Source organism: Daphnia pulex, chromosome 12 (assembly GCF_021134715.1).
Source record: "Daphnia pulex isolate KAP4 chromosome 12, ASM2113471v1".
Taxonomy (NCBI): Eukaryota; Metazoa; Arthropoda; class Branchiopoda; order Diplostraca; family Daphniidae; genus Daphnia; species Daphnia pulex.
In genome coordinates, this window is record NC_060028.1 from 6,583,961 (window position 1) to 6,656,049 (window position 72,089).

The 72,089-nt window shown below is 41.7% G+C and overlaps 1 protein-coding gene across 2 annotated transcripts; it reads right to left on the reverse strand.

Annotated features, from left to right (window-relative positions):
* Positions 1-10,119: 10,119 nt before the first annotated feature.
* LOC124209860 (igLON family member 5-like) lies at positions 10,120-58,204 on the reverse strand. Of its 2 annotated transcripts, none has more exons than XM_046608082.1 (6): positions 57,802-58,204; positions 34,798-35,060; positions 23,081-23,185; positions 19,381-19,495; positions 16,849-17,133; positions 10,120-11,871 (listed from the first exon to the last, which is right to left on the reverse strand). In XM_046608082.1, the coding sequence occupies exons 1-6, from the start codon at positions 57,839-57,841 to the stop codon at positions 11,741-11,743; spliced, it is 939 nt and encodes a 312-aa protein (XP_046464038.1). In that variant the 5' UTR covers positions 57,842-58,204; the 3' UTR covers positions 10,120-11,740. The 2 variants fall into 2 exon arrangements, with proteins under 2 accessions (XP_046464038.1, XP_046464037.1); XM_046608081.1 differs by lacking the exon at positions 57,802-58,204 and adding an exon at positions 54,727-55,079.
* Positions 58,205-72,089: the final 13,885 nt, after the last annotated feature.

The window sequence follows — 72,089 nt, forward strand, 5'->3', positions numbered from 1 at the left end:
AGTGCGTCGCGGCGCTTGAATGCCAAACAAGATCCGCACAAGTTTCGATTCGTTATTCTTGAATGGAACATTATCATATTTGAAGAAGAGTATATAATAGAATACAGTAGATTTAGCAAGTTAGGCTAGTAAAATCAATAGACACTTTCAATAGTATCGATCCCAGGAGAATACAGCATTTTAGATTTTACAAGTTAAACTTTGTTTCGTAATGTCGCTAACTCATTTCTAACAGTCTTGCTGAAGGTCATAAAATACGCAACAAAGATGCGGACGTATCAATTCCGAAATGCATTACGTAATAAAACTACATCGTATTGGATTTTGAATGCCGCGCCATTTCATTTGTCACCTTTTTCTCTCTAATCTCTCAAAGACTCGAGACCCGACGTACACATATTTATATTATTGATATACATACATATTTTTTAGACGCAATTTGACAGAGTAGTTTAGATATACTACCAAAAGGTTTTTTTTTCTTTTCTGGTGAAATTTGTCTTCCGTCTGAATAGAATATTCATGTTTCATGTTACGATTTCAGATTTTTATGCAGGCCTATAAATATGATTTTCTGTTTTGTGTTCAGGAAGTTGTACACATACATTGTGCGAACACTGTCGTCTATTTTTCCTTTTAGGAGAATTCTCAAGGTGAAATAGGCAGGCGAACTTAACTTTTTCGGCCTATTCTTCGAGCTATTCTTCGCGATACGAAGTTTTGGATAGTTAACTTACGGATCCCAAATGAAGTTGTACAACATCCAACTGAGCGGCCGAATTTGGATTAATCATTAATACTATGTGAATTTTCCTTACCTTTTCCAGCTGATCTTTTTCACGAATTTCAAACGTTAATTAAAGTTAATACATATTGACATCCAGGCTTCTTTATTTTATTTCCCGAATAACGCTCTCATTCAAATTTCTATTATAGGCCAAAGAAATTAAAGGGTGCATTTGCGAATTGAAGTTATTTATAGAATAAGGATAAAAGAAGAGTAAAGAAGAAGAAGAAGAAGAAAGCGAATAGTTTGATCAATCCAAACTTATTACTGTGAGTAGTCTTTTCTTCGGCCTGAAATTGTATGTGCGCAGCGTATACAGCAGTAAATATACTTACAGTAGAATGGAAGATTATATGTAGTCGTCTGTATAGATATTTTACTTTTTCCGGCTATAGTCCTGCTGTAAATAGGGCGCTGGGGGAAAAAAAACGGACGAGAGGGGGATTCCGTCAAGTGCGTGATTGGGAACAAATGTAATGCGTTTCTCAACAGTTGGAACTCTCGCTGCCTTTTAGGCAACCTACTATTCAATAGTCGTCCTTTGATCGCAAAGTCTTCTCTCTCTCTCGGCTGGTCGTAATATTATCTCACAATCTATTTGTTCTTCTTCTATATACACATACGTACTACATCTTTTGACTCAGCTTTATTCTTCCCCCCCACCTTCCTCCCTTTGGTTATTCTCTCTCTCTTCCGTTGGCTGATGTCTCTCTCTATTAATGTCGTGACCAGTCAAAGCTATATAAGGTAATATCCGGTCCAGGAAATCAGATCGTAGGAAAAAACCTCGACAAAGGGAAAGGTACATTTTGGCTCGTTTGTTGTTTTTCACGAGTCGCCGGAGAGTGGGCACAAGTTATGTAACGCGGTACGTCGTCTGGAGAGAAAGGAAACATTTTTCTGTAACGATCGAGATGCTTTACTGTACCCATGTTACCAGCAGCAGAGGGCGATAAACTTTTTGTCTTATATAGGCACAGTTCATCCCCATATAGCTACATCTTTTTTTTTTACATATGGCAGACTATGGCGCAAGTCTCACGTTATTAAATAGCCAAAATAAAAGTGTGCCCCAAAAGAAAAGAAAAGGAGAGAAAATCAAAAAGTTGCCATGTGATTAAAATAAGTGAAAAAAAGTAGGTGTGCATTTCAGATTTTGGCCCAGCAAGTTTAATACACCCACGCGATGAAAGAATCGAAGATTTTCGTCCATAAAAGGCTATACTATAGAGAGAAGTCGAGTCGAATACAACGGCGGGGGAAACAAACGTGGGCGCCGTCGGTCGAGATAACGAGTCTTATATAGTCGCGTCGGACACACAAAGAAAGTCTTGCTGTACTGTAGTGTATACGTCGGCGGACTGCTGCGGGATGAAAGCTCGGCGGCCAGCAAGTTCTATCTTCGACAGTTCCTTCACTCTCCTTCCTTCTATATTCTATAGTCAGTATAGTGTGTATAGTCTAAGCCCCCCACCCCCCTTTTGTTTTTGGCTGCTTTGTTCTCACAGTTTCTCGTGTAGTGCGCAAAGTATATCCAATGCAAATCCCATGATTTGCACCGGATCGGGAGGAATTGCTGAAATATTCAATCTTTTTCGTGCAACACTTGCTCGGCTGCTACTGTATAGACTAGACTAGCTACTACCCTCCCAAGAAGGCACCCGCACGAGAAAATGCACTTAGAATAGACGGAATAGACTGAAACAGTATATGTATATTTCACTATAGCAATGAAGAAAAGTCATGGTGTCCGTGGGTCAAAGATAACGGCCATTTTTGAAAGCGCGGGCCCAACCCAAAGTTGGGCAACCGAAATTTCTATAGAGAAACTTAGACCACTGGTGTACGTGAATTATCGCTAGCTATACTATAGCGGGTTGCGGGGGATAAAAAAAAAAAATACTATAGCGGGTTGAGAGTATAAAAATCGATCGTGTGGTTACCTGCTTATACTTCAAGTTATTTTTAATTGCTTTTAACGTTTGGATTGTAGACATTTTGTATGAATTATATGCGCTAATGGATCAATGTTCGTCATTTTAATTTACCAATTAGAGTCATCTCGCCTTGTGCTATACAAATAAGCAAGCCATCAGCGTCACGGTGACACGACAAAAACAAAACCGTGGAATAACGCTCGTCATTCTCCATAGGGTGTTGACACCAGCTGCGGAGGTTTCCCATTATATCTTGCATTTTAAAATACATCACATTACTTATATAGCAGCAGGTTCGTTGCATTACGCGGGTAGAGAACGTCAGGGCCTTCAAGTAATAATGGCATATAAAATAGCTGAGAAAGGCGCTTGGTGTGCGCCTGCGCTAACCTATTTCACTTGTTTCAAGTCACTTTTCAAAGAGAGGCCCGTGACCGTCCATGTATATAGACGTTGTACGTGACACGGCAGCGGTACCCGCACACACAGAGAGCAACCCATAATCGGATTGAACAGCGACCTAACAACCAGCCGTTTGTGCATTGGTGTTCCTCTCGGCTTCTTCGACTATACTAGTATATAGAGTCAGTCGAAATAAAACCCAAAGCGAACGTATAGAATATTTAAAAAAACAGAAATCTGAACGGGCCAAAGAAATACTTTATTTTATATATGCCGCTGTTGTTGTTGTCCGCTTTGTAAATCCGTCTATCCGAGGTCCCCCCCACACACACAGCAGCAGCAGCTGCGGGAGCGACACGTCAGACTCAGCTGTTTCCTTCACATTTCACGTCCACGCGCGCTTCCCTTTTTTTTTCCTTTTTGATACATGCCGAATAGATCCATTAGTTGTGTGTTTTCTCGGCGTCCAGTCGACATCCCGGGACCTTTTTCCTTGCGCCCGCCGTTTTCCATCTTTTTTCTCTCTCTCTACTCTCCTTTTCTTTTGATGTTGGCAATGTGTGTTGTGCGGCTTGTGCCCTGAGCAAGCATGCACACGTCTTTCATGGTCGAGTTTCTTTCAGCACTCTTCATATATAGGTTTCGCCATGATGCCATTGAAATGTGTTTCTTTTCACATTTCCTCCTATTGGCGAGAGAGCTGAAGAACGAAAGAGTCGTTCGGGCCGTCAGCGTTAAATGACACCGCGCTCGTCCTATATGTACACGCCATCCCATAGCAGGGCAAAAGCCCACAGCAGCCAATGCATTTTGATTTTTATTTGATTTTTTTTTTTCTTCGGAAGAGAGTCTTAGATATTTTCTTCTTCAAAGAACCAAACATTCGCCAACTTCCTTCTTTTGCAGTTAATTGCAGTTTGAGCCATTCGTCGACGTCGGCGAACGACGAATGCAGCAAATGACGAGACGAGAGAGAGAGACCTTCTTGACTTGTGCGTCATTGAAAAAGACGTGATGAAATGGAAGCTCGTCCCATTCTACACACTAAACCCCCCTCAGCTTAAGCCTGCAGAGTTCTCTACGAGGAAGAAATAAGAAAGGAGGAAAAATAAGGAATAAAATAGACTAAAAGCCGCCTCTTCTTCCTCTTCCGTGCGTGATGCATTTCTAGATGTGTGTGCAGCAACGTCCAAGTTTTTCCCACTTTTTCTGTTGGATCCTCTAGAAACTTTCCTTTTTTCGCTCGTCTTTGTTCAAAGGCTTTTCCAGATATGGCAAGGTGAATTATTCTAACAGTTTTGAGCTCGACAAACGCATACAGTATATAGCTGTTGCCGAAAGACATCTTCCCACCTTCTTTCTTTCTTTCTTATCGGACAGACAGAAGAGAAAACGAAGGTCAATACACCCGACGCAAAGTCCGGCGGAAGAAAAGTGCACCAAATAAATAATAAAAATAAAGACCCTGAAAGTAAAAAAAAAAAAAAAGTTTGGGGGGGTCTGGTCGTCCAAGTTGTGAGTTTGCTAAGATTCGGCAGACCATTGTGTTTTGGAACGCATGTTTGAAAGTCCTGATAGTGCAGACATCTCTAGATTGCGTAACAGGCGCCCCCGCTACTCCACCGAACTTTTTAAAAAACCCCGTCTATAGAAAATTTTAATACGATGTACATTAGACGTAAGAGATTAGTAAATTATACTCAAACATATTCATTTGTATGTGATTGATGTGTGAACTAATGATTTTATTATTATGATCAAAGTACAGAACGATTCCAATCTTTCAAGTCCAAAAAGGTCATTTGGGTTGAGTAGTGATGCGACCGCCATTACTCCTTTCTCACGTGCGCACTTCATTAGGAATTTCAAAAAAAAGTATAAAAGAATCTTGACGTTCTCGCATCATTCCCCCGTTCCTTGATTGTCTCTCGACTTTTTTCCCTTTCACCGCGTGGTTTATTCACGCCTCGATTCACGAAGTCAAGGCAGAGGAGCGGAATGGGAGAAACTACTAGCTATATGATACACAGAGAAATTATACGGTACGCGCGCGGTAGCGAAAGTAGCGCAAGTAGCAACTATAACATGTTTGTCTTGTCTGGCAGACACCTATTGGATGCACAGTGATGCTGGCAGACAATAATCTATATACCGTCAATTCCCCACTTAAATCGTCAACGAAGTTATGCGTGCAAGTTCTCTATATGCATTCTGATGACTCTGATATTTTGTCAATACACGTCGTCTCGTGCGCAGTTGATTCTTCCGGTTCTTTCTTTTTTTATTTCGTCTTCCATTTCGTACGCGCGTACGCTGCTGCTGTATATATTTGTATACTGTCCGTGCTGGCGTGTGGCTGGTCGCGAATTGCATCCATTTGATCTCTCGGCGGTCGGCGGTTGGCGCCGCGCCCTATATCCATTTTCACTGTCCAGCAGACGAGAGAGTCGAGTCGCGGTTATTATTATTATATGGCATCTGCCGCGAATACAAACTTGCCGAGTTTCTGCGCGTGTAATGAAGCCGTGAACTAGATCAAATCTTGCTGATACCGTCAACTCCCGACAACCATGTCATGCGAGCGTGATATGAAAGCGGCAGCCAGCCAGTTCCCTCTTCTATATACTCTCTTCTTTCGTTCCTTCTTTTCCTTCCGACTAGACTTCTACTACCTCTTCTCTGTTGTGTAATATCAAAGAATCAAGTGTTGGACGGAAGGGGAGGGGGTCTTTCGGGGAAGACGCCACTGGGTGGGGTGGGGTGGGGATTGTGTGGGCGGGTTGTATAAGGCGAACTCTCCTTCTATTCCTCTCCAGCCCAACAGCCGCCCCACACGCAACGAAGCAGCGTAGCAATTTGTCTTCTCCAGTCATCCGTGTCCCAATAGGTCCATTGCGGACCTGATTACAACCTCTCCAGAGTGTTTGGTTGTTGTTGTTGTTGCTGCTGCTACTGCTGTTATTGTTTTTCTTTTGATTTGACCGAATGGAGATATTCTTTATTCCCTCTATATTCTTCCGAGACTTTTATGCTCCATCTCTCTTTCTATATGTGTTTGTGTGTGTGCCTAGTGTCCACGGACGACTACACACTCCTTTTTCTTTTCTCTTTTCTATTTTATTTTTATTTTCCTTTGATATACTATCTAGTGCTGCTCGGCTCTCTCTCTATTTTGATGACGCTCTGATTCTTTTTACAGTTTTCTATCGAATAATATGGCGATGCTGATCTTTGGGATTTGTTTTTGTTCGCCGGCTAATGATCGCCGAGTGGCACACGGAAAAGAAAAAAAAAAGGAAAAGGAAAAATATAAGAATTTGGGCTTGTGTATTCTTATGTGTGTGGCGTGTGACTTAGTGGCTGATGGGCTGCTGCTGTGTTGTTGTGTGCGTCTATACGGTTCTCTCTAGTTCTCGGCACACACAAATGTCGCCGCCCAACTTTTTTCGGATGAGGGATGACATTCAAGCGATGAGGCTGCACGCTGCTGTATAAGGTTATTAGGTGCGGTGGCAAAAGAGAGGGGGAATTAAAAGAAAAAGAAAAAAAAATGAAAGTCCCGCTCATTATTTGCGGATATTGATCGCACAACATTGAGCCTGTTCCCGCTCCAGGAAGCTTTTGACTTTACAAGAGTAGAGAGGGGATATTATATAGTGTTGCTCAATCGGGCCGGATGGCTTCTTCTTCTTCTTCTTTTCTCTTTCTCTGGTTGTTTTATTATTATTATTCGTCCAGGGCTTAAAGAAAACGAGACTCGCCACCACACGAATTCGCGGCTAACGACTAGTTCCGCCTGTGTTTCCTTCTTCTTCTTCTTCATCTTCTTAGTCGGTCTCTCCTCGGTTTAATTGGCGCCCTGCCGCTCCTTTTCTTTTGATCCTCTCGCTCCACTTCTTTCTCGCTGTCTCTATACGTCTCTCTTTCTATCTCTTTCTCTCTGTGTGTGTGTGTGTGCCGAGTATCTAAATTTATATACGCCTTATATACACAGCAACAAGAGTATATAGTGAGCGTACATATAGATATATATATATATATATACGTGTGCATAGGTCTGCAGGCAATAGATTATATTGATTTCTCACTGGTATATACTAGCTGTGTGCTGGGCTGGGCTGGGCTATATATGCGTACACACACACATACATAATGCAGCACTCGCTATTGGATATTTTTTTTCTTGTTTTTTTCTTATTTTTCTTTTTCTGGCCGTCTCCAAATCGGAACCAACGCACAATGGTGACAACAGCTAGTGAGAGAGAGAGAGAGAGAGGCTCTACATAGACGAGAGAACAAAGCTGCAGGAGGAGCTGATCATTATCATCTTCAATCGGAAACTCGTGGTGGTTATAAAAGAAGAACGTCAGTGGCTTTCTGTGGATAGTCTCGTCGTCAAGTCGGGGTGGTGGTGGGTGTTCTCGCCTCCTCCTCCTCGCCGGTTGCATCATTATCCCGGATTTCTGACAGATTGGCTTGATTTGCTCGCTCTCTCTCTCTCGTCGCGTGCACACACACATAGAGGCGACGACACAGCATGCTTTTTACCACCTCAACAACCCTCCACCGATATAGACTCCACAGCCAAGTATATATACACCCTTCGACATGTATATCTCCCCCTCTCTATTCGATATATATGTTTCGCTTTTATTCCGGTTTCTTTTATTCCCCCCCCCCACCACCACCATCCATTTATATCTAGTTCCTAATATAAATCGTCACCAGGCACTGCGTGTCCTATATAAGTGGGGCCGGGCATGACAGAATCAAAAATATCTCGCGGCCAATTCAATTTGTTCAATCTGATGGGTCAGCGGCCCAGCAGGCAGTAGGAATCGAAGGAAAATGAAATCTAACAGCCAATGGATGTAGACTCGATGACACGGACGTCAAACATCTGATTGGGGTCTAATATTATGAAGATACACGACGTGTGCGGGAGACTCCAGCCAGATTGGCGTTCGCACCGTCCCAGCCAACAGAGCAGAGCCGTTTCGCCATGTCTGACGACCCGCAGTTCCGTACGGGCGTGTATATAGAGAGACTCGACGAGAGCGTTCGTGTATGTATATATACATGTCAGCCGCACAGCATAAAAGATCGAACACTCAACGACGCAAAAGAATGTCGACAACCGTGAAATGACTCGAACCCCCCACCCAGAATCCAATCGCCTTTTTTTTTCTTTTCTATTTCATTTTTTTTCTTCAGCAAATTTTTTTTTTTTTTTCTAGCAGTTCTTTTGCGCGGTCTCCATCAACTCGCTCGACTGGTAAATGCAATGGCATCGTGCGCATAACACATAACGCTGCGTTAACCACAGTCGAAGGAAACACAAGAAAAACGGCTCTTATATCTGATTTGGCTCGTTTTTTCTTCTTCTCTTTTCTAAATGTCATTTTTAAATCGGTTTCATTTTCTTTTGTCGTTTGTTCTATTCACCAGAAAAACTTCAATCGATCCAACACACGCAGAATGTTTTTGTGATCCCGACAACCTATTTGTCATCCGCTTCTAATATCTTGTATGTACATATACACACCTGTACCGTATAATCAAACGAATCTGAGCTGCGTGTAGATTCTCTTTTTTTTTTTATTTTTTTCTACCTAGTTGCCTGGATTTTCTCCCTTTCTTCTGGCGGTTGCCATGGCGGAGTTTCTTGTCTGTGTGAGTCGATGTATCGTAACTATAGCCCTTGGCGTTTCCAAGGCGCGCAGCCCCTCCGCTTTTCAATGGCAGTGACATCCTCTTGTCCGCGAAAACACAAACAACAAAAGATTAACGCTTTTATACAGGAGGGAGAAAGAGCAAGGCCGGCGAGAGTGAATGACAGGAGCTGGGCAGCAGAATATAGAAGTCTATATATACTGTATGCGCTGGCTCAGTTGTGTGTGTGTGGTCCGATCAAGGCCGAATGATCGATGGACTTGGGATTATTTGGCTGGGAATATACATCCATCCAGCAACAAGCCGGCCGCGGTGTCTATAAGGACGAGTGTGTGTTGTACCCCCATAGCTGCCAAAGGGATTTGTTGATGTATTGACCGCGTGACAACTCGATCACTCTTGTGATGCGTGGGCTGCTGGCCGGCCAAAATAGAGACCCGCCACCGCCCGCCACCGCCCGCGACTATATATTTAGTCGTCAACTGTGCGAAGCGACATCGCATCGACCATCATCCGAGCGATCGAATGTTGCGTACTACTCCTCCGTAGATTGAACGCCACCTGTCAGTCGGATTGTGATTAGCCCATCAGGCGCGCCAGCAAATAGCCGAGATGTATAGTATACGGAGGACGGACGCCGGGAGTCTATAGACTTGGTTCCGCAGCAGCCAGCCTCTTTCGTGCCATTTCGGATTGCCAATCACACACGCTCGACTGCGCATTTGCCTTCCCCCTCACCCCCTCACCCATCACCCGATGCTTATTTTCTTGTTCGACGATGATAAGGATATAAATCGGGATAAATACAAAATGGAGCCTATATAGGGCCAGACCTAGAGCCAGACGCTTTTTCACTGGCAGCCAATCGCTGACCAAAAGTCATCGTCGCTTATTATTACGTCGACGTTCTATTATTATAGGCCTGTCGTTGCGTCATATAGATTATAGTCCTACATACGGCGAGATGCTGTCCTGATTAAAGCGTTGTGTCATCGGTCAGCTGTCAATAGCTCAATGCTGTGTACGTCCTAATGGGTTTCACGCCATCAGTTTCCACCCCGCCACAGACGGGCATTTCCGCCCAGCTTCCTACATTGTCTCCGTATAGCTCTGAGCGTCAACATTATATTCCACCATCTGTTTGTTATTTGAAGGCTACATTTACTGTATGTCTCCACAGCTTCAGTCGCGTCGCGCCGCTGATCGATAGAATAACCGTTTGAAGAAATCAAATGGGCGGTATAAAATAGGTTATCATTTGAAATGAGAACCTCTAATAAAATATCTTGCCGATAGAAGAAAGAGAACAACATGTTGCAGTTTACATGAATAATCAAGGTCTATTTACAGAAACTGATCAGTTTTTTTGTTGTTGTTTTTTGTTTCAAATGGTTAAGTTGTGTGTGTGTGGGTTATTTTTCATGTTGGAGTTGGTTATATCGGGGCGTGGTTTTTTCATACATGGAGATGGGGCAAAGTGAATTAGGACGTCGCCTGCGGCAGAGTGGAGTGGGGAAGGGATATTATAAGGATCGTAAAATGTGGATGGAACAACAGAGGTGAGCGGGGAATTATTTATATATAACGACAAGAACCGACGCATCATTTCAAGGAGGGCTGGGCTGTATATTTTGTGACAATAATAATATGGGGAATTGGGAGGAGGGTGGGAGGGTGGGGGTGGTAATGCTGTTGTTATACAGATTCCGCGTCACCAGCAGCAACATTCCAATAAAAAAAAAAGACATCACACCGCCGTGCATGCTGTTTCCATGGCAAATTTTGTCTTTTCTTATTTTTTTTCTCTCTGTCTAGACCTGCGCTGTATTACGCAATCGACACTTTTATTATTAACGGAAGTTATTTTTTTTTAATAATATAGTAGTATACTGTATATAATATGCATTTGGTATGATTCACATAGTTATGCGAGCGGCAGTAGATAACATATCTGCTCATGTAATAGGGAGAGAGAACTCTTCCCAACAATGTGTTTTTTTTTTTGAAAAGCCAAGGTGGAGAAGAGAGGATGGGGATGATGGGGATGGGGGGGACAGCATGCCGAGTTATATAATATTTATTATGATGCATCAGTGAACGGAAACGCATATTGTAGAGAGTAGAAACGTGGTCAAATATCTGGGGTGAATGGTGGAGAGTTCATATTGTCGGGTTTTTTTCTCGGATATAGATATCTTTTTTTTGTTGCCTTTTTTGTTTTTTAAATTGAAATACGTAATCGCTTAGAGATATATAAAACAATGGAAATACAACAAGAACAAACCGATGAGAGATGGCTGATGTTTTCTGTCGAAAGGAAAGAAAAAACAACGCCAGCGATCGCTCCCAAAAGTTGCACGTTAGAGTATTACTTAACGAATAACAGGGAGAAAGTGTGTGTGAATGGATGAGAGAGAAATGATGTATAAACTGAGTGATTTATCAAAAAAAGTAGAAACATATGCCCCTCGTCAACATTTCGAGAAAAAACAAAACAGATATGCCGAGCCCTATAATAGATTATTATATATATATATTGTATGTTGGTAGTTGTTGATTGAATACAATTATACGAGTAGATGAAACAATGGATCGCAAATATTCCGTCTGAAAAAATGTTTGTCTACTTTCTCATCTTCACATGGCCGTGATTTTCTCATGACACACCATATTTCCCCCCTCCATCAGTCGTACCGCTTGTAATGCAGTACCAACATGTTATATTCATATACATTTGTGAATAACTCTATTGCCATTTTGCTTTTATAACATCTCTCCCCTTTCTTCAGACTTATTTTGGTTTCGATTGCTGCGCTGTTATCCAATTCATTATGTAATGTTGAAAACCCGGAGAGAGCACACGCAATTGCGTTCTTCTACATGGAGGATTTGAGTCGATGGTATAGCAGTTGGTGGGCAGTGCTGGGGTCTGTCTCGACGGTCACAACCACTCCTGCAGGGATCCGGCGACGCCGTTCAGCTTCAGGAAAACACACTCGACGATGAAAATGACGGACACGGAATACCAGTGAAGTGCCGCACTGCTGTGCTGCATCGCCGCCGGCTTCTCTCCTGTCAAAAGGCAAATGATACATTAGAAATTATAAAAAACAATCCAAAACTCTTCAAATTAATGACTATAGAATTTTGTTTTTTTGAAAGTCTTTAAACTGTAAAAGAAAATCTTTTAACCGAAACTATTAGCCGAAACGAACCAATTGGTTTGTTTCTATGGTGCTGGCTTTATGTTATTCTATCGATTAGTGTCACTGTCACACATCTTCCGGAAATCATTCTCAGCCCAGCCCCTCTTGGTTGTCGGAGAGAACCGAAGTGTGTATATAGTGACGATGGATACAAGGGTGTCGGAAGAGGGAGTGGATAAACGGATGAAGAGGAGCCGGGCCGTGTGTGCACACACAAGAAATCAACTGCTGCTGTGGGGCGCGCGCGTCGGCTGTGCACACGCAATTTGCAACTAAGTCATTTCCTATCCTATATACAGTATATATCTTTCTTGTTTTCTTTTTTTCTTTTTGTAGTTTGTTTGTTTGTTTTTTTTTTTTTTTCAAACCGATAAAACAAAGAAAAAAAAATATATAGACAATCGGGGTGCGGGTGGGTGGGTGAAAGTAGAGAGAGAGAGAGAAAAGGAACTGGCTTCGTTATATCCCAACCAACTTTGGGTCGAAAAGTAACAGTAACGAGCAACAGTAAGCGATAAAGTTACACAAAAAGTCGCAAAAGAAAAAAAGGTCTGGCTGGCTAGAAACGCATCCGCGTTTCGTAGATGTATAGATATATACCGTGACGGGTATTTTATATGTACGATGCTTTCGCTCTGCTATATATAGGCTACTATTACTATCCATTTCCCACAGTGCAGCGCACAGCTAGAGCTAGAGCTCCACTCCACTCCACCAGCACAGCGACATCGAATCGGCGCATTTGCCCTTTGGCTCCAAGTCACGAAAATTACTATTCAGAACCTCCCCCATCCAACGATCTCCTTATTACTCTGTATTATATATCTAGATATCTATACATGTTGGCTTGGTATTTATCAAGGTTATTCGATCGTGAATCGTGGTCTTTTGTAGACGCTAGAAAGGACCGTGCAACACTTTCCGGCCGGCCAGCTCGCACACGAGTTCAAACTTTGAACAATTGGCAATCGATAAATCATTCGTCCATCCAGAGCAGTAGCTATAACATAGCCAGTTGTCTGTGCAATTCCACCATATATATAACCGTCCGTAACAGATATAACGTTTAACTCTATATACACACAACTCCCCCTCTACACACAGCAGCTGGCCAAATGATGTTTGAAACACAAGGCAACATATTCGACATCCGGACCCATATCCTTCCTTCCTTCCTTCCTTTGCCGCCCCCAGCGGAGTTCTCATTTGAAAAGGGAGTCGTCGTCGTTGTCATCTGTTGGTACATTCGTTTCCGTCCAATCGTAATTGAATGGCGTAATTTCATCTGCGTGTAGGCTGTCATCAAAAACGGGCGAGCGTGGCACTATGATATATCTAAACGACGTTTTGGGACCGCGCTATGTGATGTCTCCGCTGACCGGACGTACACGGATGAGGAGGGGGATCATGCACGTTATATAGGCGGCCCCACCCCCACCAACCACCACCCCCTGTCAGACGACTGTTGTCAGGGGACCTCTTTTCCCTCCTGAAGAAAGGAGATATTAAATAACATGGACAATATCTAGTCTCTCCCCTTCCTCTTCTATGACTTTAGCGGTCAGCCCCCTCTACGCAATAGCGCCGCTGCTGCTGCTGCTGCTGCTGTCGTCCCGTCTATATGGACGGCGACGTAATGAAGAATTCCCCCTTTCCTCCATTCCTGTCTGACCGTTTGGAACAACAAAACTGTGGACGGCCGCCTTTATTTTGATTGTTTCTATTCAATCTCACATATAAATGTGCAGGGGGGGACCCGGACCTCGGACAAATGAAGAAGAAGAGAATCAGGTCAATGCTGTAATATAGTACATCGCCTTTTGTATAATTCTCTCTCTCTCCATCCACTATTACACTGTTTGTACTCTTTGTTCTCACTTTGAAGTTACTTCTTGATATAGGCTTACTACACCAATGCCGGCCATTCGATAACAAAGTAACAAATAAAAGTGGATATTTTGTGTCAAATGGTGTTATTAAAAATCTTTAGATTGTTGAAGTTGGAGAGAGTGGGGGAGAAGGGTGAAACGAATATCTAATGTGGTCTGATTTATATGCACACTTTTATCTGCGTTACCAATGTGCTAAGTGATAGGGGAGGGGGGAGGGGTCGTATAAGCTGCGCTGGATATGTCGCAGTGCTGGTTGGCGAAAGACAACGATACCAAAGTCACATGATTCTCCTTGATCCTTTTATTTTCTTTTTTTTTCTGCCACTGCTCCCGTTTTTCTGTCTCTCCTTGCGATGCTGTTGCCGTCGCCATAGGAAACCCTGACCCCACCCAAAAAATGTCTCTAGACGAATTGATACAGAGCGAGACTCTCGTCATCTGTCTTTTGATATAACTGCACACTCCCATCTCCAATGCTCGACAGGATCTGCAGAGGGGGGATCGAAGAGAAAACTCGTTTTCAGCTCCGACAGAAGGCCAAGTTGCTGCTGGTGGAGCGGCGGTCGTTGGACGAATTGGATTACTGGAAGGGAGGAAACGTAAAAATGACCTTTTCTTTTTCTTTTCTCTTTTTTTGACAAGGAAAAGGTTCTCTCTCGTCGACAGAGCGAGAGTCACATAGCTCTCGCGCCGAGTCAAATTCATGCGCTCGGTATCATCCACTTTGCTCTTGCACACGGCAGCAGCAGCAGCAGTGGCAGCAGCAGTGGCAGATGACGAGTAGTAGAGAGCCAGTCACACGTTCTCCATAAATTTGGCGCCAATGTGTGTGGCGAAACGAGCGAGGCTTTTTGCATCTCTTTTCCGACTAACACTCCATTACCACGACGCTCTATATCTAGTATGCTGCTGCTGCTGCGATGGTGATGGCGTCGGGGGGATATTACTATTTATAATAGATATCCTTTTTCCCCCGACGTTTTGCGCCATATAGTACATCCACCCACGACCCATCTTTGCACACAGTTGAGAGAAGACATTAGATTCTCCAAAGTATTTGACGAGCGAGCATCAAAAAATAAACGGTGTGGCATATATTCGCCAGCAAGAATATTTTTACGACTTGACTTTGAGACTTTGAAAACCGAAGGCTGCTCCTAATATATATCTCTTATCCTCTCAGCGCACGGTCCTTAATTGAATGCTGCGTGTGTGCATCATAGAGAGATAGATAGATTTATATAGACATGCTGCTGCCGAGTTCTCCTCCAGCGCGTATCCGAAATATCATATTGAATTATAAATGGATTCCAAGTTGAAACTGACTAAAAAACTGCCGGCGCAGTTGGTGTATATAATATAATCGTTGGAAAACTGTAACCAGTTAGCTTCTTTATTTTCTTTCTTAGGAAATTTTTTCGAACTCGGTATGTGAAAGAATGAAATGTGCGCTTAGCATTTCCTGTCACACATCAACCCAGAGCTCGGCAACGTGTCACAGCTCTCTCCACCCAGCCCGGCAACAACATTTCAGAGTGTATAGAGAAAAGGAGAAACACGGGACTATACTCCCGACACCGGCGCTGGCTTTCTACATATTGCCTCTGGTGTTTCGGGTTTTTCTGCAAATCAAAATGTCGTGATAAAACGGGAAAACAACCCATTCTCTTTGCTCGCTATGGCTTGAATGTCACTCGAGTTGTTGGTCTGGGAAACTCAAGGATTGCCTTCGATGTAGATGCGGAAATTATAAAGCGGATGCGGCGGTAAAGATCTATCAAAAAGAAACGGGCGGGAATAACGGAAACAAGCGCTACGTGTGTTTGATGGAAAGTTGCGCACTTTCTAATCGAGTCGCAATCGACATTTTTCACGTGGGATTTCAAAAGAGTCTGGCAAAAGAAAAGGAAATAATGAATAAGTTAAAAAATAAAAGCCGACACAAACGCATACGAAATTCCATCACTTGTAACGCTGGAAGCAAAATCCGATGGATTCTTTGAAAAAAACAAAAGAAAATAAGACAAACCGGAGAAAAATGAAAGGCACATCGAACGTGATCTCTTAAAAGAAGATGGCATCTTCCTGGGAAAACACTTCCATCACTCTAGCGCATGTTGTTCGCGGTGCGTGCATAGAGACTTCCGCGAACCCTCGAGTGTTTATAAATTAGTCAAATGTAGTTAACATCAATAACGAAGCAGCTAGCTAATAGATCTCTATGGATTTCTCCCGAGCCCCGTACTATAATACAAGTATAATAGGCCAACTCGCTCATTTTTATTTGAACCCAATAGATTCTTGACCAGGTATATCTATATTATATAGCTACTCTGGACTGCTACTATATAGCGCTATACCCGGAATTCGGGAATAGGTAAAGCAGCAGACATCTCTTAGTTCAGTTACTTTGATGCAAATTGTATAGACAAGCACTCGCACAGCTCATCTATAGACACAGCAGTCTGCAGTCCGGATTTTACGGTTTAAGAGGCTTTCAAAGCTTTCCGTCGTGACATTGGGGTGGTGCTGGTTGCTAGGGGAAATCCAGAACCCGAAAAATTCCGATGTTTTTTGGAGGGGCCTTGTGTGTTGGAGGAGGAAGTTTTTGAAATTCTTCGCTTGGTCTAACGTCGATGTCGTTAGATTTAAGGAGCCGACGCAGTAGGTATAATATAAGGTGGAAAAGAAGAAGAAGAATAACGGGAAAGAAGGAGGAAACCCGAGAGCAGGAGAAAGAAAAAGAGGAAAAAGCGCGGAACTATGCGGGAATCACGGACGAATATAAGACGGAGAACTCGTGAAATTGGAGTGGCGACTGCTGCACACGGAGAGAGAGCTAGAGAGAGTGAAGTCGAGTGGGTTGGAATGGACGTCGTGCAGAAATATTACGGACGAGAGTTTTCTGGATGTGTATAGTCGGTGGGATGGAAATTTTTTCTCTTTCTTACCATTGAGGATGTGAACGATGACGGACGACGGGTTGACATTGTACGGGACGCATGAGTAGTTGCCCGAGTGGACGCTCTGGGCCCGTTCAATGATGAGCGTGCTGGATGCGGCATCGCTGATGACTTTGACGCCGGCCGCTCCCTCGTAGTTAATCATACGCTCGTCCTGGTACCAGAAGACGAAGTCCGGAGTCACGCTGCTCTGTCTCAGGTGGCACGTCAGCTTCAACGTGCTCCCGCTCTTGACGTACTTCTCCGGGCCGCCGTCGATTTCAGCGTGCGCCTCTGTAGGTTCGACAATTTCAGTTGAAATCACATGCAAGGAAAAACCAACAAAACGCAAGAGTTATTCATCATCGTTACATCATCATCCACCGTTGGTTGTCAAGTGAAAGGCCGTCAGCAGCGCAACCAACGGCGGTTAAAATAACAAAAATACAATAAATGCACGAATGGATGACATGGGCCATATTTTTTCGGCGGAAATTAAAGAGACAGTCGGGATGACATGACATGATGATGGACCGCTGGACTCCACGACCGTTAGACTGGACCATCTTGCAACGATTGTAACGGGAAAAAAAAAGGAGAAAACCGGCCATGTTCAGTGATTCTTCCACGTTATGAAGATGTGACGTCATTCTGGCAACAATGTACCGGAAAATGTGGTTGGATGGAAAGATGAAACATGTGCGTAGTATAGAAAGTGTTCTAAGGCGATTCTTGATGTAACAACCACTCTTCTTTTTATCAGAAATTCCTGGGAAATGCCTCGATGATATTGACCGATAGTTGGAACGGCAACTGCAGCTCATTACATATTCAAGTCAACCTCCATTTTATTTTCGCTTTGCGGCTTTCAAAGCTTCCTATATATGCCCTGTGTTGTGGGTATGTATATACATACGCGCTATACTTTGTGTTTTGAAATGGTACCACAGTCGGAAGTTTACGGGTTTATCGCGGTCGCTCGTCCACTTTGACGTGGAAATCAAATTTAAAACGAAGTGGCCCGAGTACAGCGCAAGTGAGTCTATACACATCTATGTAGTAGACGTAGATAGACACACACCCGCTGCCACCGCCGCAGTGGTGCTATATATAATACTATCTCGAAATGCGGATGGACCGCGGCTCTCGGTGGTCTGTTCTACCGGCCCCGATCAAACGAACATCGACCAGAAAAAAAAAAACCACTAGAAGCACGACCAGAAAGTTAGGCGTCGCTCCGTTTGATTGCATATACGTTCGCCGACCGGATCGATCGATCGATCGCCAACGGAACATCAGCAGCAGCAGCAGCAGAGAAACGCGAACGGAACAAACGGGAAAGTGGTCGAAAATGGTTGGCTTGGAAATAAGTTGTTTGCTTTCTGCCCTTTATATATACCTCCCCTTAAACGCAAATGCCTGGACGACGTGAGTTTGAAACTTTTCAATGCAAAAAAAGTAGAAGAAGAATGCTGCTATATATACAGCGAGCTCCGAACTTGATAAATTCTTCTTTTTTCGTCAGCTTTTTTTTCCTTTTTTGCATTGCGCTTGTTGTGATCAAGTGCCCGAGGAATCGATTTGATAAACGTTCAACTTTCGAGAGTACATATCCAATCTAAAAAGGTATAGATACGGTAGTAGGAGTCAGTAAGCTTATATAGCATTCCATTACACGTAAACTAGTTGGTCATTTTATATTGACGAGTTGGTGGGTATAAATTGAAGAGCCCTCTGAACCGCCCAGCCGGAAAGATACAAAACACACCGCTTCAGTGAGTTTGTTAATTAATTCCCCGGACAAGTAGTACGGTAGTAGTCTGGCTGGAATCGGCTGGAATATAGGGACCATAGAAGTTGCGTATATATGTAAGAATAAAAGCCGAGTTTCTCGCGTATTCTTTTTCTTTTCTTCATTCAGACGACTGAAGTATATACTATACGAGAGACGAGTCGAACGTGGTCGCATTCAAAACTTTTCGCTTTTCTTCTTCTTTTCCTTTTTTTCCCAACACCCATCGCTCTGTATTGGGGCTCTCCCTTCTATATATATAATGGCAGTATATAGATACAAATACGTATGCGTGTGGGCGAGCGGTAGGCTACTCCCATGTTGCTGGAATCAATTAGTCAAACAGCGAAGAGAAAGAGAGAAAGGAGCTTCCAATCTCTCCGTTTCATCAGAGACGTTAATTAGCTCGCCAGGCAATCTAGACCGTCTTTTTTCATGTTCTTCCGAACGGTAGGGCCTAGTGTATAGGTCAGTATTATAGTACAGTGATGTGCCGGAGGGGTGTTTTACCGCCCGGAAAACTTTGCGCCATCCATTTTGTCTTAGATATATATCTTTTTGCATTGTTTCCCGCCCGTCGTCCGTCTCTTTTTTTCCGGGTTCTTCATTTTCGTTCCCCTTCTGCCAATAATCTCACCCGCACCACAGAACAAATGCACAAGACAACAAAACATTGGAGAGAGTGATATGGCCTAGATAGAAACAAAAGAATAAAGAATAGAAGGAAAATGAGAAGCGAGTCAACTCACCGACGACGACCAACTCGACGAAGAGGCTGCTGGGCGGATGGGTCGACAGTTGGCATTCGTACAATCCCGAGTCGCGCTCCTGGACGAAGCGGATCTGCAGGGCCCAATCTTGAGTCTGTGGGGCAAGACGGAGATGCCGCACAAGACCACCAGCAATCCGCCGTGAACGAGGATGTCAACAAAAGAGAAAGAAAGAGAAAAAAACAGAAAATCCATCATGAAATAAAAAAGCGGATTAGGAAAGTACAGTAGTAGCTAGGCCTATAAAAGTCCCCGGCCGCTATATAGCGCGCGGGCGGAGGGGGTTTATTCACAAAGTAACCCAAGTGAGCATTCAAAGAACCGCGCGCTTTTCGTCCAACGCAAATACAACCAGCGTAGGGGCCTAGTATATAAATATAGGCCCATAGACTAAGAGAGAGAGACTCGCATGGTTGTTTCTTTTCTGTCTGATGAGTGATGACAGACAGAGTCTGGTGGATGAGGGATTCTCTGAAGGGGATTAGGTGAAGACAAGGGGGGAAGGCGCAAAATCGAGCGGAAACTGCCATTCGACATGCACAAGGGGGGAAGAACTTATAAAATACAAGAGACGATGAAAGAAATAAGAAGATGTTGTGGCGACGATGGCATCAGGCTGTGTGCTGTACTTTTGACAAAACGGCGTGTGCGTGTTTTCTTATTGTGAGAGTTTCGATGGGCTTGTCAACGCCAGTCAAACTAACGGGAGGGAGGGGGAAAAATATGTCGACAGTTTCAGACTGGTGCAAAGTGTTTGGTAAGAAATTTTTGACTTTTCTCGGTGATTGATGGACTGCTCGATTGAGCTAAATAAACGTCAAAGCACAGTCGAGGTTTTCTGTCACGAATTCGGCTCATATTTCAAACACAGACCGGGAGCGAACTTTTTGACTCTTCGAAACAACCAAAAATAAAAAATAAAAACAGGAACGACGGAAGAAATGCTGGAAGAATGTCATCCAGTTGAAGCATATCTCCTTTTTTTTTGTTTAACAATTTCTACTCGGGCAAATCAAATCAAATAAGAAAAAGGCCAAATCATCCAGCTATATAGACAAAGTCGTTTTCGGTCGTTTTTAAAAACCGTCGATTGCTGCTGCTGTCCAGCTCGCATGTGCATCTGCCACATATCAAAGCGTCACAGTTTCTCAGGTCCTCGACGTCCCCTAGCTGCCGTCCTCTGTCGCCTGCCAGGGCTACTATATCATTCATTCGTTTCACATTCGACACGTCCTAAGAGTCGCTCACAAAGTGTGTGCTCCACCGCTGCTGTACAAACATGTCTCGGCAGTATAAATCGCTATATTTATATATATATAGGCTACAGCTACACACACATATAGATGTATATACTAGAGTAGATTTAGTCGACGCCAGAGTATCCTTATATAGTTGCCGACATAGTGTAGTCGTGTAGTGTTGCTGACTAGACGTGTTGACTTTCGCATTTGCCGGAGGAGGAATAAGAATGGGGGAATTCCATAGAAAATCATCCGCTAAGAAGGAATGCATTGTCGGAATAAAAGAGAAACGTCAAGAAGAAAAAGAAGAAGAAGAAGAAGAAAGAAGAAAAACGGATGGAAGCGAGAGAAAAAAGAAATATATATATTTATATAAGAGGAAGCTGGAAGCAGGAAGAAATGTTGTGTCCTATACAGTCACCCACCGTTCGCCTCAAATTCCCTTTGATCTGAGCCGGGGAAAAAGCGACTGCTGGGCACTGGATCCACTGTGTATATACCGACCAAGTAGCGGCATGAATATTTCAAAGGCGAGTTCTATGTTACGAACAGAATTTATAAATAAAATATATATCTATCGATACGGGTGTATTTGAGAAGACGGCACCAGCAGCAGCAGCAGCAGTAGTGTTTGACCTATTGGCGTTTTGACAATTCGAACCAATCAATCAAACATTCAAACCGAAAGTCAGCTTTTTCAGTCCCTGTCTTTTGAATTGAAAGCTCTTTTTCTAGCGGGAAAGAAAAAATCATGCAATCCGACACCGGAACTGGATGGATAGAGACGGATTTGATTTGGAAATCTATATATATATGTATATTGTATGTAGACCTTGGGTATAGTTTGGGAGAAGGATGAAGATGTATAATATCTAAACGAATAAGGGGCTCCCATAAATTGCTGCACGTCTCGTACGACTTCCCTCAATAGTACACTCGAGAGTACACTACACACGCGATATGTCAAATATCATTTTTTTTTCATTCACAGCGTCAAGGATCAGTCGAAAAATCGCATATATTTCATTCGTGATGTATAATATTCCCAGATATATATCTTTGATTGGCTGTCAAATATAGGCCCTTGACGTTGAGCTATTTCTTTACGTAGAATAAGGTCATAGGCTGCACAGCCCGGCAGTAGAGAGGCTCTCTATATACTTCAATCTCTCACTGCTGCTGCTGCTGTGTCCTTTCAATCTCTGGGGTCACATGGGTGGCATTGGCAGAGAGGAGAGGCATTTTCATCGGTTCGTTAGACTTCAAACGCAAATTGTCAATCACATATTCGTATAGACGAAGGCATTCGGGTCTCTGTTGGATGGCTGTTCTCCTTTCCGATTTGTTGAACGTACGACTCTTTATGCACGCAGGATAAGAGGACTGGGGGTTCGCTCTCGTACTGACTCACCCGGCACTCCTCATTTTTATTCTCGGTCTCATTTCTAACCCATCAAGTGTGCACAAGCGAAATTGCGGGAATTCAAAATCTACTTGTCGATCTCTGCGCTCGCACATATCCGAATAATAATTATTCAGAGAGAATAAGCAGTGAAAAAAATGGGAATAATAATAATTTAACCAAAAATGAAATGGACCAACGGCTGGAGCGCATATGATTTAGTCGTTAGCGCGGAATGGAGTGTGACGTCATTGCTGAATAATTGGATATTGATTCGAAACAACTGACGGAGTAAAAAATACAAAACAACTAACTGTAACTAAGAGTAACAGTTGACAATGTCGTTTTCTAACACATTCGCTTGTTGCCATTGGCATTTGGTCGGAATTTTTTAACAGAAACGGGTTCCCATTTCTACGTTCGTCGAAACGTAGAGTCTTCAATTCGGCGCTCTAGCTGAGCTTTTTACGACTTTTGCAAGTTCATTTCACCGAACGGGAAGGAAATGGAGTGAAAGGAGCTGCGAGAATCGACTGTAAGAGTTTTTTTTTTTCTTTTTTCTGGGAGGCGGGTGGAGTTGGGGGCCGTTTAGGACAACCGTATGTAAATCTTATAGATTGGCAGAGAGAGCTAGGAGACTTTTAGTGGAATGCATTTCGTTCTATATTATACGAAGCGGCGGACATCTTGTCGGCTATATTGGCAACTATCGACTGAATATACAGGGCAGATAGAGAGAGACAAAAATGGAATCAAAAGGGGGGAAAAAAAAGACGAAATAGATTTTCCAGGTTGAAAAAGAAGCGAGAGTAGATGGAAGATAGAAAAATAAAGATGGGACCAAGTTATTGATTCAAAACGTCGAGGAGGACGAGAGACTCGGAAGTGTGTAACCGGGTGCAGAAAGGCGCTAGGGAAGAGGGCCAGGTGCGGAAGAACAGGGTGGTGGTGGTGGTGGTGGAGGGGAGGTATACTTATTGCTATATCACTCTTATAATAGTACTATATCTAGTTTGAAATGGTTTCAACTCGTCACCTGGGTGGATCGCATTGGCCCCTGGACGTGGAATCGCTCGTCGCTTGAATACACGGCGTGTCCCACCGTCAGCAGATGGAAGTCTTTCCTCCGGAACCACGTCACCTATGGAATACATAAAGAAACACGACACATAAATAAAAAATAATAGAACAATATAAGGGATAATCATATGAAAAGGCCATTAGTATTCTGTTGATCCGTGTCCACTTCACAGTGTGAGTCACTTTTCATTCAAACACTGTTTCTCACGTCACCAGCTGTGTTATATGCGCTGGAGGCTCGGCATGGATTACACACGCATCTATTAGCATACGTGTTGACGCAACTCGGTAACACCACGGTAACCGCCTATTCGCTGGCAGCTATATAGAAACCCGCCAGGAGACAACAATGAGTCACGGCGCCCTTTTAAAAGCATATAACGCCGGTATATACGGTACCGGGTACCCCCCACTCGTCTGGCCGGCATCGCAATTGTTATTGTTGGTAAAGGGTAACGTTGACAACAAAAACGGACTATAGTAGAACAACCCGGAAATCTCTCTTTCGGCTATTTTTTCATCTATAAGCTTCTCTGTCAGGTGTTGCTGGCCAGGTGTAAAAGACAATCAATCGCTTAATTATTAGACATATTTCCAGTATGTTTGTTATTTCTTGTGTTGCTAGATAACTCCGAGATAAGACTGTTTTGAATTGCAAATCAGAGTGTCACTTAATCCACTCTGTATATTTATTATCTTCTCTAGTGCTGCTGCTGCTGCTGCCGCCGGCCCGATGTCTATATATATACGTATATGCTTCTTGTTCAACTACATTATACATGAGTGAGTGTGAAGACTACACGAGCCGTTCTGTGTAAGCACTGCTATACACCAATCTCCGACATATATTATACAGTATACTACACCATCATCATCGCGCCCAACACGGCTCAGCAGCACCAAAATCTTTTCTGTTGAAAAAACATCGGCTCCTCCTCCTCGTCTCGTGTGTGGGCGAACTGCTGCTGCTGCCTATATGTATTTATGTATACCAGGTGTCTTTAATGATTTTTTTTCTTCCCTCGGTAAACTTGGAATATTATATATACTATCTGCTGTTACATACAAAAGACGTGGGAGTCTTTTACATATGTTGAGCCTTTGTAAAAAAGTAATCATTATGTAATCTCTTTTTCACCGTATTTTTAATGAGAATCTCTTTTCCATTTAGCAAAATGAAAATCGACTATAATACGTCATCAGCATCAACTTGTTACACGTCTTCAATTATCTCTTCGTTTTTCTATATTTATTTTATCCCGTTCGACACTGTATGTGATGTCAGTTTAGCTTTTCTTCTTTAAAATAGATGGGAAGTGAAGCGGGTATGAAATGGCAGCGTGAACGAACGCAGGAATTTGTACGGCCTGTATACCTGCTGGGCGCCTTATGGGAAATTTCAATTTATTTCTCTGAGGTTACGTATGAACAACGGGTGGTGGGGGTACGGCAGACGCTGGCCTGTACAGACAGGGGCAATAACTGCCTAACTCTATTGGTATATACACAGCACAGAGAGGCTCTTTTGTGGGTCGCTTCGCTTCGGCGGGTTGCATTGTCTACATCTATCTCTCTTTCTACGCTCTCTCTACGCCGTTCTTTTTTTCTATCTGTGGAGAGCGTGAAATATACAGGCTCTCATGATGATGCCAGGACACAGAACGCTCTCCCGGGAGGAGGTTTCAGCTCGGGCGCTGCCCTGGTCCGATGGGCGTCGAGGAGCGGTCACCGAATTCGATTTACTCCGCTGCCACAGATCGATCAGAGTGCTATCCTGCTGCTGCTCCTGCTGCTGCTGCTGTGCACACACGCCATCGTATCACCGCGTCTCCTCTCTCGTCTCTTTTCTTCTTTCCATATAGAGTCGATGGCCTTTTGCTTTTTCATCGCATACCAGAAAATAAAACAAGTGAATACCAGCCGACACACACACATACAGACACGCGCGCGCACAGCACACAGCACAGAGCACAGCACATACACACACAAAATCAAATCAATAAAAAAGAAAAACGGGGGGCTATAAGTATTCCTCGCCAGGCGCGATCTGCTGGCAGGAATCCGTCACGCTATCGATCGCCAGCGCTATATAGAGCTGCTGCTAGCTGCTATAGCTGCTAGCTGCCGATGTGCTATAAAGTGATGGTCGTAATTCAATGGATGCTGGCTAAGATATCCGCGCCTCCCCCCCGATGCATCCTCTCCTGCTCCGACGGGCGCATATTGGAATATTTTTCGGGGATTTCCAAAGTAGTATATACATAATATTGGCGGTTGAACTATGTGTGTTGAGCGCATTCAGTCTAGATGCATAGACGAGACTTAAATAACCAGCCCCTTTGGCTCTGGTATATGATTATAATAATCTTTTTTTAAGGAAGTATTTTGTTAAACAAGATCAGGGGCCCCCCGTCCGTATAGGAGCGAACCCCCTGACGTACTTAATCTATAATATCAGACAATTTCCTCCCTCCCCCAATTCCGAAACTGACTATCTTGAAATATATATCAAGAAGAAGCATCCAGCGAATTAGTTTTTCACTTGAAAATTTCTGACTGGCAATATATAAAAGACGAAGGAGAAGGGGAGGGTGGTTATAACAGAGTCACGACAATATTGCTTGGCTCTAAAGGAATGCGTACACACACCAAAATCCATATCTCCAAGAATTTTTTCCCCGGCTAGAAAAAACTGTGAGCACCCCGGCAAAAAGAAAAACAAATAAAAATAAAAGAAACAAACAAACAAATAAAAGCCGAGCGCTCGAATGGAATGTCTTATATGAACATAGTTTGATATCAAGAGTCTTGATTCTTTTTCTTTCTCTCGTCATCGTCAATTATGCAATGAATTTCTCGGTCGCTGATAGTTTTCGCATTCAAGCAAAAAGCAGCTTTTTAAAAAAAGAAGAAACACACAAAACACCAATCGATTGCCTTTTTTTTCATGTCCGGAATTTCATCTAATTAACTGAATTAGGTAAAAGACACGACTTTGAAAATTTAGAGAGTTCCTAAATGGAAGATATTCGCGGTTGTAACGGAGCTCAGCGATAATGTAAAGCTACAAGGGAATTGTTTCAGGGGATATAACTCGTCGTCTGTAGGATAGTAGATGGAAAGAATGCAATCAAGTATACTACAGTACTGTCGCTGTATTTCTCTCGTCCAGACGTTAGATAGATGAAATGGATCTCCGGCGAGCTGCCTTATATATATAGGGCCGCGGAGGCAAAACCAGATAGGGCAAGTGGCTTTTAGAAATGAAAAAGAATTTAAAAAAAGAAAAAAGGGGAAAACTTGTATGGTGGTGGTGGCTCGTTTTGGCAGATTGATTGACTTCTCGGCGGTCAGCGTGTACACTGTATAGATCCAGAGGCGTCCGAATTGGGACGATGCGCCACCGGGCGCCTGCAGCAGTCAGCCAGCCAGCAGCCAGCCAGCAGCCAGCAGGAGGAGGAGGAAGACTTGAAAGACTAGATCGATAGTCGCTTGGCGTCTGGTTTGTGTGAACAATAGGAAGAGGAATTGGCCAGCGCAATTTCATTAGACAAGTATCTATCGTCTATGTAGTATACGGTAGTCTTCTGTTTTGCTAGAAAAGAAGAAGAATAAAAGGGCCACACAGCAGCAGCAGCAGCGCAACAGCCAAGTGCGCCTGCTGCAATATAGCCAGGAGCGCGCGCGCCAGTTCAAACTTTCAATCCGCCGGAGCTTTGAGCTTTATACACGTCTATCTAAGAGCGGAGCCGGCGGACGTCGGCGGAAGAACAAAAAAGAAGAAAAGAAAAGGCGGGTGGAAGTGAAACCGTCGTTTGTTGGGCGCACACAAATAACTTTTTCAATGCCAAACGAAAACTGGCTATAGTACGTACCGCGTAGATATATCGTCGTCCTAGGCCTATACACAGCACACGCTAAAACCCCTTTCGGTTTTAGTAGACGAGAGAGAGAGCTATTTCGCTTTGGTGATTTATCAGCGTGAGCTGTAGACCGCCCAAGACACAGTGTATACGTGACTTGAAAGAGTCACGTCTCTCTCTCTCTCTCACAGTCGCAATAGGAGACCACGTGATGTATAAAATATCGTGTAATAAAGACACAACTGTCCCGCGTACGTAAGACTTAGTATATATATACGTGGGAGGGGAGGGGGGGGGGATTATCGCGTGCCCCCCTTTTTTTAGACACGGAGAGAATAACGAATAGCCACCACCACCACCAGCAGCAGCAGCAACTCCGTCAAGTTGGAAATAAACAGCGGGACGACGAGCGTCTCATCGCCCATTTAAAAAAGACCAAAAGACCTGCCCCACCCACCCGCGCGTTTTGTGTCTTGTGCGACGCAATTCTAATCGACCGTGACAATAGCAAATAACGCGCGAGCAAAGCCATCACAAGAGGAGAAAAGTTTCGGGATGAATATCTATGTCGAAGAGAGAGAGAGAGAGTGACGTCATGAACGGGTTTTTATTTTCCAAGTGAGTTGCCGATTCATCGCTAGATCAGCAGCAAACGATCAGGTTCGGCAGAGATTATACATATATGAAAAACGCCAGTGAACCCCGGATTATTTGACAACGCTCGGCTTTATGGGAAATCAAAAGTCAGCAAATGTCGGGAAGCAATTTCGTTTCACTCTCTGCTGGCAACAGCAGCCAGTGCAGTGTATAGGCCACCACCGTCATCAGCAAAAGAGTCGGATCTCTGCGACGATCAAACGGAAATTTTGACAGCTCTTTTTTGTTTGCGGCAGTGTGATGAAGTGTTGAGCCGCAAATTAGATATCCCCCCGCCGCCAAATCTCGGAAAATAATTTTCAAAGCCAAAACCCCAGCAGCACCGAAATCTAAGCTCCAACTTATTTGGGCTCTATCTCTATGGCTGCTGACGTTCATCTTTGATGTTTTTGTCGTTTTATTAGACCTCAGACATCAAGCCAAGTTAAGAGAGAGAGAGACGATGACGCCATTCTATAACTAGGTCATTATCAATGAAAAGTTGTCTCACCGCCGAACGGCCAACAACCTGCCGTATACTAAACTAAAGACGCAGTATAGAGCTTGCTGGCCGCGGACGGGGGGGTCTATTTTTGACTGCCGCTTTGGTGAGTTCATCGTTATATACCCGTCTCTGTCGTTCATATACACACACAGCAGAGAGAAAAAAGGGGAGACGACTTAATGTTCACGACAGCACAATCCCGCGGCTTCTTTTTTTTTTTATTAGAGATGTTTTGGTGGCGTATAAATGTACACACAGCTTGGTAATGTACGTGTACGTGCGGGTATATATGCTATGTGTGTACTATACTCTATTTATTGGGGTCACTTATACGACGCCGAGTATACGGCCGGTTTTGACGTCTATATTGCGGCCATTCGAGACGTGCGTAAGTGGCCCACGCTTTTCGCCTTTTCGTTGTGCAACACGGCCATCCATCAAAAGCAGCGGCCAAAAAAAGCCAGCCATATAGAGAGAGAGATCTATACGACTATATAAGAACCGCGCGCTCTCCTATGATGGGCGCTCTGTGTATATTCTCTGGTAAAAATTCCTCTAGTGCAGGGAGAATATTGACTTACCCACCCACCCTTTTTCTCGGCGTACAAGAGCTGCTGACGACAATCGAAAAAATATATATACGTACGTATAGGATAGAAATACGAAGATTTAATATCGAAGATATTGAGTTTCAGAGCTCCAAATCATCCATCACCTCCAGCCAGAAATGGTATATCAAATACTATAGTTTGATTTTGGCGGGTGTAATATTCAAAAAACATTGGTGCACATTTATTTCGAGATTCGGTCATGTGTCGACGACTGAATAAGCCGATGGCGGTCATGTTCTTTTTCGTTGAATTGCCTGATATATATAGCCTAAACTTATAACTACAAAACAAGCCCTTTTCTTTACTACTACTACACGTATCCCAAGAACACCGCGTTTTTGCCTCGGGTTATCTATAAGAAAATCGATAGTTTCGCAATCTGGCTAATGGTTATTCATGTTGACGTCATTGCCAATTGATGTGTACGAAGTGGAACGCGGCGTTTTCTTCAAGATTGAAACTGTTGGTTTCAAAACTGAAACTGTTTTGAGACGGCCGAATTAATAATTTCATAGTACTAGATTGAACTATACTAGTCCACATTTAGTTGAGATCCCCACCAGAAAAACGACGACCGTTTGAATAGAAAAAAAAGGGCGGGTATTATACATGCATGTATACTTCCATTTTGTTTATTTATAAATGCCGTACCGTGTATAGTATAAGTACGATGAGAGAGAGAATGCGGTTGTATTTTCGAGTGCATGTCTATGCGGTACCCCGAAAAAGGGATACGGTGTATCCCAATAAAGGTTCAAGAGGGGACTGTAACCGTGGAACTTTGTTGATATGGGCACTTGGGCGGGCGGGCAAAGAGAGAGAGACTCTATGGGATGGACGGCAAACATCAGTTTGGGGCGCGATGACCAAACGAGAGCAGCGTAGGCACCAGCAGCAACGGTGCGGTATAAACTGTTGATACCCGAGATGCCTCATTTTTATACACTTTGAAACCGATATGTTTCTAGTCTCTACTCTATCTAGTCGACTGGCCGCTCGCTCTGTGGGGTCTACGCATATAGGCACAGCGTACATATACATAGGAGTGCCTTTCGATGTCCAACCGCCAGCCATATCACGCCGAGAGAAACGGGGAAAAAAAGCGCTAAAGTAAATATAAAACTCAGTTAGAGAGAGAGAGAATCGATTGGGCGGAAGAGGAACGCGCGGGACGAATCGCAACTCCACTGTAACCCCCCCACCCGTCGCGCTTTATATTGTGTAACATCGCCCAGCATGCGACCTAATAGACGCGGTTTTGTGGGCCTGCGGGCGTCCATATATCTCTGTATGAGCATTCGGCAGCAGGTCATCCCCATTGTGTGTGTGTGTGTCACACAGACATAGTGGCAGTTCCTCAAAGTCTCATCCAAAATAAAAAAGACTGCTGCGCAATCTAACGGCTCCTGATTACTTACTAGAGTTAAACTCTATGTCTTTGTATAACTTTGGAGATTCGAGTGAGTCTAAGATCTTATACATGTATATAAATACACGTTGGCACACTCCAGTTGACTGTATAGCTAGCCTGCACACACTTTCTTGGCTGGTTGATGTGCGCAAAAGAGCAGAAGATTGGATCGCAATGGATGCGTTCCTTCGAGCTGCCGCTCCAGCTGAAACTAGCGTAGCGCATCAGATAGGCAAACGCGGAATAAAGCGGGACGAGAGAGAGAAAAAAGGAGGAAGGGGAATAGCTCTCTATTACTTGATGCACGTAGACTCAAAGTAAAGAAGCTCGGCTCTTCTCTCTAGACTTTCGGTCTAGAAATGAGTGCCCTAAGGAAAAAAGGAAGAGTGAAGACGGGCGGCGCTATATATCGGCCACCGAGCGCTGGACTGAATTCATTTGAAGCAGCAGCAGCAGCCGGGCAAAAAGGGTAGAAGGTTTTGGGAACGGTCTGACGGCCCAACTAATCTGCTAGCAGCCGCCGGGCCGCCACCCACATTGAAGAAGCTCGCTGGCTGGCTGCTGCTGCTGGTGCGGACTATAGCTTGCAGTTATAGGCCATCTATTACGGGCTCTGTCTTCTGATTTGGGCTCGTCCATCTCGTTCCATCGTTCCCGGCGTTCTCTCTCACACCCGACCGAGTCCGCGACAATAAGCTTGAGGTATGGGGCTGGCTGACGGGTGGTTTGGGAGGGAGGAAACGGGTGAGAGAGAGATATAAAGCGGAAGCAGCGGCATCATAGCGCACATTGATCTCTCTCAAACTGGGTCTTGTGTTTCCTTAGTCTATCTCTCTGCCATGTACATCCTATATCGATCGAATTCTACCCCCCTCGTCGCAATAACGACTCACTAACTTGTTCCGTTCGACCCGCACCCGAATTTTAGCATAAGTGTTTGCCTAGCTGCGCTCTGTGTGACTAGACGAGAGACGTATACATAGACGCACATATCCGGCTAATTAAGACTATAACCTGCCGAATCTCATCTGGCTGGTCGGCTGCCGAGTTTGGACAGTTAGACGACATGACGGATCATCCAGACGAATGGCAGATGTCTGGCATTGCTATGCACATCAGACCCGCAGCATACCATCGAAACTTCGTCGATATTAGCGCGACTAAGATTTTGATCTAATGGCTCTGAAATAGATATTATCAACGCACATAAATCCATTGCACAAATGACGTAATACGATAACAACAACTTTTTGATTATTATAGAATACGATAGAATAATAATATCTCTTTGTTTCTTTTGCGTTTTCAATTATTCTGCAATCAGCAGTCCAGCACTGATGATTGTTCCACTCACATTGTTGTTCAATAAATACAGACACCGGTATTTAATAAATGCCGACAATAATGACTGTGCTGGGAGAGTGGGAGGATCGATTGACATTTGAATTTCTACACAAAGTTTGAGAGTCTTTTTGTAGTTTCAGTTTTGATTGAAACGGAAATCTCATTCATTGCATAGTCGAGCTGCTTTAAGCTTACAGGTCGGGCAGAATAAGCCGCGGACATGAGCTTTGTTTGATTTGGTACACGATCACAATCAAACCTATTGATCCATATTTTTTTTCCTTTTTAAAAAAATAATAATAATAATAAAAAATTGGAACGAGCGTGTCAACATGTAATATAAGTCGTTTGCCGATCGAGCTTTGCATGAGAGCTTAACGATAATCAGACACGATATGCATATACACACACAGACATTAAATTACCACTGCGTACATGTACACCGGCACTTTTGACAATAAATTCTATTTCGTTTGACTTCCTGGATTATCCGAATTGGATCAACGCGAAAGTCGCAAGTCCTTTTTTCCCGACACGCGCGCGGGAGAGCGCGGTCAGCGTTCAATTCTAAAATCGAAACATACGCAATATAATAGACGCAGAATACGCAGAAGTCTAGCAGACTATGGGAGGAACCCACTCGGGCGTCGTGGCGTTGAAAAATAAAAAAATGATAACGACGCGCTACGCTGCTGTTCTCGCAAACTATCTTGAATAAATCCATACAAATTCAAGAATTAGAATATCTAGAAACAGAGAGCAACGTTACTAAAAGAAAAAAGGACAAAAATGAAACAAAGTCCGACGAAACAAGGTCTGTAACATGAGCGCAACACTCGGTTCTCTTCACTCTTCTATCTCTCTCTATCCACTCACGCTGTTTCTCTTTTTTGGCACTCGGCGCATCTTGAAAAGGGATCGCCTTTTTTTTCCAGTCGTCGTCCGCTCCTTATTTTTTGTGCGTCTGGGTGGAAGAAGAGGAGGTTCGTCTTCCATTGTTGACTTTATTAATGGCACCACGTCTCTTTGGCTCTGCGAGCTGCTCGGCTCCGTACGTCGTCGTGCGAATTTGATGGATCGTCAAGTTGACATATCTAGTTTATGGATGCTAAATCGAAATCTAACTTTTTTTCTTTTTCGGATGAAAATGTATACATATGAGTTTAGAGAGCGAGTCGTTCTTATAGCAGCTCTGTGGAGGGAGAGACGAATCAAGTTGCGCGCCATCTCCCCACTTTTTTCGTTTCATTTGATTCTTCTTTCTGTGTGTAAACTTGCAGACTGGAAATTTGAAACGGTTGATAAGGCTGGCCAAAAGAGCCGGAGGCTTGTTGAAGAGAGAGCCCCGGTGAATCCATTACGGCGAAAACTTTGATGGAGAGGAGAGCACGCAGCACAGAGTTGATGGCTTATATCATATTGTGTGTGTGTCCGAGACTTTATTGATCTGCCCGTTGAAGAAGAAGAAGAAGAAGAAAAAGAGGAAGCAGAAGGGAAAAAAGATGTTCTGACAAATAGTGCAAGGATCTAATGAGTCTATTTAGGAGCATCGTCTTGCAAGTCACGATTCACGAAGCCTCCAGCTTTTTGCGGCTGTTGCTGGAGATATAGTAGTACATAGAATACTGCCGCTCTCTCTCTTCTCTCGGCTGCTGCTGCTGGTAGACGGTCGATTCTCTCTGATGACTGGCATTCACTGCCAGAGCCTTTCCTGTTCTCGTTGAGGCATTTTTCTTTTTCCCCATTCGGGACGCCCGAAGCCTTTTGCTCTCCGTTGCGACTCTATGTCGAGAGAGAGAAACGAAGATCGGGGGACGACGACGTTATATTCCGGCAACTCTCGATCATCTCTTAGTGTTGATTTCGACGAATTTTCTTCAGGACCGTATATATATATATATATTTACCCTTTATTCTTTGATATTAAACTGCAATGTGTGTAGTGTATAACACAGCCACAGGGAAGCGAAGGGCCGTGTTGCAATGATGAGGCAGTCAGACATCAGCAGAGCTAGAGAAAAGCGGAAAGTTTTCAAAATATGTGCCGCTCCCGCCCGCCCTATATACTGAACATCTAAGCTTTTTGTTTCGTTCCGGAACACCATTTCTCACTCGACTCTTTGATATCGCGCTGCGCCGCGTTTTCCCTCTCTCTCTCTCTCTCTCTCTCTCCTCCGCTTTGCCCATTTCCTCACTTGTCACCAGAGTTGTAAATAAAAGATGGCAAACGCGTCTCGAGAGCGTCTTTTTCGTTTGTTGCGCGCAGGACTCGTCCCCACCCCAAGAAAAAAAGAAACGAAACAAAAATTTCCAAGTCATCCAACCAGTCGGCAGCAAACGCAAAAATGATATAACTACCGGATGTGTCTAGTAGTATCACAGACACACACATATATATATAGACACACAGTTAGACGCTGCACGCTTCGGCGTTTTGATGACTCTCGCCATCGTTGCATCTATTCGGCATTTTTTTAAATGGGAAAGAAAAGGAAAATGAAGTCATAGAGTCGCGGCGGAAGAGAAAGGCTCACAAAACAGAAGAAGGGGATGACGCACATTGATGATGCCGCCCCCCTCGACAGATACAAACACACAGACGACATCGCCCAACTGGCGAGAGAAAAAGTTTTCTGGCGGTTCGTGCCCGCTGAAACGACAGGCCAATCTGATTTCAGACAGGAAATTCATCAGGTCGGTATGGCACGTAGAAACTGAGAGAGAAAACGGGAAAAAAAAACAACAAAAAAGAACCAGAACACGTCCAGAACAGGAAACTCGCTGGAATAATCACAAGAAGAAAGTCGCGTCGAATGGGAAAATAAAATAAAAACGCCAAGGGAAAAAGAAAAAAAAAAATCATTTGTAGTGGCATTTGAGCGGAAATTAAGCTTTCAAAGAGGGACGGTTGTGTGTGAGCTACACACGGTTCTTTTAATAACGTATTTCACGTGACGTCTAATTCAAACGAAAGGAAGATGTTTCGCCTATAGCAAACCCTGCAACCCGTTGTGTATATCCGACGAAATAGACAGGAAAAAGCTTACGCGGAATGCCGTTCTACTTTTCTTTGATCTAATGGGTTTACTAGTTCGTTATACCAGAAGAGAGAGTTGCCATTTCGGTTGAAAGAGCTTCGCAAATACAGCGGAAATCATCGACCTGGAGCCATGCGCGTTTAATCCTCATACTCTTATAATGAAATCATTTCTCAATGTCAAGTCACAGGGTTCGCTAAAGAAATATGAGGAAAACCAAACTACGTTTGAAGAAAGGTGAGAGGATATCAGTCGTCTAACTTACCACGCCATCTCCGAGACTGACAACCTCGCAAGGCAGGCTGGCCGGAGTGCCGCGCTGGGCCGTGATTAGAGTGCCATTGGGTGTGAGGAAGCGTGCCGACAGGGCGCCCGATGCTCCCGCTCCAGCAGATGACGACGAGAAACCGTCGCCGTAGAGTTCGGCTGATGTCACACTACTTTTAGTGTTGCTGGAAGTTAGTGACGAACCTTTGTTCGCTGGCTGCTGTTGCTGCGAAAGCGGTTCCAAGTTGTTGCGACTGGAATCTATTCGAGAGAACAAGTGAAGAAACGAAATCAAAGTTAACGGTCATAAATCAAAGGCAATTAAATTGAAATTACAACAGGAAGTAAAATAAAAAAATAGTTATAGTCTAGTAAAAAAAAAGAAAAAAATGTTTTTTGAACTGAAATCCCGCCATTATTATTGATCATCAAACGAAAGCTTTCATCATGTAAAGCAAGCTGCGGGGATGATGAAAGCAGCTAGCGAATCAAATTGAAAACTGGAAGAGCGTGATAACGAGTTCGTTACAGATTAGCCGAAATATAGACGTATACGTATACACACATACAAGGAGCTCATTCTTAATGAGAAAACAGGTCGGGAGAGAGAGAATGACTACAGGATGGCGATGGCTATATACTCGCAATAGCGTTTCTCCACTAAAAGAGCTGACCATCAAACAAGCATCAAATCTTCAAGCAACATGAATGTGACGGTTGCTGCTGCTGCTGTATATCTAATCCTTTCAGCAGACAAGCTCTCTCACTGCTGCTGCTGCTCGGAAGCCAAAGAAAATTCAGCGTTCGTCATCAGATTATTACGGCGACGCGCGTACATATATACAATACATGCATACTGGATGTATTATATAAAAGACTGCGCTGGCTGGCCCCCATTTTTGGGGCTACGGCGAGCGCAGAGCGCGCATATCGACCAGATTCACAGTCGCTATATTCTTTGTCACATATTAGGCCTATAACTTTGGCCCGAAAATGCCAACTAGTTTAGGAAATATAACGAACCCGTATATACGTCACGCTACAGTGCGGCGCAGCAGTGATACTCTGTGATTTTCGGCCGGCCACGGTAAATCCCTTCAACAGTTCAACCCTTAAAAATGAGAATGGTGTAGACGATTGAGGTGGTCGTCAATGCCTAGCGTGGACGGGACGAGTCCTTTTCTTTATTTTGTGTGTGACATGTAACAAGTTTCATAACGCCGTGGCATTTGCATCCAGTTTTGGTGTATTGCGTGCACTCAACAGCGCGGGGGGCTAATATTATAAGCCCAGCCAAAATATGATGGCAGGATATAATAACAAGGAAATAAAAATCCCGGTATAGTCCAGCCAGCAGTATAATTTCTATACGTTTCATTTAGCTGACTTTGACATGTTTCTTATTTTTTCACCACGGCTGCCGCATTTGAGAAAATATCGTGAGAGACGAAGTTTTACCCTTTATAGATCTTGTTGTATAATTTAACAACTGCGGGCCAATGGTCGCAAGATAAATTTCACCGTCAAGCGTTATATACCGTCATGTATAAGTCAATGGTGAATTACATTTGGATGTAAGTTTGTATGTTCACAGTTAGCGTTAGTTTGGGGCGAACGTCGTAAAGCCGCACCCGTTTTCAGCCGTACTTATCGTCTTATGTTCAGACGATATTTTCTGCCATGCTGCTGGATGTATAAATGGATCCGCCAAACTATATCAGATGGAGAATGGCAGACGATGGAGATATTAGCGAATTAGAAAATTACGACCGATGCAGAATTTCTGTCTGGCTTCTGTTTTTGGCATGATGATGCGTTATACTTTTGCGGAGGAAGAGGGTTGGGGGGGATTGTCGCATAATGATGATTACTGCTTAGGTCAGTACATGCGCATGACGTAAGTCAATTTCATTTAGCGACTGTCGTTCGATGAGACTTCGACGCGGGACAGCATAGCAGCAAGTCGGACCACCAAATCCACTGATTAGAAATCAGCTTTTCGGAGGGGTGGGGGGGGGGTAGCACAGGGTAGCACAGGGTACAGGGTACCAATATGCTGGACGTCTCTTTGATCTTCAGCCAGTTGAGTTGATAATAACCGGCAATACCTTTGCAGCAGGAGGGGCTTTGGCATCACAATTGAGCGCATCCAGCAGCGTTCGTATTTCCCGCTTAAAGCCACCTCATCACCATATGTAACAGCTGATGAGTATACAGTACAAGAAAGCCGCCCACTCAACCGGCCCGTGTATCAATTGTAATGCATGAGAATTATGCGGCATTAGATAGTTTAAAGTGGAATCGAGCCGGCTGTTATACTATACTCAAATCAATTGTTGCTAGCCAACAAAGAACCTTGTGTGGCCTATACGCTGTTGAAGGCCAGCATCGACCACCAGCAGCTGGACCTGGACTTTGAAAGCGGAATTGCGTGAACGAGTGCCGTATAACTGCGAATGCTTATTCCGAGAGTCTATACAGCACAGACGAATAGTACTATAGTAGCAGAAAGCGCCCCCGTGAAATATTAAGTTACGAGTTAACTCTTTCTGTGTAGCCAGTTTTCATCAACGAACCGGAATCGACGCGTTCTCAGCATCAGATTTTAGAAAGCCACGCGTGAGAGAGGGACGCGATGCTTTCCAAAGTTTTCAAAAACAAGCTGCTGCAGCATAGACGAGTATACATATATTATATGCGTTGCTATATACCGGTGTAGTAGCATGTACTAGATATCATTTTCAACGCAGCAACTTAAAGTCTAAAGTCTCAACAGAAAAAAAAAGGAAAAAAAAAGTTGGTCTTCCGTCCCGCCGGCTGTCTATATCTACTAGTCTAACGCCAGCAGCGGTCGATACACAAAATCTTTGAAAATCTGATTTCAAGAAGAAAATCTCCCGTCATTGTATAGATATACTATAGAGTGCCGTCTGAGCGATGGGTGTGACATCCGTCCAGTAATTGCGAGCATTGACGATAAAGTTTTCCCGTTTCCCACCTTGTAGATTTCTGAGCTCGGCGTTTTTATATACCAAGTCTATTCATTTTATATGTGCCTACACACTTTTCCATCCACTTTTTTTTTTCTGTCAAAAATACAAAAAATAAACTACGCAGGAATCTTTACAGAGCCCAAGGACCCCCCTAAAATAAGCTTCCAGCTACGTAGACCGATATACTCCGCGCTTCTACTATGGACAGACGTGAGGCGAAGTTGAGAGGTACAAGTGAGAATGGCCAAATCAAGAGAGATTTAAAAGTCCAAGGTGATGAAAAATGCTGAACAACGAGAAAGGGAAAAAAAATCAAAATCAAAAAAGGGGAAAATGTCATCCGGATCGATTAAAGGAGTTCGTCATCGTTGGTGACTTTTTCTTCTCAGGGCATATAACAGCAAACGGAAGTCGACGGAAGCTCTGGCGCGTAGGCGTAAAAAAAAGGAGAAGAATAAAAGGAGCTGAATAAGCCGACAAATTGGTCTGGGACATGGTTGGGAATCTAGTCGATCAATGCACGATGCAGCAGTCTCCTACAACATTGATGTCCACGTGGATATGGATATGAGGATGCGATTATATGAAGATAGATCGTTCATGTGAAGATGAGCACCAAGCAATCATTATTCGGGAATGCTCCACTGTTCCATAATTTATTCCGGATCCATCGTTCCGTCTGTCATCAAGTAGGTGGGAGCTGGGAGGGGGGGGGGATAAGGGTGGGTGGCAGTTGATTTTTCTTTTTCTCTATCCGTTATTTGATTGAGGAAGCAGCTATTGTTCAACCAAGGGGAATAGAGTCTAGTAGTGCCAGCTTAGTTTTGCTTCAAAAGATCATCTTCAGTTATATAACTCTATCCAAGCCTCGCTCCGTTTTTCGGCTGGGCCAAAGGCAGAGATATACACAACAGCAGCATATACACACGTACGCAGAAATGTCGGTCTTTTGCTCGATGTACACACACGCAGCTTGTCTGATATTAAATTTCTTGATATGGTTGTATAGTAGTATAGTATAGGCTGGCCCCCGTCGCTCGTAGCTTCGAAGTCGCTATTTAAAAAAATAAAACAGAAACCCAGCAGCAGCTCTCCCCGCGCTCGTTTCCCCTTTTCTCATAAACCCATCGTGTGACAGCGACACAGCGCCAAACACGCACTATAGCCCATAATATCCCGGTTTCAATTACACCCAAAATTAAAGAACATGGTGAGGAGGGAAGGAAGGAGGGGAATTTTTTTTTATGGGCGGTTTCAGACTTCTCGTCTGCTTCGAATTCCCATTGAAATTTAATCAAAAGCGGAAACAACCAAATAGAACGGCAGCACAAGTATAAATATTGCCGAAGAAACGATCGAAGATATATAATCGAAAATTCAGCCAAGGTCTAGGTATAGACATACCACTTGGGATAATATGGGACATCAGTTCTAATATAGAGTGATAGGAGTATTATATAGATATCGGATTGGTATTTCAGCAGACACGAGATCGAACAGAGAGAGAAAGTCTAAAGCGGTGAGGGACCAAAAGGAATTTTTCTCCGTTCGGCTTTCCAGCTCGGACTTTATCGCGCTACAGACAGCCCCCGGTTGATTGCGTGACAATCGCCGGGACCGGTCAAAACTGTTGGTGGCGTGCTGAAACCCTGAACGCCGGGAATCTATTCGTGCTAATAGAGCGAACTAAACCGATGGGCCACCGCTGCTGTTTGGCCCTGTATAGATATATGACGCGTATAGATCCAAGTGTAGCCGCCAAAGCCGGACCTACGTATATGTATGATGTCATGTCGAACCGATCGACCTGGCAGAAATCGACTGAGCTCAACTGAATGCTCGATATTATACCTTAAGCTTTTTTCGTGTGTGTGCTGCTGGCGGCTTGAACGGGCTTGACGCTCGTTGACGCTCTGGAATCGTTTCACATTGGCTAAAACATACGAAAGTTTGTCAATTCCTTTTAAATGAGATGTTCAGATGTGTCAATTTAAAGGGTAATTTAATGTTTTCAATAGGTCTTTAAAAACACCGCCGTTTTTTTTTTATATTATTGCCGTTGCTGCTAGCTACTATACCACGAATACAAGCCGGAGCATTACACATCTATAGCGCCCCTAGCGGATGCTCCAAAATGAATGATGTCGAACGTCGACCAACTCTAGCGATATTGAAGTAATTAATAGTGATATCCTATGAAAACCTAGATTCCCAATTGATAATCAGGCGCCTTGGGTTTTATAACCTAAGGAGATGATTGATCTTAACTCAACCTGGAGTCATATTCGTTTTGGCAAAAAAATGTTAGCATTATTCTTTTACATTAGTTTCACAGAGTCTTTAAACTGGATTCATTTGTTGCCGCGGTTTGACGAGTCGATCCCTTTTTCCCCATTCCCGCGTATGTGTTGTGCTCTCCCTATCCTCGTTGCGGGGGCTAAGTAGCCAAACTGCTTATTGCTATGGCTGTGTTGTTAAAAGCAATGTCACTCTTTTCTTTTGAACCGTATAGAAGACAAAAAAAAATGTAAAAAAAAAAAGAAATAAAGGAAAAGCCCCAAACCAGACAGGGAAACGCGAACCGAACTGTCACGACAACCTGCCGTCACCATCCCAACAAACATGTATGCAGTACACCAGCTGGTTTGACACTTCCCTTATTTTTTGGCGTCCATTCCATTGCAGACCTGTCCTTCTCTCTGTCCATTCCCATTGTGTCCGATACGGAACGAGCGGCATTTTTTCTCCCTTCTCTTGATCAAACTTTTTGTGAGAGGACTTTTAAAAAATAAAAATAAAGAAATAGGAAAAAAAAGATCTGCTATGGCTGTCAAAGAAAGAAGGCGACTATATAGGCGCGACCCACACATAAGAGGAGAGGACTGACTCTGTGTAGAGAAAAAAGTCGAAGGAAAATTGCCTTCTCCGGTCTCAACTGCCGTTTACACCGTACAAGTGTGCACACCATCTTACGTCGTGTATACACACATAACATAAGGAAAAATCCCAAAATAAAATCTAAGCCGGAAGGAAGTTGGAAAGTGCATTACGATCCATTCGGAGCGAATCAAAGTAATCGAGATTGACGTATAGACGGTGGGCGTTCAACATTGGCGGCGGGTTTCGCCACAGAGTGAAGTCATGTTCAATATTGAATCAGACAGCATTGTGCCAATGACAACCTCTATATAGGCTAGACACTCATAGATATGCGGAGGACGCGGGCTGGTGCGAAGGAGAAAAAAAAACCCCGGCGCTGTCATCAATTTTAAAAGAAGGAAACTGCCAAATGCATGAGCTTAAGAAAAGTTGCCAACGCCCAGACGGCCCGTCCGTTTCGTAACACTCTAGTTCCATCCATCTGGCCTTCAAATACGGGAGTGGGATCGACATAAAACCGCGAATTATACTGTTGCAGCTACAGCGTATAGATCTCCGTTGTATGCTCTTAGTACATGTATATATACATTCGGGCTCCGGAAGAATTCTTTTGCCGCTACTATATTCTGCTGTGCATAGTTCATGTTAAATACCCATTTGGCATTTGCATGATGTTGTACTTAATCCGGCAGGCAGCCGAAATCAAAGAGCGAAAGCCCTCTGCTCGCTCTACTCTCTCTCTCATCTTCTTCCGTATGAAATTGTGCCGTCCATGCATCATGCAACAGGCTCATCCATTTCTTTTGTTTTCAAGCTTCCAACCTAGACTGCTGCTGTGTTTTATCCCGGCATTATTGCATTCAACTTGGCGTGAATGCGCTCGTCATCGGACAATGTAACACACAGCACATACGCAGCTCGCCGCTTTTCGTGTGTGATGTAACAGCCAAGAGCTTTTTTATGTTGCCGGTTTTTAAATGCGAAAGTGTTAGCTAGTAACTGTAAATCAAACGATTTTCGTCTTGAAAGGAAATTCGTCAATTGATGGTGAACGAACGAACGAACGAAAAGGCGGCCGGGCTATTTGAAATGTTATATCCGAGGGCCCTGTCTTATACATAGAAATGACACGACACAATGCCTGAAAAAAGTGGATATATGTAGGAACTGAAGGGAAAATCCCCCCCTCGATAAAAAAACCCGACGACGATGATGAAATGAATGCTTCAAAATGCGGCCATCGCTTTGGCTGGCGCTGCATAGCTATTAGGTCGGGTTGGGTGGTGGTGGTGCTTCATTATCATTTCTTCCGAAATCCAATTTCGGGTCCCCACTTTCACTGGAGCGGGCGGTTCTTCATTCTTCGGTCGGCTTACAAATAAATCCCGCATGACGTATTGCCATCAGGGTTGTTAATATCGCAAAAAATAAGTATTTCCGATTGCGATAGCGATATTGGTGTTTTTTTTTTATTGCCGACTATCGAACGATGAAGTTTCAAAAAAGTATCGGTGCGATAATCGCCGATAGTCGCCGATACTTTTTACAACGTTGCAAAATTAAAAAAAAAATTTATAAAATATTTTTCTGCAGATTTTTTTCAAAAGAAGAAAAACTATATTAACAATATCCTTTGTTTTCCAGTTCGGACGTGGTATTAAAAAAAACTTGGATGAGCGAATACACCACTGTAGTGCTCATCCATTTTCAGCTGTAACTTAATGCTGCTTTTAAGCAGTCTGCAGTAAAAAAAAAAACTATCGCTATCGCGTCATCGGCGATGAAAACGCGATTATCGATCGATACTCATTTTGAAACCTATCGCGCGATAATCGCTCGAACAAAAAATTTCATTTCCGATGACGATTTCATCGTTCATCGCGGCGATATTAACAACCCTGATTGCCATGAGTACAGCCCGCGCCAATGAATGGCATCCAGCACTCCGGCAGAGCGTGCTGCTTCAGCAGCGGCACGTTTCGATCGTCGTCGACTCTCCTCCTCCCAAAAACCCTTGGAAATCTATTTGAGCGTCAATGATTTTCCCGGCAGCATCTCTCAGCTCCCGAAGCGAAAAGAAGAAAACATAATATACGAGGTTGTGTGTAAAGCTTTTTAATATATTAACGCCGTTCCATAATCCGTTCGTTGACTCCATTTCGAGACTCCGCCGGGTTCAGAATCCACCATAGAATATACTGTGGAAAATATCGTCCCGTCTGCAGTGATGATACACACGGACCACGGGATCACATAGTTCAAGATTTCGGCTAAGAGCACAGAACCGGTCAGGTGCTCATCGTTATTTTATTACGCGGGTGATTGTTATACTGCTGACAGTTCAGCCAGCAAGTGAAAGAGATGCGAAGAGTGATTCATTTTGGCATAACTGCAAAAATATCAAACTTTCCGTTCTCTCCATCAACACTTTCGTTTATTTATTTATTTTTTGTTTGTTGCGCTGAGCTCTGCGGGATTGTGAAAGAGCTCTGCGGTTGAGGGAAAAAAAGATATCATCCGCTATTCGTCAACGGGATCAAAGAGATACACGATCATCAATCTAGCCTTGAACGTCTTAACTGAGACAAGTCCTCGCACTTATTCTTGTCTATAATATTTGTGTGTAGAATATATCAAAGCTGTGGGGAAAAGTTGGGCCGGAATTTGACGTTCAGTTTTATGTATATACTATTTGCAGGCTTATATATCAGAGTTGCCCTAAATAATTTTAAGCTTAATTGCGTAATATACTCTATCAAATTGATATTATTAGTGAATCTATTACATGCATCCGCATGATTCAACTCTAATGAGATTTAACTTCCAGAGAGATTTATGTCTAGGACCTGATTTGCTGTACGGAACATTTGATATGGATAGATGGTTTATAGAAGGGAGAATCTATCGTAAAAAAATACTATATACAACTCTACGCACTCTACTACTATAGCTACAATTGTCTAGCCTCCTAAGGGGTTATTTCTCTGGGTGTAAGGTTTCAGCCCCGATGACGCTGCCCCCACACAGTTGGGCGCAGTATTGACGCAAATTGTCGCCGCTTGTCTGTTTATATCACACGAGGCTGCTGGGGCCGGCCTTGGCCAGTTCCGTACATCGTAGCCGCCGCCCCGCTTGTGGCCGGTTTTATTAGGCCATACATAAACTGGCCCGACGACGCCTATGACACAGACGGCCATCCAAGTTTGGTTGAGACACAACAAAAACTGGTCGACCGCATAAGAACACACGCCGGACCCCAAATATTACATCCCCATGCTCCCCCTCCTTTCTTTTTTTTTGTTTGTTTTATTTGTGCAGCGACCACACCCTCGCGCGGCCCGGTCACATAATCCGGCGACGATATTCCATCGTCCCCCTTCCCTTATTTCCGCCGCTAGTCTCCTATTTACTGGCATATTTATATAAATGGGGTGTCATCAACAGCACTTTCATTCATTATAGATATATGTATGTACACTTCTTCTACCATCCCCCACCCTCAATTCCCCTCCGGTTTCCGATTGTAGAATCCATCCCACAGGACCGCCGCTAACACCGACGTCTATACACGCAGAGACCAATCCGGCTCGATTTGATGGAGGCGGTGGTTGCGATGGTTTATACACGGCATTGAATCACTGGCCAAGCTCCTCCATTTCATCAGCACTAAATAATGAAGTATAGGATTAAACCTCCAACGCAACGACAAAATATTAAAGAAATAAGAAAAAAGGAAAACAAGTCAGCTCGATTTCTTTTTTCTCCAGTCTCCGACAGTATATGCATTATTCGCGGGGGTTGAACAACCCACCAGTCCAACCCCCACCGACGTCGCCGCCTTCATTTCCAGTTATGTTTTCCTTGCAAATAGCTTCAAGCAGTATATAGAGGAGCAAATGCAGTGAAAAATACCCAATTTCTCCTGTTCTCTTTTCGTCTTTGACGTTGTAGTTTGTATAGTGTCGCCTGTAGAGTATCTATAGTAGTATCTGTGCCTCTTTTTGTTCTTTCTCTCTCTCTGGCGCCTCTCTATAATCTCATTCACTATTTTTTTTTAAAAGATGGGAAAGACTTTTGCCACCGCCCCTGTGGGGCAAACGAAAAAGACACAGCCAAAAGTCGATGGAGTGTGCGTCGTCGGTTGACAACAACCGCGCCCGCCTTTGATCTGCATTAGATCTCCTCTATGCCATTATATACACGCTGGATATTTCCTCGTATATATATGTACATAACATGCATATAGGCTCGCCGAGCTATTTGGTCTTGATGTCTCGTATCTTTTCTTTATTTTTTCTCCGTCGTCTTATTTTTTTATAAAAGAAAAACGATATTTAGATCAAGCTTCTTAATATAGACTTGGGTTATTTTTTGGGTGGTGGGCATTTGATGAGGGGGTTGTGATACGCAGTCGAATGGCTGATGGGTTATATCTTTGTGTGCGAGTCTTTTTTGAGCTTTTGCTGTGTCGCCAGTGACGCCAGCGACGCCAAACTTGGGGAGGGCCAGCAGAATAGAAAAGACGCAATCGGAACAAGTGCCTCTTTTGTTCCCAATCAGCTCTCTAGCTCTTTGCCATTCAAGCAAAAGTACTTCATTGCACGTAATCGTGAGTAGCCCGACAAAACCAAAACAGAAAAAAAAACCCACTCTATACTATCCACTTGGCGCAGAGCCCCTCTCGCTGCTAACTATCCGTAACTTATCTAGTACGAGAAAAAAAAAATAATAATGCAAAAGCACCGTTTTCGTAGATATAGAAGCTGCTCTCTCTTTCTCTCTGCAGACTTGAGCATTATTGCAAAAATAAACGACTATCTCTCTTTTATGGGAACCAATATTCCAGTCTCGATCTATAAGCTGCTGGTCTACGCCCCAACATGATTAAATACTTGGCCATAATAAATTGATTTTCAAGACTCGTCCCGTTGGATTCCCGGTAGACTTGGCGACCGACCGTGCGTCCTCGTGCACTCTCTATAGTACTACTATACGTACAGCAGCTATAGCAGCAGCTCAGTGGCGTTTCGTGGGTAAAAAGAAATTGATTTTCTGTCTGCAGGCCGGGTTCGTGGCGTGCACGTTTATATATGTAACGTCGTATCTATCGTTCGTTCATTCGTTTGTTCCCCCCCTTGTTGAAAAATTAAAAAAAATTAAAAAAAACTTGCTTATCGTCGTTATCAATTCATCATCACCATGTCAGCACTAATTGTCAGATAAGAGGTCAGGATATTCATCAATTCGGTTCTCAGTCGTTTTCGTCCTCAATAATAGTTGAAAACGTTCGTCGGAGCGTTAACAAATCACAGAGTCGCCGAGACATTTCAACGCAAACATAAATAAACAATGGCGACGCAAAAGGGGGATAGACTGTAGGAGAGAGAGGGGGGAATTTCGGGAAACTAGCAACACACATAACAAATGAAAAGAAAACAACGGGGAGTTGTTGTACGCGTATACAGTTGCATAGTTTTGCCTAGTAGGGCGTCGGCGGGTGGCAATTCCCAATGGGGAGGGAAAAAACACAGAAAGAAAGAAAGAAAAAAGGGAAAGAAAAAAGGGAAGTCTATCTGTCAATGACTTCCACAACCAGCCGATCCCCAACACATACAACCCAACATACAGACGAATATCTGGCGTCAGCTGCTGTTTTTCGCCCCATTTGAACCGTGTCCGTTGGATCAGAATTGGATAGTATGACACACTGGAGAGTGTGCTGCACGCCATAGAGTGTATATAGGCAAACGAGTGAGAATTGGCAGCTATGTGCAGCCGACGTGAATAGTCTAGAATGAATCCTTTTTTCCACAACTGCTGAGGTCGGCAATAACCATTTCCTTTTATTATTCTTTGGCCCCTTCTCTTTCGCTACCTACACTTGGGTTTTCTTTCCTTTTTTTTCAAATTCTCCGTCAGCTATGTATTGACGATGGGCTTGTTATTGTGGCTGTCAGTTTACACACACCCACGGACCCCACCTTGATGCTACATATGTTTCAACTTGGCACGAATTCCCCCCTCCCCGCTGATATGCGTCAGTCATTTCTCTTAATTCCACGTATTCTAGGCTACTATACTTTTTAGTATATAACCAAAAAATTGTTTTTCTATTCTTTATATTATATAAAACCGGAGCCATTTGCTAAGCGGTTTAAAAAAGAATGAAGTGGCATGTTGAAACTGTCTTGATTTTTCGGTTTGAACACGCGTGCTTGGAAACGAGATCGTTAATCTACCGGACGAATAATAAGAAATCCCATCAATACTACTCACTCACTCGCCAACTTGAAACTCATTTAGGTTGCCATTCTTCCGTGGCGAGCAGAGGCAGTTGTTTGGTAGAACAAGCGTAAGTTGATTACACTGAACCGATTTGACTATGGTCTTTTAAAATTGACAATCGTTCGTTCGGTTTTTTATTTTATATTTTAAAAAGCAAAACTGTGTAGCAAATAGGGAGAGTGATTGAATAAGTAATTATATTCTATATTGATAAGCGACCCAAAAGCCCTGCTGCTGCTGTGTATTTCGTGATTATACAACGTCTATTAAAGATTGAGTGTAATTGACGGCCAGAATGTTGGTTCGTCGTTATATTGCGTCGACGAAACAGGTTGACGAGAAAATCGAACAAATGAGGAGCTTGAGCAACTTTCCAGTTTGCGGTAATTTAATAAAAAGCAATTTGAAGAGAGCAATCAAAATGGGGGGAGGGGGGACGTGCTGCGCTGCGCTGTGGTGACGGTGGTGGCCTGAGTGAGAGGGGGGAAAGGGTGAAATGTTAAAAAAATGGGGGGAAAACGGCTATATAGGTGCGACGTGCAATCGTGCGCTGCGTTGATGGAAGTCAGTCACGTCATTTCCCAGCTTACAATTTTTTCTTTTTTTCTTTCTGTTGGTTTTTCTTATTTCCACGCGACCGCGACGGCGAGAAATGGATGAGCAGTTGGTGGTTATTTTTCTTGGGTATTTATTATTAAGCGTTTGATGCGCATCGTAATATTCTTCGTGTTTCGCTGCCTTTGTCACTTTTCGTCTATTCTAGTTTCGTTTTTTTTTCTCTTCCTCAGCCCATTTCTTTGATATTTTCTTTCATCAAGTTGGGCATCATCACGCAGTGCGGGAATTTCCGTCGCGCCTATCCGACTCCTTCGATATATAAATAAACCGTCACTATTTCGCCTGCATAAACACAGCAGGCTATATGTGGCCTTTTATGTGTTGTATCGATGCATGCCAAACTATATGCATACTGTGTAATGTGTATCTTTGTGTAGGACATATTGTGCAGTTTTGAATCGGTCGATGTTTCCATTTTCGTCTTCCCACACACACACACAACCGTCGGCGATCTATCGGAAATCCATGACGACATTGGTTGGTGGGCGCCTCCAGTGGCCAGCAGCGTCAAAGGTCCTACCGTATATAGTACGTATGTATTTTTTAATTGAGGCAGCCGGCAAGTTTTCAGACACAAATAAATGCTTGACGCCGGCAGCAAATTTGTGTGAGACTTGACTTTGATTTTGACATGTTGCATCGTGAGCAAAGATGTTATTCGTCGAAATTTCAATTTCAATTTCGCGCAATAATCTTTGTAATGGGAATCAAACGATGCGGAATGAGGGGGAATAAGTGGAAGAGTGCAATGAGTAGTGTATATTAAAGTGAATTTTTGTAGTTCTGCAGACGGATGAATCGTTTCCAACGATGTCACCACCCACCCCCCTTTTCTCTACGCCCGATCGATGAATTCCAATCGAGTTGATTTCTTGTTGCGACACAGTAATATTGCTCTTGAAATGACGTCAGCTCCCCCCCCCCCACCCCATCCAGCCCCAATAGTGTTAAATGGAAAATCCTGTTACGTCTTTCTCGACGAATAATAATTTCGAATTTCAAGCGAAAAAAAAAAACAAAGAAGCAAAAGAAAACAAAAATCGAACGCGATATGTGTTTGACAAGGAGCGTGGGTTATACAATGTCCTTATAGTGAGCAGAGACCCGGCACGCGACAGCACTCTAGAAAACATTAGGACGTAATGGAAAAACAAATTCCTTATATAGTCCATCGACTCAATTCTGTCGTGAATTTGACGAAAATCTGTAGCCATTACAATTGCCGTCAATGGCTGTTAACGCGGCGACAATAAGTGCTTGCGCTTGTGTTGCCAGTTGCCGATACAATACGCAACCAAAGATGATAAAGTGGGTAGTCTTCTCACAATCGACGGACTGATGTTCAGAGAATCTGCTGTCCGGTCTGACAGAAAACTGAAAGTACAAGATGGAAAAGCTAATAGACTTTTTGAAAATAACGAGAAATATGCTGTCGGTAGTATTTAGTGAACCTATTTGTCGACCATTTTTCTTGTTAATAGTTCCCACACTTCCCAGTGGGTCACGGCCGACCCAGGAGAACTGCAGTCATTAGTCTTTGTCGAGATCGATTATTATATTGGGTTTATAGTCTTAATAGAAACTAACTTGGTCAACATTCTTGGTGAAAATTCTACATGTAACTTTTTATTCTTTTGTTCTGCATTTTCCGGAATAATATGCTACACCGGCAGAACCAATCATGGAAGGCGTCAGCCGTGAAAAAAAAAGCAATGAAAACAAAAATGAATTATTAGAACCAAATAATACGAAGGGTGCTGTTGGAGGGTGATGCGCATTCTTTCTCCGGCAGAAGCGATAGTGTCGTGACTGTATCGAGTATATTTTTTGTTAACCCATTTTGCTCCGAACGACGATATTTCAAAAATATTCTACGCATCCCGGGACAGGTGGAAGGTTTCACTGGGAACTTCTGTCGTAAATATTTCAATAAACCAATAAAAGAAAAAAGAAAAAGAAAAGAAAATGAGAGGCGCATAGGTATGCGTAGACTGATGGGCAATGGCTGTTGCTGCTCGCACGAAAGTTAAGACACTACAGGGCGCGTGTTTGGGTATATATCCGTTGCAGGTGAGGTGGTGTGTAAGCTCAGTGGGTGGTATGTAAGCTCGGCCAGAAAGTTTGGATCTCTGCCTGATTTATGAAAACGCTGTTGAACTTTTCCCAGCAGCGAGGAATATATAAACCTGGCAGGAAGCTCGATTCATCTTTTTAAAAATCTCCAAAAATGTTAATGTCGATTTAATACGATTAGCAGCTTATATCTATATTCTTTTTCAAAAGTTGCAGGAGTCTAACTTTCATCTTCTCTAATGGTTCCCAAGTATTTTTCGAAGATGATATTCAATCCGATTCAATCACCCACGCCCCCCTAGACACGCGTAGTGAGCTAGAAGTAAAATGCTAATTATCTTACTTCTCAGCCCACACGACATCTATATAAGATTGGAAGCTGGATGTATTTCGGAAAAGGTCGGTAGGCTAGGCAACAGTTGCTGGCAGTTGTCATAGGAACTGAAGAAAAAAAAGGGTACATCTAGCTAAATTAGTGGCGTGTATAAGGCAAAGATTAGTTAAATGAATTGTAAAAAAGCCAGCAGCTTACATGGGACAATATATAAGTCGGTATATAGAGACTCGGGGAATCGGATGGAATTTAAGGAAACCTCAGATTTTCCTTTGTCCGCTGTTACTTGTATAACTCTACAGACCAAATAAGCCTGTTTTCACACCCAGAAAAATTGAGGAGGGAAAGAGGGCCGGGCCATTCGATCGCGGCTGAATCTGCGGAAGGATCGAGTCCGTGCGCATTACATTCGCTCGACTACTCTGTAATGGATTCTTTATTTTTTACTGTTTCCTTCGTCTCCAAGGGCGCTTTGTTTCCTCCTTTTAAAAAAATAAAATAAAATCGCTAGTGCCCATGGATATCATCGTCCCGACCTTGCAGCATTTGGTTGAATGCTTCGGCCGTTCTGTACTACACTAACGAAATGAGATTTTTAAGCTTTAAGCTAGAGAGAGGAATACGGACTGCGGCAAATTGGAATCGAAATGAATCAAATGCGTGGGTTTATGTAGATATTGTTAGCTAAGAATTCCAGTTATTTTTAAATCAGCATATAGAGTTTGGGCAATAAAAAGGACTGTTACGTAACGGAGAACGAATAACGAGATGTAGCACAATGGGCAGAATTCTTTTTCCAAAGAATCGTATAGGTTCAAACAAAAGCTCAAGACATCAACTGCTGGGCGAAACAAGAATTCAACAATAGGTTGCGCAGCTCACTCTGTCGTGTTCTTGGGCGAGTTTCTATATTTATATGGATGCTCCAGCTTAACACACTAATGACTTCCAACTCTTATATATATATATATACTCCTTACTACTTTGGTGTCGAGATTTTTTTGCCCCGTCGTTTCTCTATGAGCAAGTTTCTCCGCTCTCTGCTAATGTAGACCAGAAAGGGCGTTTTTATTTTGTCCCAGAGACTTACGGGGAGTTAATTGCTCTGGCGTCGTTCGAAAGTCATCAACAGATTTTTGTTTGTTTATTTTAACCTTCTCTCAGTCATCCCGTGTTTCCTGACTTATGTTTAGCAATCTTATAATACGGAGACCTTGTTTCTTCTTTTTCATCTGGCCCAATAAAACAAGAAATAGAATACGCCTCTACTACTGTCGACACAGGATTGCTTTCACATGCTGCTGAGCTACTGCTACTGCGATGGAATACAAATTGAATTCGTTAATTATAATAACGATATATTTTCAAAACCAAACGATCTCCTAACTGCATTTTTGTTTTTCTGGTTGATTAGATAAATGCTGGTGCTGCATCATCGCTGATCGAATAAATATTGTCAGTGAAAAACAGAAAATGTAATTTTTTTTTTAATTAAAAGTGAATGAAATTGTAATCAAGTTAGCTTAGGGAAGTTGTCGGAAAGAATGTCCGTTGGGTTTTTGTTTGAGCATTTGATTCGAAGGATATTTATAATGTGAAACATTTATTGCGTCAGCGAGACGGCAGCCACGCCACGGCCCATAAATAGCAAAATGAACAGCTTGCAGCGGAAGAAAGAAAAGGCGGGAGGGGGCCTATTAGATGTGGGCTGTTGGGCAGCAGCATGACCGTTGATTTATTCGTTTGACAGGAAATGAAACTGGCCTGTTGGCTACTAAAATAAGGCCATATACAATACGTATATACATACCGTATAGAAGCGTATGACAAACTTGATGGCATAGCGATATAGCAGCTAGAGTCAGGTTTTATTCATTGCACAGCTGTTGGAATATTGCGCTCTGCGATGAACAATTATTTAACAAATCGGGATATCTGGGATCAGCGCGAAGTAATTTGGATATTTTGGGGACATTCAATCCACTCAAGTGCAGTCCAAGTATAGAATAGGCTAGTATACTGTTCACAGTCTTTGCCTTTCAGGATACAGCAGCTTTCCTCCCAACTTAAATATTAAAGGCGTACGTGTTTCCCTGCTAAGTACAGTACAGCAAAAGGCCAGCAGCATCTAGAGCAGTCAGCAGTGTATGCTGCAGCACAACTAAATTAATAACATTTAGTGTTTGCTTTGTACGAGATGTATACCCTTGAAACTGTTAATTTTGTAACAATTTTATGCTGGCAGCATCGTAGTGAGTGCCCGTCATTTATGTACAGAGTGCGCGCATTTCAAGCAGAATGGAAAATAAAAGAATCATAGGCGTTTGAATTTGTAAGCATTTGAAAATCTTGCGAAAATAGAAAGTTATATACATTCATTTGATTTCCACTTACATCTCACTTTATTTTAGAAAAACCTCAAACGGAACTTGAATGATTTATTAAAGAATGCACTCAACAGCCATTGCTGTTTAATAAATTTTTTTTTCCTCCTACACATTATTACGCAATACATATAGTCAGGCGGCATATTAATCGATGGCGGTTTTTCCTGCATTGGTGATAATGCCCTTTAATTTTATGTCATTTCATTATTACATCAAATTCGGATGCTGCTTTGGCTAAAAAGAAATAACGCCAGTCATGCGAATAATAGTATATAAGTTTATCTAGCCATGTACGACTATAAGTTCTGAAAAGATCTGAAGAAAGATATGAGGTCATGCACTTAAAGACCCTGCAAAGGCTATTTTTTGGGGCTTGGTGATGTGATCAAAACCAGAGGGTTTGTTCTTCTCTTCCCCCCACCCAAATCCAGACTCTGCCTCTTTTGGCCAGCACAACCAGCGCAAGTCTTTGCGGTCGACGACTCTACGAGCCAAATCCCCCTCCTCATCAGGCGGTGCAGCCAAAAGCTCCTGAATAAAGTCATCAAGCCAACTAACTTGATTAATACTCGAGGAAATAAGGGCACGCTAGAGCTGCAACGACGACGGGTGTTGTCTACATTTGCGCGAACTGATCTCGTGTAGTATATACGGTTGCTGGTCATCATCCCAACATGACGGATTATTTTAGATCGTATATATATATCTAGTACGTTGGTGATACCGACAGAGCGTTGTTTCCAACTCAGTATAAAACGGCTTCAATTACAACGAATTAACGGATGACACAGCGAAGGCAGCTCAATGATTATAGACAAATTGCATTACTACTTGAATTACTGGTTGGACCAATATGCTTATGCAGCGAATGTAGCGAATGTAGCATCTTCCGATTTGCAACACTTTCATAGAAAAAAAAAAACTTTATAAAGTTGATACGGTACGTAAAGTTTGACGCACAAGACACAACTTATTAACTGAATGTAATGAAGGCAGGCTAGTTCCCCATGAACCTTTCAATATCTCATTACTTTATAAAGATAGTATTAATCAATTTGAACTCCGACTCTCCTATGACGAAGCAGCTTTTACCTGATTTATTCGGAGGTAAAAATCTGAATCTAAAAATAAAACTCGTCCGGCTACATTTATTCAGCATTGAAGTTCAAATGATTGCCAAAAACTTTATTTATAGGTTTCGCTTGTAGCCTATACGGTTTTTGATATGAGTTAATAAGCTAACAGTTATATAGGACAGTTATTTCTCGCATTTTCACGATGTAATCTCTTTGGTGTCAATGCCAACACTAAATAAAATTTGGATTTAATTTAATCTCACTCCACTTGCTGCTGAATAAGTGACTTTAGCATTTATTACGAATGTATACCTGGGTTGTACGCAGTTCGTACTCGAATGAGGTTATAATTCAACGCTATAAATCATAAACAAAACTCAGGGTACTAGTTTCTAAAAGAAAGACTGGGCATCGAATAAAAGACACAGAAACAGATAATAAAAAGTACTGGAACGATGAAGTTGAACTTCAAGTGACAGCTTGATTTAACGCTCCGTAACACGCACGCAGGGACCCGCGGGATTTATTTTTTAATTGACTTCATTATTTTTTTTTGTTGGCTTCTTTCTTATACCAAAACAATAAAGAGCTACGCAGACTGTGTTACCTCAGTGTGTGTGTACCAACAACGAATTGCTTTGTACACGTACACAGAACTAGTATATCTCCAGTGGTATACACAAAGACGGGGCAAACTCTGAGAACAATTAATAAGCTAAAACAATATCTAGCTTTTAATTAATGTCATTAGAATTAAGCGGTGCAATTTATTTATTTAGAGACAGAGAGAGCAGAATACAAATATTTTAATAGATTAAGTATGTAGACTGTTGAAACTCGAAAGTTCCCAAAGTGTGTGTAGGTGATGTACGTAAATATTTAAAGTCTAAATTATTTGTGATTAGACTCAGCTCGAAACCATTATTTACTTCAATGTGCCTGGTGTTAGTCCTTCATTATCTATTTTAATTTATTGACGACTAAACAAAAAAACTAAATCAACATATTATTTGATCTTGTTATTTAGAAAGAGAGAGACAACAATTAGATTAAGAATCTTTTCGTATGGGACTATTCCCAGTAGCCTCCGCAAAAATAAGAGGCATTATTTATTCATGAAATTATACCATTAACAATACATTATGTATGCCATATGTCCAGACGAACTAACTAAGACTAAAGAACGTTTACTTAGACATATTGTTCGGCGTATTGTCCATGTTGCAAACAAAATGATATACTTAATCCTTTTTTGATTAAAATGTTTTGAGTCTGGCTTACCTGCTGATGGCAGTGAAGAGGCGTTAGCAAATAGCTGATTGCTCAAATGGAATAACAAGAGTAAAAGGAAAGCTGGTGTGCCGAGTGGTCGAGTCATTTTCGATGAAAGTCGAGACCGATGCGCCGAAACTAATCGCTTCAGGGTGGCCAACATTTGCTCTGCTCACGAAAAGTTAACTGTTCAACAAATCGAAGATGGACGAAACAAGACGAACTGCTACTGGCAAAGCGGATTTCTCTGAACGGTTCAGTCCGTTATTCGCTTACTGTCGATAACGATCACAATCATCTCGCATCCGACGAATTCATCTAAAATCCGAAAACATTTTTCTGTCCATCATTCAACGAAAAGCCTGCATATAATAAAATCAATCATCAGACATATAGTTTTGAGGACCTTTTATGTAACATTGAAATAAAATTCAATGGGCGTTTTATCGGGAATTCGTGGGAGTTGTTAATAATCAAACTTATTCCACGCTGTTGATGACTAAAGTTATTTGTCTTTAAAGGACGACACTTAGTGAATATTTGAACGAACAAACAACTTGGCGCGCGTGACGTGGATGATTTGAATACAAAAGAATAATAATGCGTCTATACGAGCAATTAAATGTCAATAGGCATTCTATAGGGCCCTTTCAAAATAAAAATAAATACGTTATTATAGTATTGATTTGTTTTCGTTATATAATAAAAGATGGTTATTATTTTGAATGCAGCGGGCCAAGGCGCCAAGGCTAAGGAGAAGTGTGCGTGTTGTTGAAAAGTCAAGGGCTCTCTCGACTTTGCTGTTGAGTCAAGATCAAGTTACAATTGTGCACGGCCAGCAAGCAGCTTCCGTAGGTGCGTCGCAGCGTATATACAGCCTATATGTGTGTATGGACTTTGTGTCAAAGTTTACCGATTCAGCCAAACCCCCCCCCCCCCCCCCCACTCCTCCTCTCTCCACCCAAACCAGTGAACGTGTTTACTTAGGTCTATATAGTAGGATAACTCAGCATTTAAGTATAAGGCTACGTATATATACTGTCCCTTATTCTTTTATAGATGTTGCGGCGAAGAGCATCGAATAATATATCTAGTAGGCCCTACTCGGCTTTAATAACCACTATACCATATTCGGCTTCAGTTTGCAAGGCTGGATGGGATAATAGCTCTTCCTATCCCCCCAAAACTAACTAGTACCCTAATGCCCAAGTGTGTGCATGTGCAGTGCAGCATACCCAGAGTACTGAGTGTGCGCTACTCTTTATATGTTCACGTAGAGACTATCTCTTTCTCTCTCTCTCTCGGTTCTCCCCAGTATAGACTCGTCTTCTGTGATGTTTGTCAGCGAGGGCTATACCGTACCAAGAAGGAGGGGGATAAGTCTAAGCGGCTCAACCCGACCCCACTGTCATCGGATCCTTTTACTCTTTTGACGGGGGGAACAAAAAATAAAAAAAGATAATTTTTTGTTGATACATGCGCCGCCACAGCTATGTGTGTGTGACATGTCGGCTGCTACCTAAGAACCACATCCTGCTGCTGCTGTAAGAACTTCACGAAAAAGCGGGGGAAATCGCTCGTAATCCAAACCTTAAACTCGATCGTTTCCTAGCATTCATTATATACGCGATAACAATACAAATCCCCCGCCCCCGTCAACGTGTGTGTTGTATATGAAAAGAGTAACGAGTAGTATTGATCATTTTATTTTTCATACAGAAAAAGGGGACGACGCTGCCTAGAGTGTTGTTTTTTTTTTCTTTTTCTTCTTCTTCTTTCTTTGTCGAGAGACTCTCGTCCCCGCTAGCAGCAGTGCTAGGCCTGGCGCTTTTCTATAAACATTTTGACTGACGAATGGCAACATTTAAAAACAAAATTTCAATAGACCTCCCAACTTTAACGAAGCTTTACATAATGTGCACAAGGTATATAGTGAAAACCCGGCTGTTTTCCTATATACATATACCTGACTCGCGCGCTAAGTTTAAAATCATGAAAACCAATCTACCAGCGCACAAACTATGCTGCTCTGTGAGCCCCAGATTAAGCTTTGGTATATAAAGGTTTTCCGAGACCTTAGTGACTGTGCGATTATCCTTTAAAGAGCAGAGATATTTCATGCCCTTTTTCATTTCACTTTATTCTAAATTCTAATACAAAAACTGTCGAGTCATTATCTGGGAAGCGGGGGGAATTAACCTAGACGCCGTTTTGTATATTTAGCCATAGTATAGACTGTAATAGTAATAGACATTGTGCATTGTTGAATGTCCTACTGAATAGAAAGTGAACAAGGAAAGTGCTCATTTCCACTGACACCGAGGATTCCGTGGTGGAAAACAATAATACGTGCTCGCTAGTGTCGAAACAATACACAGCAGTCTTTTGAACCATAAAGCCAGTGACACCAAATAGTTTCTTGTTGTTATTCCTCCCATTGCTTTTCTTTTTTAAATTGAAATCCCATCGGGTGTATTATGTAGTTTGGATAATACATAAGGAATATTGAATGAGAACAGTGATGTTTACGCACTATAAAAAAAAATGAGATTTGCTATAAATGTGATTTCCTCCGAGATTAAGTTAACATTAATTTAACTAACATTATTCGTTAACACGCAGAAAATGATAAACGCCATTATTTCAGTTTACTGTGTACCCAATATAATAATCCAAGAAAACTCACTGAAAGAGACAATTAAGTTGTCGTAAAAATATATTATATTTTTACTATATAACAAGTAAACTTTGTGATGTGTTTTTTTTTTTCTCCTGAACGTTGTTAGGGAAATTTCAATTTTGTTTCAAACAAAAGTTTGGACTGAATATCAGGACTGCATCAGACTACTGCACTCGCTATATAATAAGGAATCTAACTACACAATAGGTTGGGAGTAACTATTATAATAGTATCTATGCAACTTTTGGAATTATAAAGGTTATATAGTCTACAAATAGAATACAAAAACTTTTGACGAAGCACTTAAATATATTTCCTTATTCCGATTCTAAATTTCCTCGTAATTAATAGTACTAGGAAAACGCATCGATGCTGAAAATTCAATCAGAAAGTCTATAACCTACTTTGTTTTGCGTGTTTGATTCCCAATAAAACACCGGCCATCACATATTAAAATCCAAGAGAAGCGCGTTTATTCTTTTTATTTTTTTTCGGTTGTTGCCCACAAGTTTGAACGACGCAGTAATAATTTCAGTCTTCTTTTTAAAAAGCTATATTAAATAAACTGACAATGAACTGTAGCCACTGGTTTCGAAGCGGTGATTTCAAAACATTCACCCGAAATATTTAAAAAATCCGAGTCGAATCACTTTGAGAGCGGTGTTATATCAGCAGATTCGTATTTATATACGGCACTACTGTATATAGAACTGTGCTGGAGTATAAGAGCGCTGCACGACACAGACGAGCACACACAGTACGAGGGCGATGGTCTGAACCGAACTGACAGCTGCAACATAGGGGATAGGTCTTTTCTACCCAGGCAAAGGAGCTAGCCCCTCCGCGCCGCGCGGCTGCCGAAGCTTCTGCTGCACACGCAGCAGCTAACATGAAACTCTCGTCGTCGTCTCCACGTACGTCCGCGCGCTCTATATCCCTTCCATATCTCTCATCAGTACCAGTATACATAATGTACAGAGTATCAGTTGTGTGCTGCGCGCAGCCCTTCGCTTTCCTCCAACTCCTTGATTCCCCTCCGATGAACACTCGGCGAGCTATAATATAATATGTAAGACACAATCCTTTCTTATATTCATAGACATAATTATAGCATAAAGCTTACACGTTCGCAATTCTATTTCGTGCATGTAACCGTTACATACTGTATCACATCTCAGTTCTATTACCCTCGTTCAAATCTTGTCAATAATTGAAACAAAATATAAAGACAATCAAAATGTATAGGTTAACTAGAAACAATAACACATTTCTTAAACCGTCTTAAACCTTTCCGAATCAAGCTGTCTCAATTTTTAAAATGTCCAATACAATTTTGAGTGAAGTAGCCTTATGCTAATCTCTCTCATCTGAGTTTTGAAATATTTTCCCATTTAGAGTGTTCCCACACATTTATTCGGCATTTCATCATCGTGTCGCTCATCAGCAAAGCGTCTATTTGTTGAACAGAGCTAGTCTAAGAAACAAAAGAGCACAGCAGGCTATCTTCAGATTGCGCTTGGAAAACTGTGTGATTTATAATTGGTAGCAGACACGTACGACAGTGATTTCAATATTAAGTCTTCGTCACACTCTCGTCCTATACATCAGCTACCAGCATAAATCATCAAACAAAATGCAAACAAGAGATAAGATAAAAGAATGAGGTGAGGAAGAGCGGAAACGTCGCGCAATAATCAATAAGCTGCTGCTGCTGCTGCCGCCGGGAGCCTTCTATATTCTAATGTATGACGCGCGTTTCCTCCGAGAGAATTGCGTGCTGTTTATGTGTATACTGCAAAATACAGGCGCTCGGCTATTTTCGCGCATACAATGGAGCTACAAACGGGTACAAAGCGTCGGTATACTAGACACACAAAAGAAAAACGGAGAAGAGAGGATTTTTCCTACACATATTGCATACACATAATTTCTTACCTACTAATGAGCACTCCACATAGCGCCTTGAAGTATATAGTGTACACCTACTGGACAAGATACGGTGACCTTTACATGAAAAGCTTTTGTTGCCTCCCTTCTAAATAAATAAAAAAAGGAAAAAATTTTAGTGACCAGCGCAAATAAAAAATAAAGACTACCTCAACAAACGATGAGACTGGCACAGCATGCAGCAGCAAACGATTCATCCTTCAACAGCATCTTTTTCTAAACTGGGTCCTATAATGAGTTGAAGGAAAGAGAAAACAACACTTGCATGTATACAGGATATAGCTAAAGTGTATACAAGGGCGAAGGGAGTTAGCTCTGATGGTATATTTGACTGTTCTATTTTCCTGCGGGGTTTCCCGGTATATATAAGGTGAGTGTACCCCCACACATGTCTCGTTTCGCTTCCGTATCGATGAACGTAAGTATAGTCTAGTGAATTTACATTGTGCAGTGTCACATACGTAGCCAATCGTAGCGCACATTGTTAGAGTGGACCTGAATGAAATGGGTTCCAAGTACGCAAGTATATAAAGGGCGCGGCCGAAGGGCTAGCGCTAGCTCTATAGTAATTCACGAATGCATGGGTAGTTTTATGCGATATTCTATGATAACATGCAGCGTGTTTGTTCATGGTTGTTGCGCAAACCAAAATATATGAAAAAAGACTAAGCCTTCACTCTAAAAAAAGGAAAAAAATATTGGTAAATTAAAACAAAAGTTAAAACAAAAATTACAAAAACAAACATTCCCAAAAAGTTTAAAAATTGATTTTGTATTTTTTTCATCAGACATGCGCATTGAAAATAAATGAAAAAAGGTCACACAAAATCAGCGATTAAAATTTTTGTTAAAATTAAGTAGATCCTTTTAAGTAGATCCTTACATAGGCCTACTCTTGATTATATGCGGTGATTAATTTGAAAACGCCGCGTTACGGAACATGAAATTAGGCTCATTGAAAGCGGCGCTTAGGCTATATGCCAGGATTGGTGTTTGAATATAAAAGACCTACTTTCTCCTTGTTTGCTGAGTCGGGTGAGTGATGTAGGGTTAATTTCTTTGCATGGTCCGCTTAGCAAATGCTTCCAACAAATGAATTACCGAGAAATAAGGCGATACGTGTGATGAGTGTACACGTACGTTGATGCATTCAGTTACACTTTTATCGTGATTACGAAACTAGCAGCGGGCATATAAAGTGGCTATTTGCTTGTCTTGTGTCCAGCAGGAATATATATAGCAGAAGTTTGTATGCGTAATATTAGGTTATAAAATACAGACCTTTTTGTCCTATTTCAAATTTGTAATTTTTTGGCATAGTTTAACGAAATATATGACCATTCAACGACATGTATGAACTCACTTGCCACAACGCACATATACGACAAAACTTGTCTTGCAAAAATCGTGACCAAGCAAAACTCAAACAATTTAAAAAAGCGTGTCGTTCGAGTCCTTTTCTATTTTTGTTGAAAGCATTTTACCCACGGAGAAAACCGAGTTTGGTTTGACGAAATATTCTGAAGGCGAATGCAATGCAGCCCTCATTTATTGTGGCAGATGCGTAGTATGTAATTTCCATTCCTATGCATATAGTGTATATATACCCTATCTGTGAAATATTTCCTAGATCTAGGCTGTATATTATCTGTAACAACTGTACCACACTCTGGCTTATTATAATGTGGATTGATTGACTTGATTTCATGCAAATGTTGTTCTGTCTTTTTCTTTTTTTTTTTTTTTTTTTCCTTTGCACTTCATTTTTATGAATTTTTTCACGGCTATGAATCTTATAAATCCACAAAAAAATGTAGTTTTTTTTATATCGATCTTACATTCTTGCAAATTACAGCAAATTTGAATAATAATGTTGCAGTGTGCATCGTGCCATATTTCGGTCTTGTCTGATCGAGAAACTATATAGCTAGGAGAAATAATCGGATCGAAATAATACGTGCAAAAAATTGCATCTTCGTCTCACGTTTGATTTTTCGTCTTTTTTCGAAGAAGAAGCCCCCCACGCACTGAAATGTGGCGATAAAAGTTGACGCCAATCATTTGTCCTAACCCGCTTTTAAAAAAGAAAGAAAGGAAGGAAAATCAAAGCACCCAATTGTCTGCGCGTCTAAGAAAGAGAATGTTAAGAAGAAGAGTTTTCAAACAATAGAACAAGAGAAACTAAATGAACACGAAGGAGAGAATAAGGGAGGAGAGTAGAGTATAAGAGGGGATGAAGGGAAAACTAGAAAGAGCTGCATTGTCCCTTCGGCGCGATCAAAGAAAAAGAGCCACGCCAACGGCGAACGTAGACGTCTAGTACCGCTGCGTGCTGCTATATACCCCGGGACATTCATTCAGACGGCTCCAACGCCTACATCCACCATATATATATATAGGCTACGATATCTATCCTGCCCAGATCTTTCGGTTGCACTATCTCGCGAGATTCAATAAGAGTCTAAAACAAATGTTTGGAGCAGCGACGTGTTGAACAGATCTATACTTGGAAATATGAAAAGTTCATATGGGGCTCGTATAGTGCAATGTAATCTTCGCCGTTTATAGTTCTTATTAGTCATTACATCATAGATAGAAAGATGTAAATTTCAATATCTTTTTTTTTTAGTCGACGCTGCACTAATCCTGCCGAATCCTGCAAAAATTATCAATGTGTGTTTCTTTGTGAATTTGTCTGGATACTTCTGTGTATTGTATAGAGCCCTATTATATCCATTAATCATGATTCGGTTCAATTTCGCAACTGCTTGGAGTTTTTATCTACAGCGACAAGCCGAGACAACAGACTCGTTGCTGCACAAGTTCTCTAATAAGAGACAAAAGGCAACAAGAGGGAGACAAGATTTACAAACTCGATGGAAATAGAGCATACCCGCGTACCGAAACGTATTAGGATTCTCTGTATAGCCATTTCTATTCACCTTTCCATTGCATCCGACGTGGACGAAATGCCCCTGCATTATGCCACGCCTGTTGATACGGTTACACTCGAAACAACCCAGCCATCCAGAAATGGATCGTATTATACAATAGAGACGAAGAAAGAGATATAGGCGAGTATCGATGTTTGTCGTTCCTATACGGTAATTTAATGATGCTAAATAAGTAAAATTGCGATGCGCATATCTCTATTCTCGGTAATGCCCAGCATGTACAATTACGTATACATCTGCATTGATGTAACAGTCAGCTATCGAAGTTTCAGCGCATCTGCTGTAACAGGGACGCGAGAGCGGCATCTATCCCTGTGTATATGACAGTGTCCCCAATTACTTTTTTGTATATATACGTCACTGTATCAACTTTTTTATAGAAAAAAGAGCAAGAATTATCATGATGGGGCATGGCCAACTTTCTGGGTGTATCATACATCAAATGATAACAAGCGACTAGCTTGTCGGTTCAATTGCAGCTGCGATGCAAATCAAAAGAGCCTCAACAGCTCTCATTTTCATGTTAGTTGAAAAATTCTAGACTCCTATATAGCCTTAGCCCCCCACTCAAAAGCTTTCATTTCACTTAGTTATTATAGCTGCTGGTACGCTTTGGTTCTTTCCCGAAACCAATTCTGCATCTCCTTTTCGTAGCTTCTTAAACTATACGACTCGTCTCCAGGGCCTTTTATAATCGTCTTTTTTTTATCGCCTTGATCTAACATCGTTAAAATAGAGAATATACTACTTTCAATTAAATGGTAGCATAGTATTATACACGTATAGTATAGTCTAGAAGAAATAAATCTCATCTCAAGTTTATTAGCTTCATGCAACTTATTCTACCTGATTCCATTTCGATGGTTTTTGCCTATATGTGCTTTTACATAATAGTAGGGTTCGAGAAAAATTCCGCGAAGTAAAATAAAGAAGGTAATTCATTCACGGTGTAGAAGTCTACCCAATACTTGTTAGTCGTTCATCGACTTAAAGACTTTTAACTCAAATTTAACAATGATTTCTTTTTAGTGATGACAAAACCTTATATACTTTTTTTCGGCTACAAATTTGAAGTTTTGAACCGAAATAATTCAACATAACCGTACACAAACACGGAAACAGGAAGCAGCGAAGAGTTTTTTACTTTTGTTTCGCACCAACCAAATTTGCGGTATAATTATTTAGGAGCGAGTTTAGGAGACTTATGTAATGCGAGCGCAAGCGCAAACAGCCAACCGACAGAGCGTTGCTTTACTACCTTTTCTCCAGCAGCATCTAAAAATGCCCCTCTCTCGTCTGCGTTCTCTATTTCAGTTATACATGACTACACTAATGCCGAACTTTCGCTTACACGAATGAATCGTCAGCTGTGCTAGTGTGTTATACCATACGCCTATATACCGTCTACTATTTAATGTTTGAGTTGTGACTCTTGAGAGTGGGTTACTTCACCGGCAACCATTAGCCATCCTCATAAAGATTTAGCTTTGACAATAAAAAAAAACGAAGCTAACCTTGTTTCAGCGTATACATATTTACCTATGCCGGCCGCATTCGTGAAAAGCTGCAGCACTTTTATTCTCGTCGGTCCCGAACCAAACGGCCGGTACACGCCATGCCACTTTGTCATTCTTAATCTTGCACGTTGACGTTATAATTTTTATGTGAAGATACACAAAAGATGTAAAACAAACAGGGAAATGGAAGGAATATAGTCTACTATATTCTACAGCTGTTGCTTCTAAAATCTCCTGTCGCTATGTTGGCGCGATGACGTTCTATCAACATTGGTTAGGTTACAAATAATAATTTTATACGCTGGTACTAGTTTATGCGTCCGCGTTTGTATGGGTTACCTAAAGGTTTAATATACATCTGTTTGCTGAGAATATCATTTATTCATTTGGCCATGCAAGTGATTGAATTATTGATTGTGCAGTTATGCTTTGCAGTATTGAATAATGCAATGTATTTTGCCATCGCGGAAAAAAGGAGATCAATTTTCGATAGCTTCAAATTGGAGAGTTCTTGTGCACTTTATTTTGGTCTGCAGTCTCAATGTTATATTTAGTATTTAGACTTTTTAGTACGTGGCAAATATTACAATAAGCCTACTGATAAGCCAAGTGTCGTAACATGCTTGGTGCTTCAGGCGAAAAAGAAGCAGAGGAAGGGTAATCAATAGCAAACCAAGAGCTAAGATTAAAAAACGATGGGTTCTGTTTTTTTTTTCCAAAGAGATCGTGCTTATATTGCGTCAACAGATGCAATTGATCGATCTGCGTTGCATTCGATAGCAACGAGATTTCTAGCCATATTTGTTCAGACACAAAAAAATAGCGAAAGAATATTATTAATGCGATTCGTAAATAATCGGAAATATAGGTTTTCTAATGGTCACATCGATAAAAAATATGATTAATTGCCCTATGCGAATTCGTGGAAAGTGCATGCCTATTATATAAAAAAAACGCTTGGATTTATTACAGCGAGTCTTGTAGACCATTTATCGCTGCGTGTGCTGCCTGTTATGATTACGTCATATCGCTATTTCGTTTATAATATCAATTCACATAAGATATGGTGGACGATGAATTGAAAATACTATAGATGAAAACATAGTTTTATATCGTGAAATAACTGTTAGTGATTGATATTGTTAATAAACGATACATGTTTTAGGAAATTGTTATAGGTTTCTGACGTATATGCGTGTCAATACATAATGCGGAATAAGGAAAACCATTAAGATTAAGGTTGTATTGTTGTCACACTTTTGTCAGTGTATAAGTAGTAACTAACTGATGTGGTGTTAAAAAAAGTGTACAGCGAGAATTTTTTTCATTACTCTTATGTTTATTCTATGAGCTGTATTTCATGTCGATTTATTGTCAAATCCAATTTTGAATACAGAAAATATTATTTGTAATGTAGTTCTATAGTTGACCGCTAGATGGTAGGCGTTTATTTTACAGCCGTAAACGACGCGCCATTTGTGATCGTTTTGAAAAATTCTTACAGTTTGTATAGGTAGACCGTAGAGGCGTAGACCCATTCTAGGAATTCCTTATGTTTTAAATTTTATCACATCTATCAGACCACTTCTTAAAAATAAAATCAATGCGCGCTTGGAAGTATAATACGTCACGTTTGCGTTTGAAATCTTTCTCAAACATGAATTATGAAAAAAATGCAACCCAAACGATGATTTTATTGTACAAGCCTGTAATTCATTACAAAGAGAAGCAATATTTTATATGCAAAGAATTAGTTGATTGTCGCACCACTCCATATATACGTGCGCTGTAAAAAGAGTGATTCAAACTACATACCAATAAAGAGTATGGTTGAATATTTAGAACATAATTATCGGAAGTAATGAATGAAATAACCTATACAGGTAAAGCTACACCAAACTTACGTTGAAAGCATACAACTAATTGTTAAAAACAATAAAACTTCTAGAGATGATTTCCAGTAGACACGAATTAAAAGAAAAATCAGAATACATTGTGATGAATGCAAAACTATATTTATTTTCAGGAGCTGTTGGAAGGTTTGACGCCCATGCCGATCATCGAAGCCTTTGTGAGCACTCAAATTTGTTCTACGATCAGTAATAATCTGACCTATCTTAGAAAAAATTATCTCACATGGAACAGAATTAACAATCATAGACAGATATTTTTTACAAGGACAGACTTACGGGGATATTGGTTGGCTTTTTCTTTCCACCATTGCCAAGGGTCTTTTTAAAGATCCAATTCTGTTTCGGAAAGGTATTTTTCAATCTGAACATGGAAAATATACGGATATCGTTGAGAAGTGAAAGCTGTAAAAAGTGGTTTGACTTATTGTTTAAATTTTTACTCGTAACGTGCATTAGGTACATTAGTCGTATTTGACTGTGAAAAGGCAGCCCCTCGTTTTAGCCTGTCAAAGAAACTCCTTTTTACTTCAGGGATCCTTGCTCATCAGTGTTCAAATTTGTGGATTCTGCAGCACTGTAAAGTAAATTTTTTACTGCTTTACTGGTATTACGATTCAAAAACTCCATGAAGTTTAAAACGTGGATCTAAGACGGTGGAAATGAGAACGTCGTCATTTTACTAGTAAGACATAAAGTTTCGATGTAATTTATGTTCTCATCCGATCTGAAAGATCATATGCTAGTAGAAAATACACAGCACAGTTTTCCCTCATTTCCGTTGTGTGACGGGCGAGTTCTTTAGCCATGTAAATAACCTCTGTTTTTATACCTAATGAAAATTACATCAATGCTAATTTACGAGATGATCAAACTGAAAATTTACTGATGACGCAGTGACGTTAGTCTCAGATGACATCATTAGTTGTCAAAACTAGTTATGGCTCCAAGATTTCGACTATCATATTTAGCTCACTATTTGGGAGACTGAAGGTCAATTTAGCTGACGAATTTTTAGGTCTTTCACAGCTTTATGGTAACTAACAGTAAACTAACTGCTCAATTTCGAGAAACCGAGTTAGCATTCCAATGTGGATGACCACGGGTGTTGGTATCCCGTATCAGTCGGAGTAGCTTCAATTTTTTGCATTTTTGAAGGTTTTCTTTAAAGCATCACATGCCTTTGCACCTCTATTGAAATGGGAATCAATGGCTCTGATCATATTTATCAATTCTTAAAGAAAACCATTTTTGAACCCATCTTTAATTGATTACTAAGTTCAAGTGTGTGTGAAGCAGCCAAACAAAAAAAAATTGAGGAGACTTACTGTGAGTATTATTTCTTCGGCATTCTCAGTTCAAACAGACACCTCCTTTTGCTCAAGCCATCATGCTTTTCTAGAACATTTCTGATAACTCAAAGTGGCCAACAGCAGTGGTATCTTTAAAAACCTTTTTTTTTTAGTTCCAGATTACCAAAAGTAAATAAATTATATACAGCAACTTTTGCTAATGACTGGATAGCATTTACCAAAATTACAGGGTCGAAATTAATAATCTTTGTCAATAAAGTGGGCAGAAACTGCCTCATAGTTTTCTGTTGCTTTTGATGTTGAAGTATCTATAGAAAGATTAACGTACAAGACATTTGCTAAATCGTTAATGTCTCCGTTAGCCATAGCTCCATTTCCAATGCCATACTTACCAGAACCAAAGATTCACTAAGGGCAGTACGAGATGGAAGCTCGTAATCATGATTCCGATAATCATGAGGATTCAAGGCACTTATAAATGCCTTAAGTAAGGCATTTAATAAGGCTTAAGTAAGGACTTGAACATGGATAGGACAGATAACTTTTGAAACATACTTGTGTACTTGTGTACAGGTCATGAAGTTTTTTTTTCACTTTCAGTCAATTCCGTTACTACACTAGCACGCCTTGGGAGGAGGGTGAAAAGGGTTATCTTCACGAGCTTTTTGTTTGCAACCAGGGTAAACTCCGTTTTTTTACTTCAGATGCCGTATAATATTAGATGTGGAACCACCTGAACGATCCTGCACTACACAAACCCTACCATCATCGAATAGAAAATTGCATATCGCCTTTTTGTCGTTAAGTGGGTCTCCTATTTCAAGTCTCTTGCAATAAAGCCAAAAATTACTTTTGGGCGACTCAGAAGCAGGTTCAACTATCTGAAGGAAACGACGCATGAAATCACATCTGATTTTGTTCTTTAATCATAGGGGAATATGGGCATAACGACTTACCTCGATTTGTAATTCATCTACTATGTCTTGCAAGTCATTCTGACCATGGCCAAATTAAATTGGACAACATCGTTTTCATCTGCATCACCACCAATATTTCGAGATGTTGATGCCATATTTTAAACTTTGAGCAATTAATTGCACGAAGCAACAAATAACAATCAATACGCAAAAAACGAAGGTGTGATTCCCCCAAACGTAATTAACTGGAATTATTGTGTAAACAAGTATTCATTTTATAAAGCGCGCGTTTGATTATGTTTTCATAAATAAATAGAGATATGTCATTTGAAAAATCGAAAATTATGTACCAGCAGATTGCGTTTTGGGGTTATAGCTGTATCTCTCTCATCATCTATACACAAGAAAACTAAAATTAATGTATCAAATTTAATGAAAAACCACGGAATTTTTATTATTTTCATTTTATTCCCTTAAAAAAATTTAATAATGAGCAGATAAATATAAACAAGATTATATTTAAAATAACTTGTTTGCATTTCAAATTTTGGCAGCTAGAATTGTCTGTTTCTGAAGAATTATTACTTTGGAAACCCTGATATCTCTTATTTTTAAACGTGAATAAAATTTAAATTTTTTTCTTTTTCTTTTTCCTTCTATTCCTGACCTTAGTTTGAGCGTTAAACATAATGATTTTATTAAATTTGTTTTTATTTCCCGATAGTTGACGAGTCCTACAGCACTAGTTTAAGCCCGAAGCCTTTTCTTTATCCGGTTTCAATGGGCTAATGGCGTAAGGAGTCTCACCAACACTGGGCGGAGAATATTTCCGTCCTTCACGAAAGCGTATGGGAGAACCTTCCTTCTGGCCCATAGTCAAAATTACCTAAGTACGGGAATTAAACTCGTTTTGGAGAAATCTTCTTAATCCAGATTTCCATGCTAACAATACAATTCCCTGTTGGGAAAAAAGTCATTGTACCATGATATTAATGAGTTCCTTAAAATCAGACCTTCGTAAAATGTAGTTACCATTTCCTCTGTGAAAGTGAACTTTAAGTCCACAAATGAGATTTCTTTGACTAAATGATTCAGTTAAAGTTAATTCCGGGTTGCATTTAGTTTTGGCCAAAAGAATCAAGGCCATAAAATGATAATGTATAAAAATATGATAATGTATAAAAATATGGTAATGTATGAAATATGATATGATATTATATGATAATGCATAAAATGATAAAGCCGGCTACCACTACCCGACTTCAGCTACAGCCGGTTTCTCAACTCCAATAACCTACGCTGGCTAATCTGCACTTGTGGTGGCATCCTGCTACTAGCTACAGCTGGTTACTCAACCTCAGTCTTCACCTGCAACACGACGTAAGTTCCTGCTGGTCCATTCGGGTCGAACTATGCTGTTTATCCGGCTCATGCACCTGCCGGCCCAACACCTTAAGCTAGAGAGTCTGGTTATTACCACTCAGCTCGTCCTAACGCTCACCCGGCGTCTATCCTTGGTGGGAGCGGTGGCCCGATCTGTCTTGGTCCTGCTGCCTCTATGCCTGGCGTCAGATTTGCCATGTACCCTTATAAGCGATCAAACGATTTCTTCTCGACTTTTTAACCCACTCCAGCGTCTGTCAATGACCAATCAAACACCTTTAATGGGAACGTAATTAACTTTCAAGGGAGCAACCAGCAACACAGTCAACACCTGCTGGTGTGCGTCAAACTCCAGACGGTTGGATTACCGATGCTTCTTAGTCTAACCCGTGGAGTCACCCATCTGCATGACTGGCATTAAAATTGCCAGGTATGATGGAGATCCAAAAAATTGGTCTTATTTCAAACAAAATTTCAAGAGCTTGGTGCATAATGTAGTCTAAGACGACGCGCAAATTATTGTCTTTCTCAAAGATAACTTGACTGAAAGGGTCCGAAACAGCGTGACAAACTCTCTTCGGAACCCAGTACAATACCGTTAGATAGTATAGTACCAGTATAGTACAGCGTGAGAGAGGCTCCAAAGAATATACGGAAACCCGCAGTTAGTCTTCCGAGCTACCGCTCAGAGCCTTATGCAGCTTGCCGGCCCCGGGGACGGGGATTTTGAATCACTCCGTGTGTGTTCAGGGGAAATTCAAGCCGCCCTTGCTGACCTTTCAAATGGCGGACAAAACCATGACCTGTTGGCACCAGGATTGCTCTATCAAGTCACATTCTAAGCTCCCACCCAATCTGACAGAAAAATGGGGAGAAATTATGTGCCATCTTTAACCAAAGTCAGCCACCCTGATTGACTTTGACCAGTGGCTCGTCTCGAGAGTAATAACATCATTTCGAGATATTTGGTCGACGTTTGTATGTCCCGTCCATTTATTTACGTCTTGACTCGTTAGAAGCCCCTTCTTCTTCTTCATCGTGAGCGCCACAGTTGCTGGCAAGAAAATTTCGCTCAATTTTTTCTTCAATTCCAATTCTTGTGAATCCTGGGAATCTCTACTGCCTAGGGAGAAAAACACAAAAAATTAAATTTTCAATAATACCCGGGGCTTTGCTGGATGATGTACTCGGAAATGAGGATATAACGTGTTCCAGTTTTTCCCATTTGCTTGTGTCTGTGTGTTCTCGTTTTGATAACGGACGTGCATACATCCACTACCCATCTGCTGGAGGATGTCGTGTGATTTTCCTCTGTTGCGTGTGTATGTTGCCAGACGGGCCAAAGCGGAATAAAATCCTCTGATTGTTCCGATGACATTTTGAATAGTTCGGCTCCTAAATTTGAAATAAAAAAGGGGAAAAGGTCACATCGGAGGAAGATATGCAGATGAGAACCGTTGTAGTCGAATTCCCTGCGCAAAATCGATCGATGCCGATCCCGGCCACCATTTGTTAGAAAAAAATGAAACGCCAGCACGAATGTCTTTGAGCGATTGCCATCAGAGGCGCGATGCAAATTACGATTATTTTTCCCATTTTTTGGGGAAAGAAATCACATCGACGTACCATTTATTTTGTTTATGTATCTTCTTGCTTCTGAGACATATCGTCCTCTATTTAAAAACAATTAAATAACAAATTTTATCTTTTTTTGTTTTTGTAGGAGAGAATAGAATTCTAGTTGACAGGCCCCCACGAATGGTTGGTGGGAAGGAAAAAGAATTTCCGAAATATATAGGTTATCATCAATTAATCTAATCTATGTTTATTGGTAACGAGTTTTAATTTTGTTTGTATTTTTTGTGAAAACACCCATTTATAGCTATTCAGGGCTTCAACTGCTACGAAATCGGCCACCACACACGGGTTGTTCCAAAGCCAAAAAGTCAAGTTGTGAAAATGCGATGCCATAATTGCAACGACCAAGGACATAAACACGCTAATTGCTCACATTATCTTAACTGGATAAACGACAAGAAAATACCACAAAACTGAAATAGGAAAACTGTACTGTTTTAGTAAGTTCAAAATTTTAATTTTTTTTCCCAACTTAAAAAAATAAGGCGTAATTAAAAAAATAATCTGGCCAGATAGAACTAATAAATCTGATCCGGAAATTAACTATATTTTTTAAAATTTATTTTTAATTTCATCACATTGTCTTAAATTTACTCCTTATTAAGTGAGGTTCACACCACTCTCAAATCCTAAATTTATTCCTCATTAAGTGAGGTTTTTTATTTCTGGTTTAGTTGACCCTGCTATTTGCCTCGCCGTTTCTCGAAGAATGGGAGAAGGAGAATTTCCGTTGTCCAAGATCAACAATCACATCATTTGTTTCTAAGATAAACGTTCCCCAGATGATATAGGTACAGCACGTTTTTTTTTCGTATTATGTTTTTTTTTTAAATCGATTAACCCTTTCCTATTTTCATGTCTTCTTCGTCATCCTCGACCTAGGACTTCCAGCTTGCTACCTTTTCCTCCTATACTATAAACGGGCTCTCCCCCAATTTCTGTCCTCCATAACCTATCTGACATAACCGTGGCCTCTGAACTATATTCTACTAGTGCACGTTTAAATCATTAAAGAAATATTCCGATTATTTGTAACTGCGTACGTCTATCGATTCCCACAACATGTAGAAATTTTTCTTTTGAGATTCGTCTTCAAAGACGTAGACGCACGTC

Excerpts from the sequence above, each read along its gene's own strand:
- LOC124209860 (XM_046608081.1), bottom strand. The coding sequence starts at position 54,880 with ATGTTGGCCACCCTGAAGCGATTAGTTTCGGCGCATCGGTCTCGACTT. Across the intron at positions 23,186-34,797 it reads TCAGTCTCGGAGATGGCGTG|GTGACGTGGTTCCGGAGGAA; the intron begins GTAAGTTAGACG and ends TGTATTCCATAG. Across the intron at positions 17,134-19,380 it reads CGTCGAGTTGGTCGTCGTCG|AGGCGCACGCTGAAATCGAC; the intron begins GTGAGTTGACTC and ends TCGAACCTACAG.